The sequence below is a fragment of the Salvia miltiorrhiza genome, chromosome 7 (assembly GCF_028751815.1).
Source record: "Salvia miltiorrhiza cultivar Shanhuang (shh) chromosome 7, IMPLAD_Smil_shh, whole genome shotgun sequence".
Classification (NCBI taxonomy): domain Eukaryota; kingdom Viridiplantae; phylum Streptophyta; class Magnoliopsida; order Lamiales; family Lamiaceae; genus Salvia; species Salvia miltiorrhiza.
Window position 1 is genome coordinate 50,737,855 of NC_080393.1, and position 72,089 is coordinate 50,809,943.

Sequence of the window (72,089 nt, forward strand, 5' to 3'; positions counted from 1 at the left end):
CAAAAAGGGGATCTTGTACTCACAGGAGCACCAGGTAGAGAAAGAAACATTTTCTCCCACAATTTGAAACCCCTTGTTCCAACTCCACAAACGACCTTTGATTTCTAAAACAAGATGATGAACTTCCCAAGCCTTACCCTCGAACCTACTCTCATTCCTACTTTTCCAGATCATCCAGATTGTCCCAACCCAAAGAGCCTTAAGAAATTTTCTGCTTTTTTTTCCCCTTCCACTGTGAATGAACGAAGTAAAGTGTTGAGATAAACCTTGGGGCTTCGCGGTTTTGATGTTGATCCACTGCTGAATTTGATCCCAAACTAACTCAACCTTCGGACAGTGTAGGAATAAATGCTCCGCCGTCTCTTCTCGTGTCACGCATCCGTTGCACCACTTCTCTTCAATTCCGATCCCCACATTTCTCTTCAACAAGTTGTCACACGTCGCCAATCGCTTTCTCAAGCATCTCCACGCAGTCACCCTAGCCTTATGTGGAGTCGGCGCCTCCCAAACTTGAGCCAACACCTCGTTATGAATTGAAGGTGCCTCGCCTTTTGCCGCCACCGCTGTATCATACGCCGACTTGGTTGAAAAGACTCCGTCTTTTGCCGCCTTCCACTTCCATCCATCTTTCTTTCCTGTACAAGGAGCAAATGCAGAAATAGACAACAAAAGAGAATCGACCATACCTTTCTCCCTCTCAAACAGCTCCCTTCTCCATTCAACCTCCCACACCCACTTTCCTCCCTCCCAACTTCCACACTCCCCGACCAACCCGTTTTTATTAACACACAAATTGTACAGTCTCGGAAACACAAATCTAAATGGTTTACTATCCATCCACACGTCATCCCAAAATCTAATACTCAAACCATCCCCGAGAAAGCGAGAAATATTTTCAGAAAACCACCCTTCCTCCACCCCCCCTCCCTTCTCCACAATCTTCGACCACCACCCGTTGTTCCTACCTCTCGCTCCAAGCATGAACCCCCCCTCCTCCTTCCACACCAGGTTACCATAGATAGATTTGACAACCCTCGCCCACAACGCCTCGCCTCCCACCAAGAACCTCCACAACCATTTCATCACCAACACTCTATTAAACCATTCTAAATTCCTAAACCCCAAGCCCCCATCTTGCTTACAAGAACACAAATCACTCCATTTAATCCACGCAATAGACCCGGTGTCCCCGCTTTCCCCCCACAAGAATTTTCCAACAACAGAGTTAATAGAATTCACGACCGTTTTAGGAATAAAGGAGAAGGACAGTTGAAAGACTGGAATTGCTTGCAAAACCGTTTTAACCAAAGTGATGCGCCCTGCCAGAGAGATAGCTCTTTTCTTCCAACCTGCGATTTTCTTTGAAACTTTGTCGACCAAGAAATTCCAGTCGACAATGCTTTTGAGACGCCCACCCACCTTAATACCAAGATAGTCAAAAGGGAGGGAACCCACCTTACACTTGAGGATCGCCGCCCAATTCCTCACTTTGTCCTCGTTCACCCCAACGCCCATTAAACTGCTCTTGTTGAAATTCACCGCCAGGCCGGAGAGGAACTGAAAAAGAAGTAAGATGTTCTTCATTGCCTTCGCATTTCTATCATCCACGTCCAACAGAAAGATAGTATCATCGGCGTATTGCAAATGCGAAATAGGTATTTTGTCATTTCCAATGACAGCGGGGATCAAGAGCTGCCTAGTTGTCGCTCTCTCGACCAATGCATGAAGGCCCTCGGCCACAATAAGAAACAGAAAAGGAGACAAAGGGTCTCCCTGCCGTAGACCTCTCTCCATCAAAAACTCCCCTGAAGAAGAGCCGTTCACCAGAACACTAGAAGAAGCTGTTGATAGACATCCTCTAATCCAATTTCTCCAGCGAGCATCAAAATTAAGAATGTTCATCATTGCATCAAGGAAATCCCATTGAACCGAGTCGTATGCCTTGGAAAAGTCGATCTTAAAGAAAATTCGACCCACCTTCTTCTTCTTCGCCTCCATGATTGCCTCATTCAGAATCACCACCCCATCGAGGATAAACCGGTCTTTCACGAAGGCGCATTGATTATCAGAAATAATCGACCCCACGACCCTCTTCAGTCTACCCGTAAGAATTTTTGCAATGATCTTATATAAGCTGTTAATCAAGGAGATAGGTCTAAATTCATCCAATGAGCCTGTTTCTTCTTTCTTAGGGATGAGGACGATAAACGACGTATTACACCCTCGAGGAATTTTACCATTTGCATGGAATTCCTTCATCAACTGTAGAAGATCCTCTTTCACTGTACTCCAAGCTGTTTTCCAGAAGGTGAAATTGAAGCCATCAGGACCCGGACTCTTATCCCCATCACAGCTCCAAACCGCCTGCTTTATCTCGTCTTCATCGAAATCCCGAATCAGCCATTGTCTCTCTTCATCTGAAATCTTTTTTCCATGAAGTCTCTAGGGAGAGTAGGCAGCTGTCGCACTTTCCTCCTGAAAAACGTCTCAAAATGATCCCGAACCTTTCTTTTAACTTCCTCTGGATTGGAGACCCACTGATTCCCAAATAAAAGCCCAGAAATCTCATTCTTCTTTCTCCTACCCAAGATAGCTCGATGAAAGAACCCGGTATTAAGGTCTCCATCCTTGAGCCATCGAACTTTGGCTTTCTGCTGCAACACCCTTTGTTTATCCTTCACTTGGAGAAAAAGGTTGGCTTGGACTTCGTTTCTCCTAATAATTTCGGATTCTCCCAGCCCATTGAGTTCATCCAAACGATCCAACTCTTGAAGCTCACTCTTGAGCCCTTGAATTCTATGATCAATAATACCGAAGGATGATTTATTCCACACCTTCAAAACTTCTTTGAGCCTCTTAAGTTTTTCTTTGACCACAAAGCATCTCCATATCCCTCAATGTTGTTCTCCGACCACACTTTCCTCACCAATTGCTCAAACTCCGGATGTGAGACCCAAACATTGAGGAAACGGAAAGGTGTCGGCCCCCAATTCTCTGAATTGGGAAAGGTGTGAGACCCAAACATAGATCATATGTATTATACAGCTGTACATGATTTCATACTTCATGGTTCATGTGGAGTAGCAAAGAAAAATTCTCATTGCATGACAAATGGTCGTTGTGCAAAATATTTTTTCAAAAAATATGTTGAGATAACGAACATTGATGAAAATGGCTATCCAGTATATAGGCATAAGAATGATGAGAGGACAATTCTAAAGAATAGTATGCCTTTGGATAATAGATATGTTGTTCCACACAACCATTATCTTCTAATGAAGTATGGAGCGCACATAAATGTTAAATGATGTAATCAATCCTGATCCATCAAGTATTTGTTTTAGTACATCAACAAAGGAAATGATTGTGTTAATGCATATTTCCATAAGAGTACATATGATGGACATATGGGAGAAGTGAATATGTATTATGATTGTAAATACATATCACTATGTAAGGCTGTATGGCGAATCTTAGGATTTGAAATATAGTACAACGATTCTCCAGTGGAAAGGTTGAGTTTTCATCTTCCAAATGAGCAAAATATCGTATTTTTCGAGTTTGCTACAATTAAATAGGTTTGAGTAAGAGAAAGCAAATTCTTAGCATGGTTTGAGGCAAATAAGAAATATCCTGAAGTAAGAAAACTTACGTATGCAGAAATTTTAACACGATTTGTTTGGCATGGAGATAAAAAAAATGCATGGGAGCCAATAAAAGAAAGGTACTCGATTGTAAGAATTTTTTATTTGCTTCTTGGGAGTTGAGAAATGTATTATTTGAGATGCTTGCTTAACATAGTACGGACGCCCACATGTTATGAAGACATAAGACCTGTTAATGGAGTTGTATACTTTTAAGGAAGCTTGCCATGCAATTAGATTTTTGAATGAGGATAGAGAATACATTGATGGTCTAATTGAGGAAAATTGTTTGACATCTGAAAAATCTTTAAGAAAGTTGTTATTTACATTGTTGTTGTCGGATTCGGTAGGATGCATAAAGGATGTTTGAAACACATGTTGAACATAATTATCAGATGATATCTTATATAATCGAAGAGCTTTGTTGCATCATCAATGTAAAATTAATTATATTTTTTTATGTTTTAAATGTACATACTCCCTCCGTCCCACGAATCTTGAGTCACTTCTTTTTGGCACATGAATTAAGGAGTTGAAAATTAATGTTTTAAGTGTGTAGGTAATAAAGTAGAAAAGTGATTAGGTAAGTACATAATTAATTAAGATAAGTTTAATTATAAACCTTTATTTTATCCCTAATTCTTACTATATATAGAAATGACTCGAGATTCGTGGGACGGCCGAAAAAAGAAATTGACTCAAGATTCATGGGACGGGGGGAGTATTTATCATTTAAAAATTGAAATTAGCTTATGTAAATTTATTTATTATATTTGCAAAACTACATTTAACTGAAGATCAAATTAAGTATTATACACCTGTGAAAATTGAGAAATTATTGAGTAGTTTTGGTAGGACTTTACGAGAGTTTGAAGGTATCCCTTACCCAAGTTTAGAGTTCTTTGAATTTGATCAAAATAAATTGATCAATGATGAATTCTGATATGATCGAAAAATATTATCAGATGAACATAACGTACAACATTGTGTTTATAACACTATTATGAATGCGATATAATCAAATTCTAGAGAAAAGTTTTCCATATACGGATATGGGGCTACTGGAAAAACTTTCATATGGAACATACTGTATGCAGCTCTTAGGTCAAAGGGAGAAATTGTTTTAAATGTTACTTCAAGTGGTATTGTATCCCTGCTATTGCCTGGTGGGAGGACAAATCTATCACGATTCAGAATTCCTATTAATGTTAACGAGGATTCTACGTGCAACATTCATTAAGGATCCCCACTTTCAGAACTGATTCTTAGATCTAAGTTTATAATCTGGAATGAGGCACCGATGATGCACAAGTTTTGTTTTGATGCATTGGATCGAAGTCTACGATATATAATGCGGCTTGTCAATCCATCAAGTGCATCCACACCTTTTGGAGGCAAGATAATTGTCTTTGGAGGTGATTTCAGACAGATATTGATTGTTATTCCAAAAGGAAGTAGACAATATATTGTTTTTGCAACAATAAATTTTTCATATCTTTGCAGATATTGTAAGATTTTACGATTGACAAAAAATATGAGACTTCAAAATATGGGTTGCAGTGCTGAAGCTATGGAGTTGGAAGAGTTCTCTAAATGAATTGCGAGTATAGGTTATGGACCAGTTAGAAATGCAAATGATGGTCATGTTAGTATCACTACAAGAAAAATGTTGATAAACTACACTTAAAAGACAAGTGTTTTGACGAAAAACTGTGGTCGTAGACCCTAAAAGCGTGGTAGTAAATAAAACCATGGTCTATTAGCATTTTTTTTATGCTAAAATACCACAGTTTTTTAGTACCATTGTCTTTTCAGCGTGGAGCTCCCCGAAAATAAGTTTCTCTGCCCCGATTATTGATATTCCTACATATTTGTTGATAAAATGGTCAGGAGATCCAAGCGAATACATTGTTAATACCATTTATCCATCATATTGTGCTGATAATATAGATATAAGGTATCTACAAGAAAGAGCAATACGCGCTCTTACTCTTAATGTTGTTGAATTTATAAATCAATATATGATTTCTTTGAACAAGACTGAATGACAGATATATAGAAGCTCAAATTCACATTCAATCACTGATTTAATGCAGCAGGTTCATACTCTAAAATTCTCGAATAGTATCAAATGTTCAGGGGTACCAAATCATGAATTATGTTTGAAGGTGGGAACTCCAGTTATGTTGTTGAGAAACATCAACCATGCTAATGGATTGTGCAATGGAACGCGATTGATGATAACAAGAATTGGTCATCATGTTCTGGAAGCGTAAATTCTTACAGGAGATAATGCAAGCAAAAAAAAAATTTGATTCCAAGAATGTCACTGACTCCAGCTGATCCGAGATTGCCTTTTAAGTTTGAGTGATGATAACTTCCTCTAATCGTCTCTTATGCTATGACGATCAACAAGAGTCAAAGTCAATCACTTTCTCATGTTGGACTATTCTTGCCAAAACCAGTTTCCACACATGGCCAATTGTACGTTGCAGTATCAAGAGTACGAAGTCGAGAAGGATTTAAAATTTTGATTTCTAATGATAGTAGAAATGATGATACTATAACAACAAATGTTGTATATAGGGAATTTTTTTCAAAATGTGTAATATTATGTGTAATTTTTGGCATTTAATTGTAATTTGATTTGATTTATTTACACTCAATATCTTATATTCATGTTTATTTTTTTTAAATGTTATTTCAAAATAACATCCGACATACAACGCACAGGTGGGTGTACTAGTCATTCTTTAAATTGTAGTTTCCGTCTCTTCCGTTAGTTAGGTCCGCTTTGACTCTTTTGTGCAGTAGAGTGTGCATACTTGGCTCGATTGTTGTGTTAACCTTGATGAAGGTTCAACCAGCGAGACTAATACAATTAAATCAACCTAAATTATTTTTAGAACAATGGATATCCCCAACGCAACCTTCGAAGACTTTCATCTTTGTTCTTGGTGTATTCTCTATTTGACCTTTTATCAAACAATTTGTGTGGATGTTTCTGTTGTGCAAGTTTCTCTTCTATTCTTCCTTTTCTTTTAGTGTTCTCATCAGGTACCATTTTGGCAGGAGGTTTAGACGTGAAGTGTGCTGAAGTAACAAAATTAACACCAATCTTTATTATTGGACTAAAATAATATATTATCCCATAAGCATACCAATTCTTATTGCTTAGGATAGTGAAGATGATGATTCCTTATGGATATAATATAGGAACAACATCACGATTAAAGTGCAATCAACATTTAACTTTCAATATCTTTGCCATTAGATTACTTCTATGCAAAGGTACAAATACAAAAAGATGCGCACAAGTTACAATTCCACACTTAGAAAAATATCAAATAGAATTCCGAAAATGAAATTTGAATTTCATTACTGGTCTTTTCGAGCTTTGGCTCTTGATGGCTTTGCCGGCTTGATGACTTTGCCGAGTAGGATTAGAACTATTGGAACAACCGTTCCAATATAGTAAACACTTCCGTAGGCGGCAACTGTTTCGCGCATGCTTAGCACCTGTTTAAGGCACAACACCATGGGCATTCAGCTACACATTACAATCGATATTTTTATGGCGAAAATCTAATTGTGGAGAAACATACGAACCATGAAACCAACGCTGGAGTAGTTCAGAACGAGAAGTGTGTAAGCAAAGTTCACAAACGTGAACAGCTTCTTAATCAGAGACGATTGGCTAGCTTGCTGCCATCTGTAAAGAACTGCTCATAGACAAAGAAAACGTTATATGTGAAGAAATGATTCAGACATTGCAGGAAAGTAGTATTGGAATAAGTTCAATCCTTACCTCTTGAACCAGCAATCATCGTAGCAGATTGAACGAAGAAGATGATGTACCCAGGATATAATCCCTATCAACCGATAAAATCAGTAAAACACATGGTAATCATTAGACATATAGCTATCTTGGTTAGCACACCCATTCATATCCCTAAGCAAAAGAAACAAGTTGTTCTATGATAGACAGTTAAAACAGACCAAAAAGAAAAAAAGGAAAAAAAAGTTGTATAACCATGTATATTTGCAGCATACACTCTCAAGAAGATATGATTTAATTTCCAAAATCATAAAGCATAAGCATGTGTTTAGATGGTTTTTTTTAAAAAGAACAAAGGTGATAATTTGTATATTTTTGGAAGGCTTTTAAATAAATCTGTCTTGTCAGTGTCGTTCTTTTGTGGTTCTAATTCCTGTACTCCTATAGACATTCTTCATATGTTGTATCCACATTTTGCAGAAATTAAAACAAGCAATTAACATGTATTTCTTCACCGATTGACTATAAAGAGAAAATAATGCCAGGAGCTACTAGTAACTATTAAAGAAGAAAGCACAAGATAGGGCTCAAAAATCTATTAGGGAAAGAAGAAAAGTATTCAAACTTACATGCCAGACTGCACTGACAGTTTGGGTGGCCAGCAACTGGAAGAAGCCTGGTTTCTTTCCATTCTGAATCAGCCTCTCATAGACATCTAAACAATGTAATAAGAATAGATGTAGATTATAATTTTATGATTATCATCATTAACAGCTATCAGATTAGTTCTTGAAAAAAGTTAGCATAACGCCTAGTGAATCAAAAAACTATCAAACAATCGTAGCCCTACGCTCAATATTTGCACGGACATAAAAAAGGTACTCATAACAATAATTCCAGTTGCATGGTGAAATCCTGTTAAAATAGAAAGAGATCAGTTCTAGAAAATTGTAAAACATTTAATTTACTTTATGTATTTTTGTGTTCAACATTATGCATTTTTGTGTTTAAAATTCAATGTAAAAATTATGTTTGTACCCTTCTTACTATTTAAAACCGTTCAAAAAATCTCAACCATTGGAAATCAAAGATCAACGGATGAGATTTGATACTATATACTACCTAAGGGTTGGGTACTATATGATTCCTTCTATAATAATAATAATAATAATAATAATAACAATAATAGTAATAATAATAAAATACTACAAAAAAATAGCATAATGTGTGAGTAAGTACTTAGAAGGTTATATTAATAAACTGTAATCGTAATTAACATGTTAAAAAGTTTCTCATTTTGTGGGTATACATTTTGAAAGGATAGTTAACTTACAGTGCCTGAGCCAGGTGCTAACTTGAATATTCCATACAAGGGGTAACTGCACGGAACTCTTTGCCAACTCAACTCCTAGTATATCAACGTTCTTTGCACGGTCCCATCGATGTTTGGGTGGATCCGAATCAGTCCAGCCAGAAAATCCAAAACCAGATATTATAATAGAAGCTTCTGAGATGGACCAAATGAAATAATATTTCCAACGAGCAGTGAAGCCTGACATGTACTGGTAGCTTAATCGTTTCCAGAAGCCATACTCTTGGTATACTGGTTCTGTGAATCGAGAAAGTGGGAAATGTGGTACAAGATAGAGATATAATCCCATACATACAGCAGCTTGCAGAACAGCTCTGAAAGTTGCCAAATAAGGAGAGGGGGATAATCCCTGCTTTGTAGGTTCCCAAATCTGTAACAGATAATAGTGGACTGAATCAAAAGCAGGATCAAAAGTACTAATACACGTCAAAGTATTTATAAGAATAAAAAAGAAATACCCCTTTCCTCTCAGTCCAGTCCAAATAATCCTTCATTTCATACACTGGACCAGCAAAGTGACTTCCACAACACAGACAGTAACCAAAGTACTCAAGCAAAGATGGCAGCTTTGGTAACCGGTTCCGCTTTTGAGCCTCACGTAAATCTTCCTCTTTTAGAACTCCATCATTGTAATTAATGACACATGATATGACTTTTAGTGTTATCACCATCAGAGAACCTATAAATAGGGAACACCAAGAATGTATTAAGAAATTTCAACAAAATTGTGAGACTTTTTCATAGGCATGATTTTACTTTAATATTCCTTAGTAGAAAGATGCTGAAATGTCGCAAATCATTTCATTTTACAGAAACGAGCTTGAACAGTCCTCATGGTTACTATAAAAGGAGCAGATTTGCAAGATTTACATTCGAAACCCATCTCATTAATTGCACGGCTTCAGTTTTTGTTTTTTTTTGGGGGATGAGGGGGAGAATTTAATATTCCAATTATTTGTAAATTGTAGTTTGTACAAAACAAAGAATTAGAATAATGTAATTATGTAATATTTTTGTGAACAAAAATAGTATGATTCATATATAAAGGAGACACTTTTTACCCAATGTTCTAGTTTTGGAAAAAAGAAATAGAGACCAACAATAGGTTCATTGAGTGTCTAAGGGATGTATGCAGTTTATATGTAGAAGCAGATTTTATCAACATCACTTCTGTGTGTTTGTAAGTACAGAATTTGAGAGAACAGACCTGATTAATGGTTTAACCAAAGAATCTACAGAGAGAAAAATCAAGGGAACTATATTGCTATTCTACCATCACAGAAACTAAAAATAAAGATCATGGAGAATAAGAAAAAAACATGTTATTCATCATTCATAGACGTATATATAAATTACTATACAGAACCTTATAATCCTAATGCCTAATATAGTAGCTCAACTATTAATTTTTTAAAGCAACTTTAGAAACACTTAGCATACCATAGAAGGAAAGTAGCTTGGATAAAGTTAAGATATTCACATCAGTAAATAAATGCTGAGTACGTTGTTTGACAGAATTTGGCTCTTTGAGCTGCTAGTAATACAACAACTGAAGATGAGCATCATCAAGAATGAAACTAATTTAAGTTAGAAGTAGTAAATGAGAAGGTGCTCACCTGTAGCATCTATACCCCCTTCCTTCCATGCATCACCACTCATGTAATACACATGGCTACACATATACACCACTAGTCAAAAACTAAGAAATTTATGATATAATCCCCCATGCTTAACTAGAACTGCATATGATTTTCTCCTGTAACAAATAAAAAATGTGACCCAAATAACTTCAAGTAGACAACTAATCCTACTCCATTTTCAGAAGGAGTGGAAGTGAATTGAATATGGCTCACAAATAATGATTAATATGCGTGATCATTTGCAGTGAAGTAGCTCCAAGAAAATAGCCTTCGGAGGTAATTGAAATGATACTAGTACATTTTCATATTCTACGAATTGGGAATAACCACCATACCTATAGTACATTTTGAAAAATAATATACTTATAAAAATTTCTCAAGAGCCAAGGAAAAGGAAAGTTATACATATTCCATATCTGCACCTTAACATACCAAACCTCACAGCAAATAGGGGCATTCTGTATGATAGGTTGGAGCATCCCTGATGATAATTGGTGCTGAATAACAAATTAAGATATTTCAGAGCCACTCTAATTCACTAAGAAAGTTGCCTTGCAAAGCAAGTCCAAAGATTTGACTTAAGCTCAGCTGAAACATGGATGTTTGGAAGCTAATAAGCTTTCTAATAGTCCTATGTCTTTGATCAGGAGCACCAATTTGGCTTTGACATTACAACAATAGTTTTCTTTGCTTATATTTTTTCTTTTCCATTCATGGAAAAATTATCTACTTAGATGATTAGGATTTAAGCAAGTGGCTGATGTTTATTTTACAATCTCCTATGGAACTACTAAGTAATATCCTTAAATTCATAATCTCATATTTTTTTTGACTTGTGTCGTTTGTAATGTTTGAGTTCTAGTATCATGATTCATGACTAACAGGAGTTAGCCATACTTCTTCAGAATTCAGAATTGAACTATTTAATAAGTCTGCAGGCAATTGTCATGCTCAAGCTCAAGCTGCAGGCTAATGGGCTGCTTAGGAGATTGAATCTTTATTTCAAACTAAAAGTTTAATGAAACTTGAGCTCAAGCTCATAAGGTTTGTGTGTTCTTAGAAGCTCCACTTAAGCTTGAGTATTTGCGCCCATGATCAGACAAAAAGGACCTAAAACATGCTTCAGTTTCCTAAAGACTAACAAGATTGCTGAAAGTAGGGTCCAGCTATTTCTTAATATGTGCTGAAACTGAAGCCGCTGGTTCTAACTACTCAGTCTGAGTGGCCTTTTTTGGTCGTTTGCACAACGTGCAGAATAAAAGTAAAAACTCATAACACTTGGTCCATCACGAAAAACACTGGTCAGTAAACCATTTAAGCTGCCTCTTTTTTTTGGTTGGACAATGTAAAGACCGCATGACAGTGTCAGTGGACTCAAACCTGAGAACTTTGGCCTTACCACAAGGCCAATACGCACACAATATAAGCTGCCTCTTCTACCCAAAATTTCTATGGGGGTAAAATCACATTCTTGTCAAGTGTAAAATTTGGTGCAGAATTTCGAATTTTGAAAGTTTATATGAGCACATGCATTAATTTATCGAGTTCCTCAACATCCCATACTACAATTCAGGTGTATTTGAGGTGCATCTATATTATTCTCTTTCAAATCTTCCTGCGGGCTAACTCATGGACTTTTCAATTTTTACCTCTTAATCCTAGTGAAGAGCCAACTCGTAAATATTATCTTCTAAACATTCAGCATTTTTTTCTAAAACAAACTACTATTTCTCAAACTTACTCTAAAAGGAAAGGTGAGAAAGCATATTTATCCCATTACTGCAGATATCATGCACGGTTGAAATTCGCAATTCACAAAACTTATTGATTGGCATGCAAAGCGACATTCATTTGCACCTCTCAGATACAAACCAAAAACAAGGTTGTTAAGAATGAGACGAGCGACCAATTTCATTGTGAAACCACATGCATTTGAAATTTGAATCATAAAAAATTAAATTCCATGAAAACTCAGTTCTCTTAGTTTGGACCAAAAAATCTCCCTCGAGTTCAACACTTCACCTAAAATCTCAACCAAAGACAAGAAGGGGGAAAAATTGAATATCCACTAAAAAGGAATTATAAAAGTCGCCGCCTTATTTTTTTTATTTTTTATTTTAAAAGCACAGTTCAGGCGACAGATACAATGCTTGAACCCAGTGCAAAAAGACAAATCGTGATTTCGATAACAACAAAGAGAAATTCCAACTCACCAGCCAATGAGGTAACCAAAGGCGAGGAAGAAAGTAAGGATTCCACAGTAGTTCCGGCAGAACACCATGGACGCGTATCCTAGAAGCATCGGCACAATGAAATGCAAATTCGACGAGAATCCAAAGGAGAGGTAGGAGAGGAGAGCTCCGGTGGCGGCGGCGTAGAAGTGGCGCGCCGCCGGACCACCTGGAACGAAGCGGTGGAAGAAGCTGACTGGGATGGTGGCGGCGAAGCAGAGTAGGAAGCGGAGCACCGGGACCGATAATCCGATGGCGGAAGCCATGGAATCCAACTCCGGCAGCTCCATATTGGAAGGAATTTGCGGTGGTTAATTTGTGGCGTTAGCAGAAGGAGTTTGCTGCTGCTCTCATGGCTCCTGAGGTGCAACACTGTATTTATTGTAAGAGATAACTAATTTTTAGATTATTAATTCCCCCTCAAAGAAAAAAAAATAATGGATTATTAACACTCTTTCTTTCTCTTCCTAAAAATTGTGAGTTTATTACTATATTAAAACGTCCGTGAAATGACTCCACAAATTTTTTTCTCTCACTATTTACAAAAAGGCATTTTTATGTGCTCCATGGAGCACCGTGCTCCATGACACTAACATTTGAATTAAATGACACTAACACTAACACTATTTTGTTTTACAAATGACATTATTGCATTAAATGACACTAACACTATTTTGAAATGACACTAATACTATTTTGTTTTACAAAAGACATTAACACTAACACTATCTTGAAATGACACTAACACTATTCTGTTTTACAAATTCGCGACAGTGTTATTTATATAATATGATAGTTTCATTTGTAAAACAGAATAGTGTTAGTGCCATTTCAAAATAGTGTTAGTGTTACTGTTATTTAATGCAAGTGTTAGTGTTATGGAGCACGGTGCTCCATGGAGAACACAAGAATTTGCGATTTACAAAAAGGCGGAAGACTCAATCTCTACTTAAATACAATTATTCCATTTTTTTTTAATTCATGTCATTTCTTTTGATTCATAATTTCTTGAGACGGGGTGAATATTGTTTCTTTTCTTTTCTTTTTCTAAATCAACCCAAACGAACGGCCGATTGTACTATCATCTTTAATTCTGTCTTTATTGTAAAAGATTATCAATTTTTTGATTATTAAGTTTTAAATCAACCCATCGTCAACTGCCGATCTCTAATTCTTTGTAAAAGATGATCAATTTTTTGGATTATTAATTTTTTCTTTTGTTTCTATAAATCTACCCACGTCAACGGCCGATTGATGTCAATTTCAATACGAAATCCATCGATTGGCCCGAATATATGGAAAATAAATAAAAGAAAGATTAGGATCAAAACTTTATAATTCAGATTGGCCCGAGCGCAATGAGGTTGAACTCAAGATCATGTGAATTGGTTATTGGTCTGATTGGCTGGAAAATAAATTGTTACTTATTTTTCAAATTTTATTATTTTATTTTTGTATTTGTATTTGATTTAGGGGGGTGTATTAGTTCAAGATTTATGTAGATTTTAAAAGTCCGTGGATTTTAAAATTCTATAGAATTCTCACGGATTCTTCATGATTTTGAATGAATTTTTGGTCGAATTTTTAATGAATTAGCAAGAATTTGGCGTGATATTTTTGGACTTGAAATCCACAAACCCAACAAGCACAGGAATTGAACGAGCGCTAGACCCACTTCCAACAGCCGCTAGGGGCCCATGAGCGCTGGATACCCAACAATCGCTTGGTTCCAGCGAGCGCTAGAGACCCAGCGACCGCTAGGGTCCAGCGGCCGCTGAGAGGCCATTAAATACACACAGCACAAAACAAGCAGCACGTGTTCTTCCTTTATTAACTTCATTTCTTATCTATCTCTTGCTTCTCTCACTCCAATTTCAGGAACCCAACTGATCACTTCAATCTTCACGGCGGCTCCGCTCACCCGCCACTTCAATTTCTAGTATCTACCGCCGCTCAGGTTTCGCTCAAAATTTAATTTTCTTTAAGATAAATTTATGGGTGTAAGTGCTATTTCTTGATCTATGCTCATTATATAGTTAATTGCTGCATAATGTTAATACTTGCTGAGTTTCTAATGTCTTTGGGTTGCATTTCTTTTGCATTGTTGATATGGGAGATTCTTCATTTATGGGGCATAAAATTGTTTCTTAATTTACTTTGTGTTATGATTAATGATTTGACTGAAGAAGTTGAGATATCTTCTGCAAATTATGGTGCTGTAGGAGCTTTTATCCTCATTCAATGTTTTATGTCCGCAGATGAATATGGCTTAAGGATTCCTGAAATTGGAGTGAGAGAAGCAAGAGATAGATAAGAAATGAAGTTAATAAAGGCATAACACGTGCTGCTTGTTTTGTGCTGTGTGTATTTAATGGCCTCTCAGCACGCCGCCGCACACAGTTTCCACCCAACCCATTCCAAAATTTCGAGCGGCTGCGGCGCCCCAGCAATCGCTGGAATTATTGGCAACGGGCGCTAGGGTCCAGCGGCTGCTGGCTTTTTGGCCGCGGGCGCTGGCTCCCAGCGAGTGCGGGGATTTTGCAGGATTTGTGAATTCTCGTGGTCTGTGTTCGAATTTGTTCATGCCTATTTTTTCAACGAAATCAATGAAAGTCATTCCAACTTTAAATTCCATAGATTAACGAATACACCCAGATTTTCATAGACTTTTAAAAGTCTTGAACGAATACATCCAGATTTTTATAGACTTTTAAAAGTCTTGAACGAATACACCTAGATTTTCATAGACTTTTAAAAGTCTTGAACTAATACAGCCAGACTTTAAAAGTCTACAGAAATCTATTAAAGTCTTGAACTAATACACCCCCCTTAGTTTCAAATGCTTATGGGATACTTTTTTTTAAATGCTTATGGGATACCTTTTTTAATTTTTTAAAAGTTATAATTATCATTTCACTTCTCTAATTTTTTTGTACTCTAATATTAAATTAAATCTCTCTCTCTCTAATAAGAAAATAGGACTTGGTTATGTGGTATTCTAAAATCACATTTTTTTTAAAAAAAAAATTGAATTTTCATTCATTCTAATTATCTTAGCTATATAATCCCACATTGTTTTTTAATATTAGTCTACATATCCAAGAACATAAATAAATATTTCTAATCTTAGTGTATTTTCTCATCCTCCATTGACTTTCTATGAGATTTCACCAAATGCATACCTATACAAAAAGATATTCTTACCATCTAAACCAAAAATCCACATTTAATTGGTGAAGTGGTTAAGATTAATACACGTTGTCAATTTAATTTGAATTCCCATCAATTTATTAAGAGACATCACCAATTAGAAATACTATAATTATCATCCTAGAAGAATTAATCAGCAATTGGAGATCATTATAGATAAGATTAGTGTTATTTTTTAAATCTAATAATTTAATCCGTTTAACACAAATTAACTGTTCAACTAAAAATAAATAAACGGACTATTTCATATTAGAAGATGGTTAATTTTCCTGTGATGCAATTTGCACATATGTAATAATCATCATCATCACATATATTATAGGAAAATATAATAGTCATATGTGGCATCGCCATATTTTTGTATTTTTATTTATCTTAATTTTCCAAATATTTTTGTATTTATTAATTTTTATTTATTTAAATTATCTTATCCTATATTAATTTTAAATGAGATTTCGTCGAATGAAAACCAATATAAAAGTATTTGTGCGCTCTCTGAATCAAAAATTCACATTTAATTAGTATAATTAAAATTAATACAAATTGAATTTCATTGTCAATTTACCTTGATCGAATTTATTTGGTTAAATAAAAAATTACTCCATGTGTCCATGAAAATTGTAGTTGTTTGAAGGACAAAAGTTTTAATAAATTATTGAGAGACTGATATAAAGTGTAGAAGGGGACCATTAAAATTGAGTGGAGAAAGTGACCCACCAAAGTTGATGTGTCAAATGGCTGAGGCTTTTTTAACAAAATAAATATATTGAGTGTGAATAAGGTTTAAAATACCAGAGGTCATTTTCAAAAAAGGAAAGACTAAAATTTTCATGGTCGAAAGAAAGTAGTAATAAGACCACAATTTTTGTGGATAGAGAGAGTATTTAATTTAATTTTTAAAGATAAATAGTTTTAACTAAATACTTTTTTTCTTCAATTTGATTTAGCCGTAAAGTTGAATATTTTGTACTCCCTCGATCCCCAAATGAGTAATGTTGGGGTCCCGGAGGGTTCACTGACAAGTGTATGGGGGGGAGGGGAATACACATGTGGGCTAATTTTTCGCAATCAAAACAAACTTAACCAAATTTCAGTTCGAAATAGGTTGTAGACTGATACTGAAGATACTTCAGTAAAGTGACATCAGTCAAGCACTGGGTTTAACTGATATCCAAGTAAAGCTTCAGTCTAGTTTGTAAAACAGAGTAGATTTATTAATCTCTTTGACTATCAGACGTCAGTAGGATTAATAACTCAACAACGGAATTTTAATTTAGTGCGAATAGCCTTTAGAAGAGGTTTGTTAATAGTAAAATCCTTTACACTTTTCAATTAATCCAGTTCAGTTGAAAACAGTTTTGGCACAAGTAAGGAAAAACTGAAAGCAGATAGACACAAGGATTTTAAACGTGGTTCGGAGACATCTCTCCTACATCCACATCCAGATTATTTGTCTGACAAACTCTGGGCTTATGCTTAGAGGTGCACAACAAATCTACCAATTCATCCTGAATTGGATTTAACACTTAGCACGCCCTGACACTGTCGTGTCCAATCAACTAATGCTAAGGTAATTGGAGCCAGAACCTTTAATCTGAACTCCCTCTTGGTTTAACTGGTCCCAAGGTAACCACCTAGTTTAGTTTTCTGGTACTAAACAACAACCACTCAAACTCACTTTTTTCTCGGTTGAAAATGAGGTTTGGACTCTTCCAACTAAGATTACTGAGAATAGGCTCTCAAATAATCCATTCTAGGCTTAAGATAAAAGACGAAGTGCCTAGTCTAATAAGAGAGTTTAGGTAATCAGCTAGACTGATTTTACAACGTTGATTACTCTCTTCTTTGATTCGAAATCTATCCATTGAGATGCTGGCTCTCTAATTCGGCAGAGCTTCAGCGTATGTCTTTGAATCGGTGAAGATTGTAGTTGTTCCTCAAGCTCTATTTATAGGCGAAGTCTTGAATAAATCCGTTGGAGAGATGGTCTTCAGGATTTCTGCCGTTGTGAGAGGATATCGCTTCTTGGGCTAAGGTGACAATCTTCGGATACTCCTTTTGACAAATATTTGAATTGTCTTGTCCTCGGAGTATGGTGTTTCTGCATCTTTACATGCAAAGGGAAGCTCTGGTACTTGCAAGAACGATCTTCAAATCTTCGGCATTTAATGTTGTTGTACTTAAGCATTTAATGCAGCGTGTCCGGTACTCTTTTCTTCAGTCAGATGCAGAGTGTCGACTGGTACTTGACTTAGTCTTCAGTTCAATGCTGATATTGAATTGTGTGAACATCTTCGACTGATGACTTCCAGTCAAGATGCGTCCTTCTGCTCGTTCAGCGAAGTGTGCTTCAGTTGTACTGTCTTTGATCTTCAATCTTTTGTTCCTTGTCTACCTAATCTAAAGTCTTTGCAGCTTCAGTCAAAGCCTGTGAGGACTGAAACCCTTGGACCTACAATAGAGATAAAGACAAGCGAAGCATTATAATGGTTTTGGTATCATCAAAACTGGTTGGATATCTTTTTGTGTCCTAACAAGTAACCATTTGAAAATAACATGAGTTTTAAGAAATTAATATAACGTGTGTGAGTGGAATAAAGATTCCACTTTTTGTTGTGATTGTATTACGTAGGGTATACTTTCCAAAAAGGAAAATGACTACTCCCTACGTCCACGAATTAAAGCTCTACTTGCCCTTAAATTTTTGTCCACCAAATAAAGCCCTATTGTGGTTTTTGTACTTTTTTACTCTCATTCTTTTCCTAAATTTACTACTCCGTGCCACTAATTGACCCACCTTACAACACCTTTATTATTTTTATATTCTATATTTAATATATTTTAGTCTTTACCACTAGTGGACCCACCCCACAACACCTCTATCACTTTAGTCAACTACCATTTTATTTCACTTACAACACATTTATATGTTTTATTAGTTTTTCGTATTGAGCATGAAATAAGGCTTTAATTCGTGGACGGATGAAGTACTTATTTGGGGGATGGACCAAAAAGAAAATATGAGTACTCAATTCGGAGGATGTGGGGAGTCTAATTTTTAAAATAATTTTTTTTATGAAACTTTATAAATTGAAATACTAAATAAAATGATACAGTTTGAGTATCACGTCATTTTTCTCAAGCTTTAGGCAAGATAATGCTCAGAACTTAGTTATGATATTTCAATCTCCAAACGAGATGATACTCACAAGTCAATTCTATTCTTTCAAGTTTCAAATGAAATGATGCTCAAAACTTGGTTATTGTCTTTCAAGCTTCATACGAAATGGTGTTTATAAGCTAGTTACGATCTTACAAGCTTCAGATGATATAATACTCACAAGCCAATTTTGATCTTTCAAGTTGAGGATGAGATGATATTCAAGAGTCAATTATGATCTTTAAGCTCAAGATAATGGTGCTTAAAATATACATTTAGTATTTCAAGCTTTATTCAAGATGATGCTCAAAAGTTCGACATTCAAAAGTCAAATATTGTCTTTCGAGCTCTAAATGATGATTTGGTCTTATAGGGTTCAGATGAGATGATGCTCAAATGTTAGATGTGGTCTTAAATTGATTTGTATTCGTCAATGTGAAAATGTTGTACAAAATTAATAAATATTGTCTATATACAATTAACAACAGATGCGACATATCAATCCCTCCATCATATCTTCCATAAAATTTATATATTTTTTCTTCTTATTTTTTTTTCTAATATTTTCAATCTTACATTGATCTTTTATAAAACTTTATCAAATAAAAATTTATATTAAACGATATTTCTATTATTTCAATGACACTTTCATATGTAATTGGCAAAAATAATTGTGTCATATCAAATTAAACTAACATTTGCATCTCATGCAATGCACAAAAAACATTTATATATTTCTATATTTATGTGCCGATCCGCTTGAAGAGACGTCTTTTTAGGGCGTTGGGCTTTACTTCGGGTGTCACTACAAAAAAAAGGGTTTTAGTGGCGACAATTTTTGTCACTATATGTGTCAAAATCGTCACTAAAGCATCCTAGTGACAACTTTTGTGGTCGTCGGTAAGTCGTGGCTATATCAACCGTCGCTAAAAGCTACAGTGACGACGACAAAATATTGTCACTGCAAATCTATTTATTGTCACAGATGATGTTGCCACTGAATATGATTAAATTGTGACGATTTTACTTTTGTCACTATACTTTGAAATTTGTAGCCACGTTTCAAGCTTGTCACAATAGTTTCTGTTTTCAATGACATGATATTGTCGTCACTATAATTATGTAATTTAGTGACATGATACAAACGTCACAAAATTTTCCAGTCAATAGTCACAATGTATTTGTTGTCACTACAATTTTTTCATTTAGTGACATAATTTTTACCGTCACTACATAAACCAGCATATAGTCGCATGCTTTTATCGTCATTAAAACGTAATCATTTAGTCACATATTATAATTGTCACTATACATGTATAATTATATAAATTATTTTAATATTAAAAACTTCTTTAAAAAAGGGCGTGATCACATTTATTTCTAAAAAATGGAATTGTAAAATTGATATAGAAGTTTAAGAAATGACGTGATCACATTTATTTCTAAAAATACTAGATCGAATTACAAAATTGATGCGGAAGCTTCTTTAAGTAAAGACGTGATCATGCTAGTTTGACAGTATTGTTTCATAAGACGTTGAAAAAAGCGTGATCACACTTATTTCTAAAACATCAAATACAAATTGCAAATACAAGTAAAGATGTGATCATGCTAGATTCACTTGGTGGTTGCTAATTTGAGCTTCTAAAGACTCAGTCCGAGAGGCCAACTCTTCATTCTTTTTGTTCAGCTCTGCATTCTCCTTTTTGCAAATCAAGATTAATCCTCTCTCTCAATCCGAGAGGCCAACTCTTCATTCTTTTTGTTCAGCTCTTCATTCTCCTTTTGCAAATCAAGATTAATCCTCTCTCCTCTTTTGGATAGTGGCTTTAATCCATTTCCACATGGCTTTAATCCATCTCCACATGCACAAAGTCGGCTGAACTTTTCCTCGACGAGAACATTGACAAAAGCCACATCTTCTGACATAGGACCGTCAGTTCTTCAATGTTTTATACTAGTTTATACCATTGTCTTAAAAGACCACAACAAAAGATGAGCTGTAAAAAAAATATAACATAAGGCCAAAAGAAGAGAAACAGGCAACCATAAAGACATAACATGAGATCTCACATCATGTGAATTAAGTACACTAAAAGAGTTTAGTTAAAACCTGGCTGAATCATCTTACACATGGAGCTACAGTTAAGCTCAATTTACTACCGGGTTATAAAGTTCTTTTAAGCGGTTTGAGAGCAGAGTAGAGCCTAATTTTCTATGACTCACAATGGGAAATAGGCTTCACTCCAACCAGAACGTTTATAAAATGAGTTTATTACCACAAAATCAGAGTCAATAATAGGACTGACTCACTTTTCCATCTCAATTACATAAGTCGTTTTAATCTATTTTATAATGCATTATCTTCATTCCAGCCAATCCAGCTCAGTGTAACACACAACTCTTAATCACAAAACTTCTCCTGTACATGTAATTAAAGAAGCCACAACCAGAGAAAACTAGGTGAACTTAAATTCCTTTGCAACAGAAGCCACAATCCACAATTGTTTGAGTAGAATTAGGGATTTCGTTTGAGTAGAACTAGGGCTCTAAAGAAGCCAAATAATTATTTGCATATTTAACAACCACTGATATGCATCGGCTTAATATGCCACCATTTAACCATTGCATGCCAAGAAACTACACAAAATTTCAATTAATCCACAAACAAAAAGTAGTAGTAGCCAAGAATGTTAAGAAGAGAAAATGAGAGGAGAAAGATAAAATACCAGAGAAATTATCTAAGAGACGAGTCAGAGGGTTATGTGGGCATTCATCGATGGCGAATAATTTCGAACAGGGGCCTGCCGACGACGACAAAGAAACCTTCGGGCCGAAGAAGAAGGCGTCGATGCTGGAGCCAATAAGGCCACGGTGCCAGTCATTTTCTAACCAGAGCAGGCGATTGAAAAGCAATCGGAAGAGATGAGGCAAAGACGACCGGCGTTTTCTGAGATCGGGTAAAATCGACGCCCGTTTCTGAGATGAGGCGGCGGCTATGGTTTCGAATTCACTAACTGTGAAGAGAGATGAGATGGGGTGAGGGTTTCTATTAATTGGGTAAAGACATGACGAGATGACGGTGGAATTCACCCAAACTTAAGACTTACCTCCCCTCTAGCTGTACAATAAGCAACACCATGAGAGAAGAGAAGGGGATATCAGAGCCAATCTCACCCGACCACTCTTGGAGATCCTTTTCACTAGCAACGCAACCAAGTGAACATGTTCTACCTTTTACGTATTTGGGTGTCCCTATCTTTTCGGGACGTACCCGAGCCTCTTATCTTGCCTCGATTCATGATAAAATCACACAGAAGTTCTCTAGGTGGAAGGGTCGCACTCTCTCTATGGCAAGGAGACTTTGCCTCATTCGCTCTGTTATTCAAAGCTCTATCACTCATTCGATGATGATTTACCGCTGGCCTGCTTCTCTTATCCAGGACTTGGATAAAAAATGCCGTAACTTTCTTTGGAATGGAGATATTCGCAAGCGTCCTACCTGTTCAGTCAGTTGGGACAGGTTATGCTCTCTCAAAGAGGAAGGTGGTTTAGGTATTCGCTCGTTTTCCCTTCTCAACAAGTGTTATCTTATGAAGATGGCCCGGAACATCATTAGGGGGAAGGAGTTTGGGTATGATTTGATGAAGGCACGGTACCTCACTACTTTTGGTCAGCCTCGGAATTTCTCTTCATCCATCTGGCTTGGTCTTCTACCAGAGATTCAACCTTTGATTGAGGATTCTTATTGCTATATCGGGAATGGTACTTACACTAACTTTTGGTGCGACGATTGACTTGGTTATAAAATTGCAGATAAGTGTCAGATCCCTTTTTATTTGAGCGACAATCTTAATTTTTCGGTGGCCGACTATTTCTTTGATGGTATTTGGCATTTTACGCAAGACTTTGTTAACGAATACCCTGAGATTGTCTGTGATATTCTTCTCCCTCCGATTGGATCTGGATCGGATACTCGTTTTTGGAAAAATTCGGTGCATGGGAAAGTTACTTCTGCCCTAGCTTTTGCTAACAGTTGTAGTCGTTTTTCGCGTGTTAGTTGGGGAAGTTGAGTTTGGGAGCGGTTTATTCCGGTCCGAAGATCTCTTGTTTGTTGGCGTATTTTACACAATAGATTGCCAACTTATGATAGGCTCATTAAAAACGGCATGATGATGCCGAATCGTTGTGGCCTTTGCCGTCATGACATTGAGACTATTGATCACCTTTTTTGGCAATGTTCGAGAGTGAAATCTATTTGGCAAGAGTTCTTGAGTTGGTTTGGGTTGGAGGTTTTTGATCACATCTTTGACATTCACGGTTTTTTGGTTTTCTCTTGGAACGAGGACCATAGTTCTCTGATCCGTTCTTTTTGGAAAACCAGGGTGATTTATCTTCTTTGGGCTATTTGGAATGCACGTAATGACAATACTTTTGATGATAAGATTTTTCAATCTGTCCAAATTATTCATTTCTGAACGTTCATTAGTGGCCCCCCTGCTCTCCGTGGATTAAGGTTAATACGGATGGTTCAGCACAAGGAGCTCCGGGTATTATTGCAGCTGGGGAGTCTTTAGGGATAACTGGTCTTGGGTTAGAGGTTGTTTTCACTACAAAGCTGGTGTACGCTTTTGAAGCTGAATTTTTAGCTATTATCTTTGCAATTCAAATTTCCTATACTCGCGGCTGGCTGAATCTCTGGATTGAATCTGATTCAACTTATATTGTCAATCTCTTAAACACTAGATCTCAGCTTGTCCCTTGGCGCTTCTATGCTCTTTGGCAACGAATTTTAAGCATTCTTCCTGATTTTAATCTGCAGGTCTCTCATATTTTTCGTGAAGGGAATAAAGCTGCCGACATTATCGCGAATCCCTCAAGGAAGAAAGGCTGGTGGTCGTACGAAATTCAGCCAATGAAAAAGGCGGTCAGAGTGGATATGGCTTCGCATAGTCATATCCGTATCAAAACGTAGAGGTTTTTCATGGTTGCTGCTTACTGGGGTGGCTGCTTGAGTTTGGCGGCATTCCTTTGTGCTGCCGGCTTTTGGGTTGCTTTTGGTGTTTGGCTATCACCTTGGCCGGCGGAGGTTGTTGTTGGTCTGCCGTGCTGTCAAAGGTGCTGACCCTGCTGGTGTTGGTCTTTGGTCTGCCTTCCCATTTCTGGGCTGTGTTGGTTTGGTTTGCTGTTGTTTTTCTTGTTTCTGGTTTGTGTGGGCCAGGCCTCCTATGGACAATGGTTCGGCCGGAGCTTCTGAGGGGGCTTACTCCGCTCACTGCCAGTTCTCTTCTTTGTTTTCTCCCTAGACGGGCACTCTTTTTCCTCTTAAGGGTTCCTCCCTTGGGTTTACCTTAAAGAGGTTTTAATGAGGCCCGACCCTCAATTGCGTCTGTGCTCTCATGGGCTTAGGTTCTCTTTTTTTTCTTTTCTTTTTAAATAAAATTTCTATTTCGATATATTTCTATATTTATATTAAATTAATACCAACTCAATTATCATATTTATAAATATAATAAAAAAAATAATTTTAACTAGATATATTTGAGTTGAATTTGCAAAAAAACATAAAGAAGAATTCACAATAATAAAAAATGATATTATGAAAAGGCCAAAAAGATGCAAAAAAAAGAAAAGAAAAAAATAGATTTATTCAAAAATAGATGAGAGAAGAGAAAAAATTTTTTAAAATTTTAATCTTTAAATAAATATAACTTTTACATTTGAAATCAAATATTTACATAAAATATATCAAATTAAAGCTCTTATTGTGATCTTTAATTTGATATGCATATTAAATATTTTATAATTAGTTGAATTTGTAATTTTATAAATAAAAAATGAGAAGATAAGGAAGAAAAGAAATAAAAAATATAGCAAATAAACCTTCAATTTTATTATAACTATATAATTGCCACACAATTTTGAAATTGATTTTTCAAATTGAAAGTTTAATTGGCAAAAATAATTGGTTCATATTGTTAGGTCCGGAGGGTCTCGATGGGGGGATACACCTATAGGCTATTTTTCTCAGTTAAAACGAAACTTTAAAAACAAACTGATTCAACCTGTTTACTAAAAAGAGTTTTGTCAAAACAGGGTTGACGACTGATACTTAATACTCTTCAGTAAGAAGTTATCAGTTAAGTCAAAGACTTTAACTAATACACGTAAGGCTTCAGTCGAGTTTGATTAAACAGAGAGATGTTATGAATCTTACTGACTATCAGAAGATAGATCAGTTAGACTGATAACACACGTAGCAGAAAACTTTTGTTTCGAAATAGTATGAAATTAAACATGTTGTCAGTCGTTAAGTTTCTCTTTGAAATTAATCAGTTTTCAGTTTAGGAAGGTAAGAGCACAAGTAAGAAGGTAAGTACTGAAAGCTGTAAATAACACAGAGATTTTTACGTGTTTCGGAAAACACTTCCTACATCCACGGTCGGTTGATCAGACCAACAACTTCACTGGGCAAGTGCTTACGGGTGCACTGCAAACCGATGCGTGTGCTTACGGGTGCACAGCGAACCTGAACGTGTGCTTGCGGGTGCACAACAAACCGAGACGATTGAAGATCCTATCTTCAGTACTAACACACTGGGTTGGATTTATCACTCCCAGCGCGCACTGCGCACTAAGATCTCACGGAGACAGAGCACTAATCTGAACTCCTTTTCGACACAAACACTCCATTCGGTTGGTTGAAGAGAGGTTTGAAAACTTGCCAACTAAACCACAAAGAACAGGTTCTTTGCAGTCAGTTTTACCTAGGCTTTGGATATACAATATTTGCCTAAGTTCTAAGAGAATGTATGTAATCAGCAGTGATTGATTTTTAGCTTTGTGATTCTCTTCTTCGATTCAAACTTTGAGGAGGCTTGGTTTTGCTGAGTAACGAATTCGGCAGCGTTTCAGCTTATGTTGTTGAATCGGTGAAGATTGAAGTGATCCTCGAACACAATTTATAGGAGACGTCTTGAATAGATCCGTTGGCGGAGATGGTCTTCAAGATTTCTTCCGTTAGAGAGTAATTTAAACTTGGGCTAAGGCTTCAATCTTCGAGGTTCCTTGTTTGGTGAGAACGGCTACTTTGAAGAGCAGGAGATGCGACATCTCTGAAAAGGTAATCACCGAAAAGGAATGGCCTTTGCAGAGAAAGGACGATCCTGAAATCTCTGCATTTAATGCGGCTGTACTTCTGGAATGCGTGGCTTTCTTTGAACGTTGGAGGTTCAGTCCGAGGAAGAATGTTTAACTGATACTTGACTTTAGTATCAGTCCGCTGAATCCACGTGGCGCGCATTATGTAATCAGTCGAAACTGATCCTTCGACTAATAAGTCAAATATCAATATTTGACTTTGCCTTAATCGTTATATCAGTCGACATCTTTAGTCTTCAGTCTTCAAAACAACAACTAAACTAGGAAAAGAACTCTAACATTTGAGTTCGAACAATTCTAGTCTATTACAAGTGAAACCTATTGATTTTGGTATCATCAAAACTAGGATTAAGATATTTCATTAAGTTCCCAACACATATCAAATTAAATTAATTAAAAAAATAATTTATATATAAATAATTGTATTACTATATAAGAATCATATAAAATAGTGACACAAATTAGTTCCTGTCCAATTAAATTACAATGTCTACTTATAAGTTATAGCTAGCATTTTCATCCCGTGCAATACACAGGAAAATATTTTTTATTTTTATATTTATATAAAATTAATAATGATTTAATTATTATACTTATAAATATAATAAAAAAATTAATTTAGTTGAATATATTTGAATTGAATATTGAAAAAAAAATTCACAATTATAAAATTTGATATTATGAAAAACAAAAATAAAAAATAAGTTAAAAATTAAAAATAAAATACTACTCCCTCCGTCCGCGAATTAAAGCCCCATTTGCCTCTAAATATTTGTCCGCGAATTAAAGCCCCATTTGCCTTTTTGTACCCTTTTACCCTCCCTCTTTACTTTAAATTACTACCCTTTGCCATTAATTATCCCACCTAATTTTTTAACCTACTTAATTATTCATTAAGTATTCATCCTTAATTAAAGCCCCATTAAATTTATGTCTATCAAATGGAATTCTAGAGAATTCCACATTTCGCAGTTGCCTCTCTCTCTCTACCAAACCCTAGACTTTTTCATCGGGTTCTTCTCTCAGAGCATCGTCTCTCTCTTGTTCTTCCTAAATACTCCATGGATCATCCCTTTGAAACTGAATCGATTGTGCCGGAAACCCCGGCCTCTGATCTCTGTGAATTGGCGCCGTGGTTGATGGCTGAAACCGAGCCGCCGGGCCTCCCTCTCTCTGAATCGGAGAAAATGACGGCGGTATCTGAAGCGGCGCCGTGGTTGCTGCCGGATACTGAAGCGGCTCGTCTCCCTCTCTCTGAATCGGAGCAGATCTCGCCGGTAGCTGAAGCGGCGCCATGGTTGCTGCCAGATACTGAAGCGGCTCGTCTCCCTCTCTCTGAATCGGAGCAGATCTCGCCGGTAGCTGAAGCGGCGCCATGGTTGCTGCCGGATACTGAAGCGGCTCGTCTCCCTCTCTCTGAATCGGAGCAGATCTTGCCGGTAGCTGAAGCGGCGCCATGGTTGCTGCCAGATACTGAAGCGGCTCGTCTCCCTCTCTCTGAATCGGAGCAAATCTCGCCGGTAGCTGAAGCGGCGCCGTGGTTGCTGCCAGAAACTGAGGCGCCGGGCCTCCCTCTCTCTGAATCGGAGGAATCTCTCTCTGAATCACCGGACTATGATTCTGACGGCTTCCATCTCTCTGAACACATCAGACGAGAGAGGGAAAAAACCGATCGAATCTCAGAGCTCCGCGAATCTTTCAGACGCGATCGGGAGAAGGCCGCTCGAATTTCAGACCTCCGAGAATATTTTAGACGAGAGCGCGAGGAGGCCAAGCGAATCAGGTTATCTCGTTCTGTTAAACCAGGTGAAATTGTGATTTTTACTTTGGTGGGGATGGCTGGTGATGCCTTATGTGTTTGCTGCCTTCTCTGTGCTCTTGATTGAGTTCTCTGTCTGCCTTCATTGTGTACCTGTGATGCTCTATTTGTTCTCTGTGATGCCTTATGTTTTGCATGGTGAATGCCGATTGTGTACCTTTGTTGCTCTCGGTGTACCTTTGTTGCTCTCTGTGTACCTGTGATGCTCTCTATGTACCTGTGATATCGATTGTGCATCTTTGGTGCACAATCGGCATCGTTGGTGCTGATTGAGTGACTTTGGTGCCGATTGAGTGACATTGGTGCCAATTGAGGTAATTGTAATAGCCCAGTGATGATGTTAAAGTCTGAGGGCAACATCTACAAAAAGTTTACATTCCAAACACCCCAAAAACATGCATGGTGTTTGTCCTTGTAAACATTTTCACCTGTAATTACATAGGCTTCTACAGAATTCTAGTCTATAAGTAACACTTCATTCAGCCCTTCTATGACATCTTCAAGCCTTAAAATTTCGCCTTCTTCACTTGATTCCATCTGTAGGAACTCTAGACTTTCCTTGACAAGTGATTCTTCAACTTGAATACATCGTGGTAAAATCCCCTGCCTGGACAATCTTTCTTTATTCATATGTGGAATCTTGTAGTTGTTCCCACCCTTACACTTGATTATCTCTTGATAGCAGCCTTGTAAGGTTAGGAAAACATTGTTGAGCTTCTCTGGTGGGTATTCCTCGTACGCAGCTTTCACATTCTCTAGTAACTCCTCGACATTCTTGGCTGGTTTTTGATCTTTTAGGCTCTGAATAGCTCTGAAAAACCCGAGGTCGTTGACATTTGTATCCGGTGAATTAGCTGGCTGGCATACTAATTGGAATTTAAATCCATTAGTATTTGCAACCGCTTGAAACTCTGGATCATTTGCTTGAATGTGTGGTTTGGCATTATCTTGTTGGATATATATGTGCTTGCTTGATGTCTTCGGCCACTTGGCCATGAAGTCAGGAACCATCTGCCAGATTAAGGCTATATGATGAATTTGCAAATGTTCTGATAGCATTTAATTAAAAAAAATTGAGCATGCTTACCTGTTTTATAAGGCAGTCTCTAATGATGGGCTTAGTGATTGCTGCAATTGCCTTAACTTCCAGCGTACCTTTCACTCTGTTTTTCGAGTTCCTTTGTGCTGGCTCTGTGGTTATGAAAGGATAAATGCCTAACTTTCCATCGAATATGACTGTGCCATCTTCATCAATGATCGGCCTCGCAGCAGCACACATAAACATGATTTTTTCAATATGCCTTTTTGATTTGCATGTCCTATGTGGTTCTTCCTCATCGGGCAGGAGGTAGTATCTATCATTGGTTTTGGTAAGATAGAACCATTTTTCATCGATGTGGATGGTGTTGTACATACTTTGAAATGGTATAAAACCATCCTCACTGACCCCACTCAACTGTTTAAGGCTCCACCTCAGCCTACATAGCTTGTTTTGTGTGGTAAGGAAGGGTTTTATGGCATTTGTATGTGGTTTCAGTTTTTTTCTCCTTCACCCATTGATGAAGCAAAGATTTAGACACTCCTAGGTGAGTCGACATGCATCTCAGTGTACTTCTTTCTAAAACTGAAAGTTTTTTGACTTTTTCACCATCAATGAGCATCTTATCCTTGTGTATACATCCTTTTCTAATTGATCTAACCTGGACAGGTACACCGGATGCTCTTTGATTGGAGACTTGGCTCCAAATCCTCCAAATGGTCTTCAAGTTTACTTTGAAGTGAAGTGCCGCCTCTTTTTTTGCTCCATGGCGAAGTTTGCCTTCACTGCTATGCTCTAACAGCCACTGGGCAACTTTGTTTCTTTCATCATCTTGTAACTTTGGCCTTTCTATAGCCATTTTTTGTTCTGCCAGATACAGTAGGATTTAAGGAAGGAAAATTAGGTGGGAATTGAATGAGGTATATTCATGGATTTATAGTGTAAATGGCGGGCCCTTGTACTTTTGGCTCCAAAGTTTTGGAGCCAATTTTAATGAATTTATTTTGGCAGCTTTCACACGTGTACCATCCTTTTTGTTTCTTTGAATTTTTGCTGATGCCTATTCAATTTTAATGAATTTATTTTGGCAGCAACACACGTGGAGTCAATTTTGTTTCTTTAAATTAATTAATCAATGAAACATAAAATTAAGACTTAAATTGAAACATAAAATTAAATGGAAAGCTTAAAGTCAATAAAGTAAAAGCATTCTCTTAAGTAAAGATTAGCAAAAAGTAAACAAATACCCTTATCTTTTACCTACAACACCTTTTTCAGCTTTCTTAGTCTCCGTGCCCAACAGTAAATGGGGCTTTAATTCACGGACGGAGGGAGTAATTAAAAAGAATTAAAAATATATTTATTCAAAATAGATGAGAGATGAGAGAGAAATTTATAAAACTTTAATATTTAAACAAATTTAATTTTTACATTTTAAATCAAATATTTTCATAAAATATATTATATTAAATCTCTTATCGTGATCTTTAATTTGATATGCATATTAAATATTTTATAATTAATTGAATTTCACAATTTTGGAAAGAAATGTATCAACAAATAAGAAGTTAAAGAAAATGAAAATAAAAATATACAATTTAAATATAAACCTTCAATTTTATTATAATTATAAAATTACCACTCAATTTTGAAATTGATTTCAAATTGAAAATTTTCTTTTTAATATAGTATAGATAGATATGAAGTGAAATCTGTAAAACTCGACAAGTTACAATTATAAGTTATAATATGAAGTTAAATCTATAAGACTTGACGAGTTACAATTTTTTTTTAATATTCAAACACATCCCCATTCATAAAACTAGGTAAAGCTACATTGGATTTCAAGTATAATTCAATTTAACGAAGGGTAGTTCTATTCATAACCCTCATTTCTCACTATAGCCCCTCAATTTAAATATAATAAAATATAATTATAAATTTATTATTTTATCCTTATAATTATAACTCATAACAATTAAAAATCTAATATAAAATTTATTATACTTCATAGCCCCTTTACACTGTGGAACCGTGACAAGTCTTTTAAAAAACAAAATTACAATGAAGAAAATTATTTCATAGCCATTTTTTCATTATCAAAGCCATTTTTTTTCTACAAATCACAATACCATCGTCTTCATTAGTAATCAGTCTCTCAAAAAACTAAAAACCACAATGACTAGACAAAAATAATAATCATGAAATAACTCATAAAAAAATCAAAATCAACTTCAGTCTAAACAATGAAGATCCAGATCTGGAGCCCATCTTCTCCCCATCTCCAAATTTTCTCACAAACATTAGTATCTATCACAGAAATGGTTTCTATCATTCTCAGATAATGCAAAGCATTGATATCAAGCTATAAAGTGCATTTTTCAATTTTATGCTCAAGCATCGGCTGTAGAGCCGATTGGAGGCAACGAAAATAACTTCTGTAGCGGTGGAGACAGCCACAATTATAACCTCTAATCCTCCCTTTACCGACTGCATCGTAACGAATGATACACATTGATCCTTAACGTCTATCACTGATCGAATATTTATCTCTGATACTTACGTTAATCATCTCGATAGTAGGGTTACATTTCATGGCGAGCTATCGAATTGGCCCTTCCTTAATTAAGAGACTGAGTTATCACAAGAATTAGGGATATTTTATTTTTTATAAATACTAAATTATTGGGGTTATGAGTTGTGAGGATAAATTAGTAAATTTATTATTATTTTTTATTATTATTTTATATATGTGACTATAGTGAGTAAAACGAGGACTATGAATAGACTCACCCAAATCACACAAAAGGCAGAAAAAACTTGCATTTGCGTAAAATTAATCGAAACAAGACCTCATTGTATATTGCAGAATGAACTTGGGCCTTGGCCCTCATTTAATGGATATATAATTTGGAAGATATATTACCGGTTACTTGTTATACATGTAGGATTGCACGTAAGAAAATTAAATTTAAATAATAAAAATTAATGTACAAAAGATAAATAAATATAATAACAAATTAATTTTTAAAAAAAAATACAAAAAATAACTATTATATAATCAAATATGCAACCCCACGCAGGCGAAATCTCTACACCACACACAAAAATGGGAAAACTACTCGCACAAACTTCTTATAAAGGAGAGTCTTTGAGTGCCCCAACTTTGGCACTTAAGTTAAGCCTTATCTACATATAATAACAATTTTTAAAAAGTGTAGATACTATCGTATAAATTTCCAAAGTATATTATTCCGCGTCAAAATAATATAGTATTAGAATATTTCTGACTAAAAGAAAAAGAATATGCCTGACCACAGGTCCACAACATAAAGAAAGGAAATAGCAAACCAAACAAAATCTGTGATGGGAACTGAGATTTTTCATTTCTCCTCAAGAAAAAACAGGAAGTGTTCAATCAACAAGTAAAATATTCAAAAAGTAATGGTTATAATATATCTACGTTATCCAAAAATCATAAACTTAGATATCCAGAAAATTAGGTCTTGGACATTAACATTTCTGGTAAAGTCTGGTTTACAAATGCAAGATCTCTCACCTCATGTTAATTGCACCAATAACTCCACATGCACAGCAGGAACATTACCACCTTGACTAGTACATGTGGGGTATAAATTTAGTACAAATAACATGAAAAGAAGACCATTTTACAATAATGGTGCATATTATTTTACAATCAAAGATCCCAAAATAAATCTTTTGAGCATACTTTCATTACCATTACCATAAGGCCCCTACAAAACCTAAACTCTGAATTATGAAAGCTCTTTACAGCTCATTTTTTCTACAAAGATTGTTGCTTTCCCACCAAGAGATCGGTTGCCATTAAAAATGCTGTAACCTCCCTCTGAACTCTGCAGGAAATATTTGTACAGAATCTACACACAGCCCACCTTTGGTGTGGGTGCAATCGATTTGAGTCATCGAAAATTTGACTTTCATCGATTTGCACGAGCTGGAGACGACAAAGTCACCAGCGTGGTAATGGATCCACCTCCCTTGCTCCTTCAGGTAGCACTGTTTTGTTGCTTGCTGACCATCTGAGGTCGAAAGCTGGAACCGGACGGGTTTTTTATCCCAGCCATGAACGTGCTCCGAGCTGCAAACCCTACGACCAAACCTCTTATGGGTGCGTCCCAGTTGTAATCTGAAGAATATACTGTACGACCCTGCTGGGAACGGGAACTCAATCTCCCCATCAACCTCAAACCACCATATCTGCTGGAGATACGCGAATGAGGAGAACCTACATTCAAGAATGAATTTCACCATTTTTAGTTAACTTGCTGGTTATGAAATGCACATGTGGAAGAGGGAGACGAGGGCATAGATGCTCCCATGCAAAAAATAAGCAGAGTTTGTATTTCTACACAAGGATTCAAGAAATTTCTATAAAATTAGTCACTAGAAATCTAATTGATCGTATACAAGTTGGCAGTTATATTTAAAATTGATCTATTTCTGCAAATGAATATACTCCAAAGTCTACTTATCTAATTTGGCAATTGTTTCAGCAAAGCCAAGCCCAATCAACACAAAATCTTTTATGTTGCATAATAGTATTACATCAATCTCTTATTGCTTTGCTTATTTGACCAATGAAGCATTAAAACTACAGAATTCATCAACAGATAAGCCAAGCAGAAACAAGCTACGAACACAAGATAATCCTAATTTCTATAAAAAGATTGATAGGCATAGAAATAAACATACAAGTAGATTCATTCACCTAAAATCCATCTACTTTTTGTGTTCAATTTGGGTGAGGATAACTTATAAAGATAAGAACAACACAGGCTAATACAACAATTACTTTGATGAATTGAACAATTTTAAGATTATTTGATCTTTTAATTCCTCAAATTCTCGGTCCTATACGTCATCAATCTAATATACGCCACTTTAAAGAAATGAGAAAAACGTAAATAAAATTCATCCTCACCTTGATTCCTCAGTTGGAATACGGCTCCAATATCTCCTATCATCGATTCCCGTTATCGCCAATCCATTTGAAGACACCGACATGCAAATGTTGCCTGTCCTCTTATCCAACCACACTTTCTGCAAATCACCCAAATTCATTCAATCAATCAATCATTCAAATCTCAATAACCCTAATTTCAAACAATTGAACAGAAAGAAAACCAAAACCCTAACAAATCGTGATAATTAAGGTTTCCAATTTAACCTAATCCTGAAGGGCAAAAAAACGAACCTTGGAGCCACCATCGAACGAATTGGCCCTACAAAGCCTAGCATAGATATCCCTCTTGCACAAACCCTTGCAGAAAGAGGCATCCTGCTTGAACACTCTACCGATCAGATTTTCGTAATTAACCGGCAACTTCGATTCCCAAACGGAATCGGCCGACGACGCTCCCCGGAAAGCCCGGTTCAACATTGCGAGCTGGCAGATCTGTAGCGGCTCGAGGTGTCCCAGCACCTCCGCCACGCAGCTCTCCGGCAAGTCCCCCAGCCCTGGCTCCGGCGACGGGGCTATGGCGCTCCCGGTCACCGCCGGCGACGAAAATGATGAGCCCATGCGATTATTTCAACGAGATGAATTGAATTTTCTGTAATTGGAAGGACGAGAATGAAGATGAGAGTGGTTTTGAATACGGATTCTGGTATAGAGAGAGAGAGAGAGAGAGAGAGAGAGAGAATGAAGATGAGAGGGAAAGCCAGTTGGATGGGATATATAGGTAGGAGGTGGACGCGTACGGTGTGTGTATATCTGTCCTTGTGTGTGTGTGTTTCTGTGCATGTTTGGTGTGTGATAAATTCATTAAATTTATTATGGAAGAAATATTAAATTAAATTGAAATAAATTAAAATATGAAAGATTCTTTTCCTTTCGGTAGGTAAAAGGTATAGAATAATTTTGTTCACTATTATGTTGACATAATTATTCAGCGAAATTACCTTAAAACAATTATTTCGAGATATTGCAATTTTATCCTCACTTTTCGATCTTTCATTTGCCGAAATTCGCATTATTTTTCTCTCTCATAGATATAAGAGTCATTGATACAGATAAGATTTGGATAGAAAATGCTTATCTTGATCAAAATCTTGTATCCTTTTAAATAAATAAATTTAGGCGACTCATCCTTATTTACTAAAAAAATGAAAAATGTAAAAATTATGACCTTAGAGGCGTTTGTTATATCATACTATATATAAGAGTGGCATATTTTATCAATTTGATAGGTCCATAAAATATGAATTTTTTTTTACACTATCTAACTATAAATTTTTTGTTTTTTAATTTCATTTATTAATTTATTCACAATTTTATTATATATGATTCACCATAAATTCTTTATTTATTTTTTCACTATCATAATATTATAATAAAAATATATGGTCCATCCCTCCCCTTATAACACAATCACGTATAAAATATCATAGACAATTAAATTTTATGAGTGAGCGATCAGGATACGGATCTCAATCACTCATTCTTCAATATATATATAAAACTTTCACTTGTTAATTTCTTTTGAATTTAAACTCGAAAAAAGATCTTAACCCTTTTAATTTCTTTCAAAATATATCTTAAGTAAGCATTATTTATGAACATTAGTCTCATTTAGTTGACACAAACATTATTTGTCGAAATTTTATCCTCACTTTTGATCTTTTATTTGTCGAAATTCGCATTTTTTTTCTTTTTTCTCTTTTTCATAGATAATGGTAGTAGGTTAATTGGGATAGAGTATGCCTATCTTGAACAAAATCTTGTAGCTTACTTTCCTAATTTCCTTTCAACACTAACATCTCTATTTTACAAAGGTTAAAGGGGTTATGAAGGGAGTTTCCAATTAACGAGCATATTATTACAATAAAAACAGTGATATAAAAATATGCTCAAATATAGACTTAAAATAAATAGATTATAGGTCTAAAACTAAGGGAATGTTTGTGCAAAATTTAGAAGAATTTATCTTATAATTCCATAATGAAGCTTGAGATTCCCCTTTTCGCAATATGTTGCATTCTTGAGAGTGCAGGATTAAACGCTTGGTAGCTTGAGAATTCAATTTAACAGCATTTTCCATTAGATACCACGGGAGTATATATAGATCGAATATTTAATAATTCCGTTGGAGATAACGTCATCAAATACAAGATGATTGGCTTCAGAAATCTTTCCGCTTGACCCATGGAAAGGCCGTGTCAGGATTTTGCAATTCCGTACATTGTCGATGTTGACATTATGCTAAATCCTTTGTACTATATTGTATTTTTTTTTGAAAAAGCGAGATCCTCATTTAATGTCAAATCCGCAATATCAAATGTCTTCTATAGTATGTCACGCTTTTTTTTAACCTAGGACTTATGTGGCATAAATGAACCATGCGTTTAATCATAATGACATCAGTTGACCTCGATGAGCTGGTCTTCTATTATGGAGATTGATCCTCTATGTCGATCAGCTGGTTCATCAGCTGATCCTTCAAACTGATATCCTATAAACATAAAACAAACGCTCCCTAATAGCTGAGTTGCAATCTAAAAGATATAATCTTGGCGTAAAATTATTAGAGTGGGAGTTTTTGGCATTTAATCGCAACTTTATTAATTTTTCCAATACGTCTATAATACCCAAATCATATTTTTGTAACTATTTTCATTTATATTTATGTGTAACATAACATGAAAAAATTTAGTTTCATAGTCATTTATAAAATGATAAGATGAGGAGAAAACAAAACAAGATGTACTATTATACACTTCTTTTAGATACTATGAAGTTTTTATTTGTAAACTGACAATCGATAAGAAATGGAAAACAATTGGAATGTTCAGACCTAATATATCTTTTAGTTTTAAAACATGGCAATTTTTTATTTAAAAAAAATAATAGACGGCTTGTTAAAAATTTACGACTATTCAAATACTTTATGTGGGTTCACATGGTTCTCTCTCAATTTTTTTTTTATCAATCCATGTACAATTTAGCGAATAAAATACATTATGTGAGTTCACATTTTAATGGTTATCTCTCAATATTTTTATCAATCCATATACTACAATTTAGCGAATAAATTAAAAATATGATAGATGTATGTGTATCGCACCGGATACAATCTAATAATATTAAATCTAATCATGTTTTCTAAGATACTTTAGTTTTTAGCTGTAGGGATTACGAAAGAATCGAGCAACACACAATCAAAGAAAACTTGAGAAGAAAGAACAGCAGCGTTTACGTGGTTCGGCCACTAACGACCTACGTCCACAGCAGATGGAATTCACTCTTATTACTCGATGTTTTACAGATTACAACAATGGTGTTTCGAGCTCAAAATAGCTTCGCTTAACACTCTAACTCTCTCTGTAAAACCCTCTCCTTTTCACTCTCTACAATGGAATGAACAGTAACCGAAAAACAAGGAGAAAACTAAGATATATACTCTATATCCAACGGCTGAAAATAAAGGGATTAAACCAGCAGATCATAACAAACTTCCATTCTGTTATCAGCTGGCTATGATCCTCTACAGCAGCATCCATGCATGCGTCCATGCACCAGATAATGTGAGCACCAATCACAATCTCCACCTTGCGAGCATTAAGAATGTCCATACCATCTGCAATTCACCTTTCATTATACAACACTTACCAGTTCGAGGCAATACTCGAACTTTGCCTTCGGTAAAGGCTTAGTAAGACAATCAGAGGCATTCTCTTCTGTAGGAACTTTAGAGACTTGAACCACACCTTTATTAACCAAATCTCTCACAAAGTGATAACGCACGTCTATGTGTTTAGAACGTTCGTGAAAGACCTGATGCCGAGCCAAGTGCAGGGCACTTTGGTTATCACATAGTATCTGCACCAACTTTTGTGAGATACCAAAATCTCCAATTATTCCTCGAAGCCACACCCCTTCTTTGACTGCCTCAGTCATGGCCATGTATTCGGCCTCCGTTGTTGACAAAGCAACAACTGATTGCAATAGAGATCTCCAAGACACTGCTGCACCATAAAGAGTAAAAATGTACCCTGTTTGAGATTTCCTGCCATCAATATTTGCTGCGTAACCAGCATCCACATACCCTATTAAAGGGTTTCCTTCATGATCTTCCCTCTTCTCAAACAAAATTCCACTATCAACAGTACCCTTCACATATCTTAGTACCTGTTTTAGTGCTTCCCAGTGATCTTTTCCCGGTTGAGCCATGTACCTGCTCAATACACTTATTGCATAAGCCAAGTCAGGCCTTGTACATATCATCATGTACATTATGCTTCCCACTGCACTAGAGTATGGAACAGACGCCATCTCCTCCTTTTCTTTATCAGTACTTGGACTTTGTTTAGCTGACAGTTGAGTTTGCTGTGATATGGGCAGATCAGCAATTTTGGACTTCTCCATGTTGAATTTCTTCAATACTCTGAGAATATAGTTCTTTTGCATGAGATATAGCTTTCCTTCCTTCTTGTTTCTGATAATATCCATGCCAAGAATCCTGCCTGCTTCTCCCAATTCCTTCATCTCAAAAGTCGTTTTCAATTTCCCTTTTATCCATTGTATTTCACCTCTGCTCTTGCTAGCTATTAGCATATCATCTACATATAACAACAAGTAGGTGATAGGCTTCCTCCCATTTTTCTTAAAGTACACACAATTATCATATTGTGACTTCACAAAACCAATACTTGACATGAAATTGTCAAACTTGATATACCATTGTCTTGAGGACTGTTTAAGACCATAAATGGATTTCTTTAACTGACATACCTTCCCTTCTCCCTGAGTAAAACCCTCTGGTTGCTCCATGAAAATAGTTTCTTCCAAATCTCCATTCAAGAAGGCAGTCTTGACATCAAGCTGCTCCATAAACATATCATTTTGGACAACCAAAGACATGAGAATTCTGATGGAACAATGTTTCACAACAGGTGAGAATATTTCATTGAAATCAATGCCCTCCCTTTGTGTAAAACCTTTAGCTACAAGTCTTGCCTTGTATCTTATGGTTTCCTTTCCATTCATGATCTCAAGTTTCTTCTTGAAAATCCATTTACACTTTACAGTTTTCTGATGTTGTGGCCTGTCGACTAGAATCCATGTTCTGTTCTTATGCATGGAATCTATTTCTTCCTTCATTGCTAGTATCCACTGATCTCTCTCTTTGCTCTCCATGGCTTCCTTGAAAGAACTCGGCTCTTGATACTCTATGTTCTCAGCAACAGATAAGGCATAAGCAATAAGATCTGCATGCCCATATCTTGTTGGAGGTTTAATGTTCCTTTTCTGCCTGTCTCTTGTCAGCATGTAATCACCAATGGAATCATCATGTATATTGACATCTTGCTGTTGTTGTTGCTGAGATTCAGTATCTATATCATCATCTTCTTCAGATGATGATAACTCATTTCCAGCCTCCACCTCAACTTTTGCACTATTGTCAACTGTGGTAACCTTTTCAGCAGCCTTAGCTTCTTTATATGGCATGATATCTTCCTTAAAGATAACATCCCTGCTGATAATTACCTTGTTCATCCCCTTCTCAGTACACCACAATCTATAACCTTTGACTCCAGTTTGGTATCCCAACATGATGCATCTGTATGCTCTGGGTGCAAGCTTACTTTGTTTTACATGAGCAAAGGCTTGACACCCAAAAACTTTTAATCCCTGATAGCTTGTAGGGTGGCCTGACCACATCTCATCAGGCACTTTGAAATCAACAGCAGAAGAAGGACATTTATTGATCAAGAAAGCTGCTGTGGATAAAGCTTCTCCCCAAAACTTTTCTGGTAAACATGATGCTATAAGCATGCATCTCATGCGCTCAAGTAAAGTTCTGTTCATCCTTTCCACAACTCCGTTTTGTTGTGGATTGGATGCAACCGTTTTGTGTCTCTTTATGCCTTTGTTCTTACAAAACATCTCAAATTCATTGGATAAGAATTCCAAACCATTATCTGTCCTAAGGCATTTAAGAGTTAATCTTTTCTGATTTTCCATTTCAGTGCACCATTCTTTGAAAAACTTGAAAGCATCAGACTTCTGTTTTAACAAATATACCCATACCTTCCTACTATAATCATCTATTATGCTTAGAAAGTACCTCGCTCCACCCATAGATGGTGAGCTGGCTGGCCCCCATAGGTCTGCATGTGCATAGTCCAGTGGTCCCTTTGATGTATGCTTGCCTTTTGGGTAGGGTAATTTGGTGCTTTTTCCAAGAATGCATACCTCACAATCTGTCACCTTGAATGCCTTTGGATGGTTAATCAACTTCTGTCTGAGCAGCTCATTCATTGCTTTATCACTGACATGCCCAAGCCTGGCATGCCACCTTGCTGACTCATCTTGTTGGCTCTGATGGATTTCTGCTGTTAAGACTTTAGCATCCAAGTAATATAAGCTATGTCTCCTGCTAGCTTTCATCACCACTTGGTCTCCTTTCCAGACTTGCAGCTCTCCATCAGATGATTGCCATCTGCAACCTTTAGATTCAAGAGTTCCTAATGATATTAGGTTTCTCTTAAGATCTGGAATGAATCTCACATCAGAGATTATTTTGATAGTGCCATCATGCATTTTGAATTTGACCTTCCCAACACCCTTTACTTGGCAAATATGATTATTGCCAAGTAAAACTGATCCTCCATCTTTCAGTTCCAGATCATAGAACCAATCTTTCCTTGGGCACATATGGAATGTACAAGCAGAATCAAGGATCCAATGCTCCTCAGCCTTTCCTTGAACAATATTGAGAACCTCTGCATCTACTTCTTCTTGAATATTATCAGCAGCATTTGGTGGATTTCCCTTTAATTCTTGCATCTTCCTCTTCCATATGTAGCAGTTCTTCTTTAAATGTCCAGGTTTTTGACATTCAAAACATTTTCTTGTTTCCTTTCCTCCGGTATCTTTTGCCTTTGATTGATCCTTTTTCTTAGAGTCATCAGTTGGCTTCTTGCCTTTGCCCTTAAACTTCTTGATATGAAGGCTCTCTGATGCTGCATTTGGCCTACCATCATTCTGTTTCTGCAGCTCTTTTGCACGCAGAGCAGTCAACACTTCATCCAAAGATATGGGAGTTTCTCTCCCAAAAATGAGCGCATCCATCATATGCTCGAAGCTTTTAGGTAAGGCATTCAAGAGAAGAATCGCCTTATCTTCATCATCAATCTTTGAATCTATATTTTCCAGATCATCGATTGATTTGCAAAATTCCTCCATCTGCTCTTCCAAACTTTTCTCCTCTGTGAATCTCATTGAGTATAACCGCTTCTTCATGTAGAGCCTATTTGCAAGGGATTTGGTCATGTATAGTGACTCGAGCTTCGCCCATACATCAGCGGCTGAATTCTCCTTCGAAACCTCTCGCAAAACCTTGTTGCTTAAGCAAAGAATAATCATGCTTCGAGCCTTCTTATCGATCTGCTCATCCTTCGCCTTTTGCTCCGCTGAGAGATCTTCTTTCTTGGATTTAGATGCAGATGATGCCATCAATGCTTCATCTAAGCCATGCTGTACCAGGAGCGCATGCATCTTGATTTGCCAAAGGGCAAAATCATTTTTGCCGTTGAACTTTTCAGTTTCAAATCTTGCCGAACTCATGTCTTCAAGATTTGCGAGCCACTGATTTGAATTGATTGTGAAATCCGCCGTGAGATCGATTCCTTCGTCACGCCCTTCCCACAGACGGCGCCACTTTGTAGGGATTACGAAAGAATCGAGCAACACACAATCAAAGAAAACTTGAGAAGAAAGAACAGCAGCGTTTACGTGGTTCGGCCACTAACGACCTACGTCCACGGCAGATGGAATTCACTCTTATTACTCGGATGTTTTACAGATTACAACAATGGTGTTTCGAGCTCAAAAATAGCTTCGCTTAACACTCTAACTCTCTCTGTAAAACCCTCTCCTTTTCACTCTCTACAATGGAATGAACAGTAACCGAAAAACCAGGAGAAAACTAAGATATATACTCTATATCCAACGGCTGAAAGTAAAGGGATTAAACCAGCAGATCATAACAAACTTCCATTCTGTTATCAGCTGGCTATGATCCTCTACAGCAGCTCCATGCATGCGTCCATGCACCAGATAATGTGAGCACCAATCACATTAGCTCTACATTTTAGATAATCTTAAATATCATTTTCCTTCATAAAAATAAGAAAGAAAGAAAAAACTCCGTAAAATTTATCGCAAAATAAATTCTTTTAAATTAAATTATTAACTTTAAATAATACAACTTCTGGCATTTTTAACGAGAACGCTATTTACAGACGCAGATAAAACATAGTACTCCCTCCGTCCCACTCCAATAGGCTCAGTTTCCTTTTTGGGTTGTCCCACTCCAATAGGCTCAGTTTCCTTTTTAGGTAAAAAAATTGTACTTAATTGGTGTGGACCACACCACTTTACTACCACTTTTCTACTAAAAAGTAAGTTTTCTTAATCTCCGTGCTCAAATGAAGTGAGCCTATTGGAGTGGGACGGAGGGAGTAATATTTTGATGGCGATAAAATAAATTTGTTTGAGCAACTTTCGGCTCATGTCATTTTATTATTACTCCATTACTTATCTTTTGACTACATGGCACTTTTGACTACATGGCATTGACACGTCCGAAACCAGCGAAAATATTCTAATCAAAACCACGTATACACACTGCACACATTATCCATCTCCATGTATATTAATATAGACAGAGAGAGTAGTTATAAAGTTATTGTAAAAAGTAATGACTTAAAAAAAAATAACCTTTTATTTTGAATCGAGCACTATGAATGCATTCAATAAAATAATAATTTTTTCATCATTTAAGAATTTAAAATAATTTTTAATATAAGACCATTTGAATTTAATTTAATGAAGTAAATGTATAATATTTAATGCCACGTGGTATGTATTGATCTTCCCATGCCAACTTCATATCTTAAAGGATGCCACGTGGGTGTGCGTCACTTATCTCAATCCATTCTCCCAATTAAAAACCTTTGGTCCGAGTAAATCTATATTAGCTCCAAAAATAGACTCCCTCGTCTCACATCAACACGATCAATTGAAAATGTCACGAATTTTAAAAATATTAATTGAAAGTTATTATGAGTAAAAAATAGATTTCACTTTATCAAGTATTATGAAACTAATAAGTTAATTGAAAAAAAATAGTGATGAGACTATGATAACTTTTTATGAATAAATATGAAAATGAGAAATTAAAAAATAAAAAAAATGTATAAAAATAAAAAAGTTCATGTTTTTATGAGACAAAGAGAATAGTATTTTATTTTAGATAAATATAAAAGGGTAAAATATCGATTTAAGTAGAAAATTTCAACCGAAAAATGCTTTTGTGTCAAATGTTAGAAAAGAATGGAGATATTTAAAGGCATAAATTTTGTTATATATCCATCATTTTCCATGAATAAATTTATCCATCAAAATAAACGCAGCCTAATACAAGTTAATCGATATCGTTTCTTCACAAAATCCTTTTCTTTTAATGCCACATATTTAGGGTTGTTTGCTCACGTGAATCTCCAATTGCTACATAAGCAAATTTGAACCTGTATTTCATCGTCAGACTATTAATATGAATCCATTTAAAATGTTAAGGCCCCGTTGTATTAAGAATCCTTAAAGACTCTCTTTTATAAGAGGTCTTGAGTTCATTATGTCTGCATGCGAGTAGTTTTTTTACTTTTGCGTGAGTAGAGATTTCGCCTATATGCGGATAATTTTCTCACCTTTGTGTGATGTAGAGATCATGTTTGCGTGCGGATTGATTATTTGAATAATATAGTAGATATCTTTTATAATTTATAAAAAAAGAAAAGAAAAAAAAATTATGTTAGAAAATAGAAATAAAATCATGCATACTCATTAAAAAGTAATAATAACCTTAAAAATAATCATGACAATTTCGAATACTGGTAACATTACGTGTTAATTTGAAAGTCCCCCCAATACTTATAGGGTGCGTTCACTTTGATGGATGAGAAAAGGAGAGATAATAAAAATTTATGCTTTTAAATGTTTCATTTCTTATCCCACATACATTTTACACAAAAGAGAAGTTCACCATTAATTTTCCTTCCTTATTTTCACTTCAAGGAGAGATAATATTATCCCTAAATTTTTGTTATTCCTCCATTTAGAGGGATAAAAAGCAAACACACCCATAGAGTTATAGATTGAGATTCTTCTTTTGCAAATCTGCCAGTAGCGATCAATTTAGAGGGTGTTTGACTGAGCTTATAAGCTCTTTAAAATAGCTTATAAGTTGTTTATGAGCTTATAAGCCTTTTCAAAATGTTTGGCAAAATAAGCTTCTAAAGAGCTTATAAGCTGTAAAATTAAGCTCTAAGAGCTTATAAGCTCCCAAAAAAATAAGTTTTTTTCATCCCAACTTATTTTTTCATTTTCTTATAAGCAACACTCATTTTACAAAAATAAATCAATTATGATTTTTTATTTTCATCATATATTATTCTAATTTCATTTTTCTTCAATTTTCCCTCTCTAACAAAAATTTTCTCTTTAGCTTATAAGCTCAATTATCCAAACACTTTGACAACTTATAAGTTCTTAAGAAACTATATCTGATAAGCTCCAAGAGCTTATAAGCTCCTTAAAATTATAAGCTTAGTCAAACACCCTCTCGGATTCAAATTATATAATTTCAGTTTAGTGCAAAAATTTGTGTTCTAACGGTATTAACCCACAATTAAAATTTAAAAATTGATTCAATTAAAATTATTCATTAATAATTAATTAAGAGAGTGGGGGCCGACCCGCATCCACGACACTTTATATGATAATAATCTAATGTACTAATTAATAATAGTATAATCATGTATGTGCAATGATGATGCACTACTTGCTAATTAATTAATGTTGAATAGTTGTTGGCTAAGTAGGACATGAAGTCGCACATGCATGGATTGATCAACAAGTCAGAATTTCATTAAATTGGAAAATTAAAGATGCTGCAATTATATCAAAGTTTGATAAGTTCTCAACATGACAGCTTATCATCTCTTATATATAGTGACATTGTATTTGGTACATTTTCTTGTGATAAGAACATGTGTGGGACACTGATAACTTGTCTCGTTCTTTAAAAATCAAAATGGTTTTGTGGGGAAAAGGAAAGATGGTGAGAGAAAAAAAAAAATACTATAGAGAAATTATTACACCGGCATTAATTAGTGAAGTTAGAGCATCGACGGCTTGGGGTGCCACTTGACCCCCTGAGATTTTGAAAATTTTGTAGCGTATTTTCGTAATTTCACACATATGTTATTAAAAGTAGAAAAATATAAGTTTTGTATTAATTTTTAAAGGGAATGTTTTTGATTTTCAATCCTTAATCTTTGTAAACTTCCAAATTCTTGTTTCATCCCACAAATTCTTGATTTAAGTAAGGGAATGTTGTAGATAAATTATTAGTTAAAACCGAGTCGAGATGTAGTCTCTTCCCGCAAAAAGAATTTCGCCCCCTATAGTGCTCACGGTTTGGCGATTCTTCCCCAAAGATAAAATGGTAACGTCTTGTCTGAAGTAGCACCACAAGTCGGACGAGCTCCGGCGAACTGAATAGGATCAAGAACTGAGCTAAAAAAAAAGGGTGCAGAATGCGTTTTAGAGTTTGCTGAATATTCTATGTGTAAAACATGCCATGCTCTAGAGACACCTATTTATAGGCTGCTCGTACATGAAGGGATTAATGCAAATCAATGAGATTTAATCTCAAGAACTGTTACTAGATGTTACACATTTAACTTTTGAATTCTGATGTTACAAACTTCAAGTGCACAACTTTTAAGTTCTGTAACAGTTGCTGCTGTTTCAGATTTTAGAAACTGATCTGCGCTTCAGTTTTCTAAACTGATATGCTTCAGCATCCGGAACTGATCCGCCAGCATTAGTTTCAGTTTGGGCACAACTTCAGTTTCGAAAACTAATATTGCAGTTTCAGTTTCGACTTCAATTTAAAACTTATAGCTTCAGTTTCAGCAAAAGTATTTTGTCCAAAAAGAATATGGTTGGACCCAAACACCACCCAAAGCACCAATTGCCAAGATCCAAGTCCTTGGCCCCGACCCGTACCCGACTCGCCCGCCCGTCCGATCGTCGACGGGAGCCAAGGCCTTCATCCAAGTCCATTGGCAAGTCAACAAATTATTAGCTCTATGAGCATTGCTATTCTTATATATGAGAATATTTCTCTCATTTTTCAATGAAAAACAATAAACACTTCCCAAGTGTTATTTCTATACACAACATCCAAACTTTGACATACAATATATCACTCACCAGAAATCGATTTTGAGATTTCAAGTATATCACGTTCATCTACTCGAGACGTAGATTAACATCTAATAATTATTTCAATTAAATAATAAATATTTAATTAAATAATAATTTTCAGATTGGTCTTAAAACCAATATTTCCAACATTATTATTAGAGGTTGAAGCAATTGTGACCTTTTATTCATTAACATGAATCTATGTTAATTGTTTGAAAGGAAGACAGATTTTCTTCTCTTATTTTCAACCCGATTTTATAAATATAAGTTCCTTTGATTTGGATTGTAATTTGATGTTAGCATGCTCGTTTCCTCTGCCCATTTCAGTCTGTTTCTTTTAATTAGAGATTACTTTTTTCAAGATCATCATTATGCTTTTCTATTTGATATTGAACAGAGGGATTGATGGTGATTGAAATTTATAGAATGTGATGGTGATTAAGTGATGATAATTTCTCAACAAAAGTTTTCTTCGCAATCATATATGAGATTATCTTTCAAATATTTGCTTAGTACTTAAATCAATATTTAGTATAAGTATAATACAGATAAAATGCCATTATAAATAATCAAACTTGAGAACTTTAAAACCAACTACACCGTTCAAGACATTTGACATTAATTCTTTTATTATGTTGGAAAAATTCTAAAGTTTCGGTGAATACCAAAATTCTTGAAATGATGATGTTCAACTAATGTAGTTAGTTTCACCTTACTTGTTAGAAAGTTGAGGAAGCTGAGGTTTTTCTTACAAGTACTCAACTAAAGAGATTCAAGGTGAAGTGTATGAAGAAAAAACTATTGATCAACCTTTGCTAATAAAAGATCTTCAACCAGGAATGTTGTTCAAATCAGCCGACCAACCTAACTGAATCGTACTTGCCTAACAAGATCAGATAATTTGTATATTCAGAAGATTATGTACGGTGTTGCAGACACGAACGTAACATCTTACTATCCACCAAAAAATACATTTCTTCAACAAATCATAGGCAGTGAATTTGAACGAGCTCTCCAACAATTCCTTCTTAAAACTTCTCCTATAAATACACTTATGGATTCAACACATTATTATTGAAAACTCTGCACAATCAAAACCTCTCAAACTGTCAACTCACAATAAACTTTGCAGTGCGTTTCCGAAGAAGAGAAACTTGAAGTTCAAAATATTTCTCTATTCGTGAGATCTCACTCACATTCCCTTAGATTCTAGGTAAATCATATTGTAATCAAAAGCCTAGTCTTGAGCAAACTTTCATACCATATTATTCTCATTGTAATAGTTTGCTCTATTGTTGGAGATCATTTTCAAACACCTACCCTTTGTAAAAGATAGGCTTGTGTTAGAAATTAAAAATCTAGTAAGCGACAAAATGTTTAGTTGTCTGAAAGTAAGGTTAGGTTCTTGGTCACGGGCGAATAACCGTGGTTTAGTTCAAGCGTGAACTGAACGATTGATTACAACCATAAAACAAATGATCTTAAGGTCAACTGAATTCTTATGTTAATTAGGACTGTGGACGTAGGTGCAGTTTACTCTGAATTACGTTAAAATTGTTGTGGGCTTTACTTTTCAGTAGCTTACTCAACTCGATTAAACTATTATTCAGTATGCACGCAACCACTCTACATTATATCAACATACTCTATCATCTGACTCAATTAGTTGATACAAAATTAAACTGATTAATTTGCATGAGCTAATAAATCTTTAGTAAGATTTTCATAATTTAGTGAGTAACTAAAGACCACCACACTTTGCACCAAATTAGTAATTTGTCCAATTGATAAGCTATCATCAGTTGGTAGTGTGATATCTAATTGATTACACTCTACTGATAGAACACCCATCTAGATTAAGTCAGTTCACGATAAATGTGCTAATCCTAATCATCTGAAAAGTTGGCTGATACTTGCTAACTTACATATTCTATCTTTCTTCAAAAACAAAAAAGCTGCAACTGATGTATTCCACCCCACATAGCAGTATACACTCATTCGGGGACCAGCAAACTATTTTTTTATAGGGTTAATTACGTTAAAACTCATGAAGTTTGGGCCGATTTTCAACTTTTCCATGAACTTTAATTTTTACCTTCAATTTCCTGAATTTAAACATTTGTTCAATTTTTCCACACTTTTCTCAAATCCCCAAATTAGAGCTGACATGGCACTTTTTCAGTTGACGGAAATATGACATGGAATTGCCGGAGAATTAATAAAACGACGTCGTTTAGTCTCTCTCTCATCCTAGGCTTCCCTCTCGATCATCTCTTCTCTCGAACACAGACGTTGCCCCCTCATTTCCTGGCAAAGGTCGCAGTCTCTTCAGCTACTCTCATCTTTCTCTCGCTTAGAACAGGATAACAACAGCGAAAACCACCCTCATCTTTCTGAGCCCTAATTTCAGGAATCGAGGCATGCAGGGCTGGGGCTTGGGGCTGGGGCTGGGGACTGTGGCTTGGAATATGAGATGGTGACTCTAATGGCTTGAGGGAGCCCGATTTTCTGAGCCCTAATTTCGGGAATCGAGGCATGCAGGGCTGGGGCTTGGGGACTGTGGCTTGGAATCGGAGGTGGCGACTCTAATGGCTGGAGGGAGCCCGATTTTCTGAGCCCTAATTTCAGGAATCGAGGCATGCAGGGCTTGGGCTTGGGGCTAGGGCTGGGGATTGTGGCTTGGAATCGGAGGTGGCGACTATTCTGAGCCCTAATTTCGAGAATTCGGAGTCAGTGATCGGCAGGAGCCGGTTGGCACTGCCGAGGAATAGGCCGATGAGGGTGGCGACGGATGCTAAAGAGGCCAATGAAGAGGTCGATTCGGAGTCGGTGATTGGCTGAAGGAGGAATCCGATGAAGAGGTCGTCGACTTCCACCGATGATGACTGATGTGGGTGATTGGCTGGAGGAGGAATCCGATGAAGAGGTCATCGACTTCCACCGGTGATGTGGGTGATTGACTGGAAAGGGATGGATTTTTTTTTTAATTATTTTTCAAGTGTCAATTTTCAGTCCAAATAGGTGCCATGTCAACTCAGTACTACCATGTAGGCGCTATCTATGTCAGCTCGATACTACCATGTCAGCTTGGTACTTCGCCGAAGTATAAAATTGTGGAAAAATTGAACAAATGTTTAAATTCAGGGAATTAATTGAAGGTAAAAATTAAAGTTCATGGAAAAGTTGGAAATCGACCCAAACTTCATGAGTTTTAACGTAATTACCCCTTTTTTATATCACATTTTAACCAGTTCCTTAGAATATTAAAATAAATACTCCATTCATCCATAAAATTAGATCCTAAGTTTTCATTTTCGTCCGTCCATGAAATCATGTCCTAACTCTTTTTTGTAATTCATGGACCCATCACTTTTTAATTTATGGGCCCTTTCTCTCACCAACTCTCTCTGTTTTTTAAATTTGTGGGGCTCTTTTTCCATTCACTAAATTAATAACTAACTTTTCTTAAAATTCATGTCGCCCTCTCTTTGTACCATTTTTCGTGAACGCATGGAGTAAAAAATAAAATCATTAAAATTTATAATTATTTGCAATTAATTCTTTTAAAAATGATTATTTCTAATCTATTTTTCTAGAAGTGATATTTATGGAAGTGGTGATTAATTGGTGAGTTTTTTTTTTCTTTTTCTTTATGACGTTTTTTCCATTAAGTTTTCATCAATTAAGATTTTGATGAGTCTCTGTCTTTAATTTGCATTTTCGTACTTTCAAAGATTTCATTTAATAAAATCTTTTTTCTTCAATAAAATCCCTAAATAATGCACGATTATAACTCTTCGTAAAAACGGCTTATGCAATTGAAAAAGTAGAGATCGATGCACTCTATTGTTGGGGTGAGAGAAAAAATATTTTGATAATAATTTATTTATATAGCAAGAGATATCGATGAAGGTTACCTAAAATTGCCAAACATGTAGAATGGCTTATCGTAACTTTAACTATTGTCGTTTTCTTTGTTTTAATCCGAAAACGACAATGGCATTGGCATACAGCTCAACACCAGCTTAAATAATTGAAGCCATTTTCTGCCTCAACTTTCAATACAACTGTCCAAGTACACACAGATCTCGAACCTCCTTCTCATTTACTTCTTCTTCTTCTTCTCTTTCCTTTTATGTCGACGAAAATAATTACGCTCCAAAATGGAAATGGAATAGACTCTATTGGAAAAATATTGATTGAATTCAACTCAAATTCGTAACGTTTGATTTTATAGCATAATACTCCCACCCGCTAATCATGATACAAAATTTATTTTAAATTCTTTCATTGACTTATTTTCAAAATAAAAATAAATTAGAATCATAATCAAGTGAGTCTATCTACTTTATTAATCATTTAATCAAGTAGCTTCTAAACCATTAAAGGACTTATTAATAAACATTTTTTAAAAATATTTGACAAACTAAACTTTTATATAAATAATCACAAAAATTTATAAACTTCACTTTTCAAAAGTTCTTCAATCTCAATTGATTTTTGATAATTTTGTAAGCAATTATTAATTTATTTTCAAAATGTATTTCATCCGGTCATATTTCCTTATTTGGACGTCCCAATTCAATAGGTCACTTCCTAAAATGGAAAGTCAATACATAACAAATATTCTCACGCAACTCATTATTTACACAAAATGTTATTATACCTAAAAAATAATTATCCTTTTTTTTTCTCTCCTACTTTTTGGACAAATATATCCTCAACAAAAGTTACTCTTTCTCTCCTATTTTATTATAAATTATCCGTTTCTTAACATTCGTGTCCAAGCCTTGTGGCCTATTGAATCAGAATAAATGGAGTATTTTTTTAAAAAAAATGTTTTTTTCGATTTTCTTTCTCTTATTATGATTTTATCTCTCCAATTCCTCTTACCATCTTATAAATTCAATCATCTACATACTTTGACAATTTATAATATTTTGAGACATTATATTTTATAAACTCTTAAAATATTTTATAAGTTTTTAAAGTTGAAGTTTATGAACATTTAAAATAAAATTAGTCAAACACTCTCTAAACTCTCCCGAATTAAATTAAATACTCCCTTGAGATATTTGACGTGGGACGGAGGGAGTGCAACATTTCCTTCTCTCTTTTTTTAAAAAAAAATCTTAGAAGAAAGAAAAACACAAAACATAACCACGTGGGAGTGTCTTTTGAATTTGAGTACGTTTTACTTCGTGTATAGTAGTAACTTATACATTAATATGTAAGAAAGGTTAAATTATATGAAGAGATGTATAGACTAAGAAACTTCAATATAAATATATCTTTATGGAATAGGAAGGGATTCTTTAAGGAATAAATTGTTGCATGTTTTCTTTTTTCCTTGTTTTTTTTTTTTTTCTGTACAAGTATTCTTTGTCTTTGGCTCGTTATCTCTTTGATAGAGAAGTTTATTTCTTTTCTTTTTCTCTGAGTTGGAGATGGAGAAATTAGATCCGTTTTCAGTTATCTCATTTTTATAAGAGGAATGAAACTGTTAAATTTTTAGATTTGTGGTAAAGAATTTTAATTCTTAATCGGTTCAATGTAATCAATATATTCGATGTACATGTTAGCGATGCAATTTTATATACAAATCATACTATAATTTATATATGCACGTATTTGCAATATGATATATAAATCATACATCATTTTATTAATTAAAGGAAAACAAAAAATATAAAATTGCAAACATAATCTCTGCCACTCAAGGAAAGGAAGAGGGTTGGGGGTTCAATTGTTTGAAATAATTGAAACATGATATTATGTGATATTTTGTTCAATTTTTTGAAATAATTGAAACATGATATTATGTGATATTTTATTTCTTGTACTATAGAAACAAGCAATTTTTTTAAAGAAATACCGAAAAAAACTTAGAGGGTGTTTGGCTGAGCTTATAAGCTCCTACAAAGTGTTTGGCAAAATAAGCTCTCAAACAACTTATAAGCTCAAAGAGCTTATAAGCTCCCCCAAAAATAAGTTTCTCTACCCCAACTTATTTTTTTATAATCTCATATGCAACAATCATTTTACAAATATTTTTCAATTATAATTTATTATTTTAATTATATATCATTCAAGTTCATTTTTCTTCGATTTTCTTTCTCTAAAAAAATATTTTCTCTCTCTAACAAAAAATTATCTCTCTAGCTTATAAGTTCAATTATCCAAACACTTTGACAACTTATAAGATCTTAAAAATTACATCTTATAAGCTCCTAAAATATCTTATAAACTCCAAGAACTTATAAGCTCTTTAAATTAATAAGCTTAGCCAAACACAATTAAGCTTCTAGCAGTCTTTTTCAACTTGAAAATCAACAATGAAGTTTGACAATAACATAAACAGACACTTGGAAACGAGAACACAATTTTTATTTTTATTTTTTCAATTTCAGGTCTAAGGAATACTAATAATTAAATTATAGAAATATCCCTGAAAGCTCTTAAATTTAAGGGCCCCCTTGGCCTTTACGTAATCCTTGTAACCACCTTATGAAATAAGGGCAAAATGGAATATACCTTTTCTGAAAAATAAAACTTAAAAACTACTCATCATTTACAAAATAATAAATTAAATTTATATAGGATATTCTTACTTTTATGTATAATTCGTGCATTATTCAACACTGAAATATCAATCATCATTATCCAATTGCTCAAGTGTCGAGTGTCGAGTTTGTCGAGCATAGACTGTCGAGCATTGAGTGCCGAGCAATAATTCAATTTGAACTATTGCTCGACACCTCGAGCATCGAGCATTGCATGTCGTCGAGCACTGAACCTTATTCAAATTTCAGGCCAGTTAGGCGAGGCGAAAGAGCAGCGCGGCGAGGTGAGGCGAGGCGAGCTATGTCAGAGGCGAGGCGTGGCGAGGTGGAGGGGGAGCCGACAGATCTGGACAGAGAGAGAGAGAGAGAGAAAGAGTCAAGCTTGTCGAGCAACTGTTGTTGTTCTATATCGCTCGACTTGTAAACTTTGCTCGACATATATAACTTGTCGAGCATGTCGAGCAATTATCGTTGTTCTACATCGCTCGACTTACAAACGTTGCTCGGCATGCTCGATAAGACAAGCATGTCGAGCAACAGTTCTAAATGCTTTATGCTCGACATGCTCGACTCCAAGTGGTCAAGCACGTCGAGTATTTGTTCATATCCCACTATGCTCGACATGCTTGACTTGTTGAGCATGTTGAGAGAAGTTCGCGATTCGAGCAATGTAGAACAAACACACGAATCTTCGAAATATATCAACTGCAATTCAAAAATGTTGTTCATAAACCATAAAAATAGTTTTAATAACAATAACTACTATATAGAAGACTTCAATATAGCTTTCAAACCACCGGATTAAGTACGGATCGAAGAAACCCAATATTGAAGAAGAAGATTTCTAGGTTTTGAAGATAAATATTTGTGAAGTTTTATTTTGTGTTTGATTTTCAATTTGCAGAGGCAGGAGGTCGCAGCGGAAGCGTGGTGCAGCTGGGCGGAGGGGGGAATCGGTGGAGGAGGAGAGAGAGAGAGAAGAGGAAGGGGCTGCGATTTGGGGTAGGGGAAGGGTGCTTGTTTGGAAATTCTTGTTTCTGTAAGGGTATAAGTGTCAAGTTTTTCAAAAAATGGGTATTATTTATATATTTTAGTTTGTGTGGGTGGGTATTTTTTTGTTTTTATCTTTGAGAATGAGTATTCTCTACCATATGAAATATTTTTAAAAGCTCTTGTTTGTTTTTTTTTTCCTCTAAAAAAATGTGACTTGAACTCTCAACCTATTAGTTGGAGAAGAAACGTCTTAGCAATTGAGTTGCGTTTTATTGTCAAGAGACAAAGTACATTAGGGGAGATTTAATTTAGAAACAAGATAAATTTAATTTATGAAATTAACGATGACATTAGTGTCATGATTGATTCAAATATATTTGATTATCCATAAAGATAGAATAAACTCAGCCTTTCCTCTCTTATTTGTTTTAGTTTTTGTATATTTAGAATTTTTGTGGATATTTTCACTAAAGTGAATTATAATTTAAGTTTTTCGGATCCTTTATCCACAATTTTTTGTTTATATCACTATTACTTTTACTATTTAAAAAAGATTTATTACAAAAATGAAAATTATATTACTCCATCCGATCACAACAGTATGCACTTTTACTATTTGGATATGTCACATAAAAATGCAAAAACATGCACATCTAATTTTTGAACATTATCTCACCATAAATTCATTAATTTTTATTTCTATTTTTGTCAATTTATTTACAATTTAATTTACCACACATGGCCAATACAACTACTCCATTTTTTATTTCTACTATCACAATAGTACAATAAAAATACACAGTTATCAAACATTTGTTAAAACTTGTCGTAACTTAATGTGCACTCTATTTCGAGACTGAGGGAGTATTATAAAATAGATCTAATTAATATATCTATTACATATAAATATTGGCAAATTTTTTTTATATAATTTTATATATATTGGCAAAAATTATAATTGTGTCATTTCTCCAACAAAAAACGCTGATATATTTTATCCAAGAGATATTTCATGAATTAGTGGTCAATAAATATTTCATACTCCTATATTATTTTAATTTTCAAATCAAAAGCTTGAATCATATAATTTCGAGCCTGAATTCAAATTTGTAAGAACACTACTGGATAAAAGCCTCTCTAAAGTTATATTAATATTGATGTCGACATGACGACATGTCGTTATGTAAGTAACAATTGAAAATTATTCTTTGCTCGAAATTGAATTAATATTATATATACAACAGAAAGAAGGGGCAATTAATTTATGTATTAGCGATATAAGAAAATGGAAATTAATAATTATTCATTCAATATTATTTTAATAAATTATAGACAAATTTAAATATTATGAACAAAATTTATACTTGAATTGTACGTACAAAAATTGCCTTTTCCACTTTCTTCCTCAAATTTCCTCTTTCGCACACTCCCCCCCGACCTTGTTTTGGACTCACAACCTTGTAAATACAAGGCGCTCTTTTGAATTAGATGAATATTGATTTACTCCCAATTATTCATATATATGCGCTTTCTTGGATCATTCTATTATATGATACAATAAATTATGTAGGAGACCAGCCATTATAAAAATCTCGGGATTTACCGGCAACAATTTCCGTCGGTAATCATAGATATACCGTCGGAAATAAGGCGCCGCCGGTATTTTGCTCGTCGGTGACTCGTATACCGACGGTAAAAAACGACAGCCGGTAAAAAAACGGCGACGGCACCGCCGAACGACGATCTTGCCGGTGATTAGCGGCGGCACCATGCTGCCTGTAATTTTTTTTTTATACTCTACAAGTATTTTCGTATTTATACAGTATTGCATACGTTAGACGAACTTTCCAATCGGTCACCCATCTTAATTGTGCTCTAAGTCAATCACACTTAACCTTAAAGTTTCTTTGGAGTGGTCACCAATACATAACACTAGTATTATTGATATATCTAGTACCTATTAATTCATTTAAACTCTATTTCAATATACAATATCATACATTCATAACCTTAGAATATGTCGAGATGATATCCAAGAGATGTCGTTAATTACGGATCGGTTTCGTTTTCGTCCGTATTTTTATGTCAAAAAATATTTATTATTATTATTATTATTATTATTATTATTATTATTATTATTATTATTATTATTATTATTATTATTATTATTTAATCAATCTAGTTTATACACCATAAGTATTTTAATTTGGTATTTGTAATGTATTTTGAATTCAATTGCATACGTTGAATTCAATCTAGGTTACCTTTTTTTTAAGTACATATTTTTCGACTTAATTATACAATCACAATAAATAGGGGATGGAGAACGAGGTAAGTGCAATGTTGTTCCAAAACATGAAATAAATAGTTCAAATAATATAAATGTAAAAACAAAGTGCAAGTGTAATTTTGTTCCAAAACATGAAATAAATAGTTCAGCAAAATATAAATACATAGAAGTCAGGACGATGGATTGGGGATCGGAGACCTAATGAGTAGGGGATCGAGGACCCGACTGCCTCATATACTGCTTGAACATAGCCATCCGCTCCTCGAGGGCTCGCCGTGCTGCTAGTTCTTCAGCCAGCTGCTCCTCTAGCGTGGTGATCAGTGTCTCATACATCTGCTGAGACATCCCGGAAGTGCCTGTGCTGATAGTAGACCCCCTACTAACCTGGCTCACATCGGTACTTCCAGTACCGTACAGCTGTGACATGCTGGGATGTACGAGCTCCAAGAAGATCTCGTTCAGCTGGTCCTCTCGTCCTTACGCAGCAGCAAATGCGATGAATCTCCGCCTAATTCATACATAACAATGCATAATTGTTAGAAAATAAATACATTTCACTATGTATTACTAATATATGATTAAACTTAAACACTTACATCAAGTCTGGCATCCATCTCATTCACATAACTTCCATCCGGGCGTGTGTAGAGGCGGAGAAATGTGCTATAGTTCTGTGCAGTCAGGGGGAGTCCACTCTCCAAGCTCTGTTCATGCATGTATATAAGATAAATAAGTTATTATTTGCGATATAATATATATATATATATATATATATATATATATATATATTACTTAAGAACTTAATTGATAATTACTAACCAGACTCTGCTGCAGGATATGAGTGGATTGAGACCCTCCAACGTGTCTACTGATCCCTGTACCGGGTCCATCGGACTCAGACATCCTCCCACGCCCATCCTTTGGTAATTAATAGGTCCAGCATGATCATACACTATCTTGTGGTAGCTACTGTATGACTCATCATCCTCATCCATTGTAGTATGTTCTGGCGGCATATACACTGGTGTTGCCCCGTGATAAACCTATGTTGTGTAATTGTGGAGAAACCCACGCCTAGTAACATGTTCTCTGACTGTAGGTACAGATACAAAGGCTACGTTCTTACACTTTCTACACAGGCACCTAATGTTACCTACTCCATTTGTGTATGCCGTTTGATTTATCACATACTCAAGAAAACCCTCAAATCTTGTTTCAAATGCATAACGAGAATTGTATCTCGCGTACATCCACATACGATTATCACTCATTCTTGTAAATTCTAATTGAAAAAATAAATAAAATATCATAAATTACTTGAATCAAACGAAATTTCGACAGCATAACCCCACTATCCTAACTCCCGAGTGATCGACTCAACAACTAAGTCTACCTGCCCCCAAATTGTTTAAGCAATACAATATAAAATAAGCAATAAAAAATACAATAATTGAATTAAAAACAATCATTTGTTGGGAGAAGATCTTTAAGAAATAATCAATTTCTATCCCAAAGGGAGAAGATCCCTTAAGAAATTGATTAAATCTATCCCACAATACAGTAGCATATCATTTCATCCTAAATGCATACTAACATACTTAAACATTTATCAATATACTTATTCACCAAATTTACTTAATCATACTTAATCTAACAAAATTATCTAAAATAAATAAATTAATCTAACAAATTCATACTTAATCATACTTTATAAATTAACAAACACTACAAGAAAATTGAGTATACATGACACTGCATACATGACGTTTTTTAGTAAAAAGTGTCATGTATGAGCGCCATTTTTGAATACTTGACGTTTTTTTTAAAAAACGTCATGTATTCAGTGTCGTGTATTCTATACATGACGCTGTGCTGACACTTCTAGAAAAAGCGTCATGTATGAGCATCGTTTATTCATATTATAGATGACATTCATTACAAAGCGTCATGTATGTGCGTTAATTTAAATGCAATACATGACAGTTAATCAAATTGTCATGTATGTTGTTGAATAAACTGTCATTAATTTTCGTTTTCTTGACATTTTATATAAAATGTCAAGTATATTTAAAACAAACGTCATGTATGTGCGTTAAATTAATTGCTATACATGACACTTATGCATATCGTCATGTATGTTAATATAAAACCGTCATGTTTTTCAGTGACACCAAATTTTTTTATTAAAAAACTAAAATAAAGGCAATTATATATATAAAAAAATTATTAAAAAGTTAAAGCTGACATTTTTTTAAATGCCAATTTTTTTATTAAAAAACCATTTAACGAAAAAAATAGCATTTTTTAAAAATTGTCAATTGTTTATAAATGCCATTTTTAAAAAGAATGTAAACTCATTTAGTAATATAGTCATTTTTTAAAATAGCTAAAAATGTCAAATTTTTACCTTCTCGCGCGCGCCATCTCAAAACTCTAGACGCCATCTCACAGAAACTCTCTTCTCGCGCCATCTCATAGAAAACCTAGACGCCGCCCATATCTCAGCAAAAATCCGTCGGACACCGCGGCGTCGACGCCTTCTTCACCGTCGCCGGCTAGCCTCATCTTTTCTCACCCAAAACCCTAGCCCATCTCACAGAAATCTACTCGCGCGCCTCCTCCCTGTTCTGAAAATAAACTTGCCTTCGCCTCCCCAATTTCAGCATACGACTGCCGGCGTCGCCCCAATTTCAGCATACGACCGCCGGCGTCGAGGGTCTAGTGTTGACTTCTTCTTCGGCTGTCACCGGCAGGCTCTCGAAATCAGCACCATCTCGTGCATCGCCTCCCCCAATCTGAACTGATGCCATTGCTCTATCTCAGAAAACGTCGGGCACCATTGCCCTATCTCAGAATCTGAAGTGACGCCATTGCCTTATCTCGTGGGTTCGACATCAATTCCTACCACTGAAAGCATACTCTATTGCCTACAAAGAAGCCGATATTCTTCTCCCTGGTACTGGGTGATTTTCTTTTTATAATTTTTCTATTATTTGATCCTTCTTGTTAGACTTATAGTTTCGTTAAATATCTTTGTGGTTAGAGTCAAACCCAAACCCAATTGAAATCCTCGAACAGAGTTAATTATCTTGTTGTTAGACTTATAGTTTCTATTATTTCTTAGAGTTAATCACTGGATAAATTTTCTTCGTTTATCTTTGTTTGAATTTGGGTTTTTGTGGGTTGATTTGTAATGAGGCAGACTGCTCTCCACTGCTTCTCCTTGTGAGTCAGATATTTGAGATCTACTGAGAAACCTTCATATCCGTATTTGGATTGACTGCTGTTTATAGATGGTTGCTATGCTAAAAATTCATATCTGTTAAACTTTATTGAGTATTGAGATTAAAAGTATTAAGGATTTAAGATGTGTGAATGGATGAAGAAATTCTTGGTAGAAACTCCATTATTTCTAGAACTAGAATAAATTTAAAAATTCATCATAAGTTATACTATAATTCAGCCATAAATTACAGTATGTTTTTCTGAAAATGAGCTGTCATGATGTTTTTGGTCGGTCTAAAGTGTCCTTTTTATTCAGGGCACACTGATCTATCAAGATTTAAGGCCAGCTGGTGAAGAAACAAAGCATTTCAGAAGACTTCTTGTACGTTGACTTGGAGGAAGGTATGTAATCTCAAGTTTAGTTGTAAGTTGTTGCTGAATAGGGTTGATATGTATTTACATAAATTTGGCATAGCTCTAAGTATTGCAGATTTTTTATGTTGTGAATACAAAATAAGCGGTCTACTATATATATAGTCGAATTAGTGTGGATAATCTATTTGATTTAATAAGCTTATTTAGTTTTTTTTTTCCTTTACTTATTTGGTGCATATTTTCTCTTTTATGTGTGGTGCATATCTGATGGTTGGACTTGGGTATGATACTGGACTACTTTTTATGAATTAGTGTGAATAATCTATTCGATTTAATAGGCTTATTTAGTTCTTTTTCCTTTACTTATCTGCTGCATATATATATTCTTAATATATGTCTGGTGCATATCTGATGGTTGTATTTGGGTATGATAGTAGACCATTTTTTATGCTTGTAACCTAATTTCTCACATAAATATAAAGGCCTAAAGAGTTAGATTATATTTTTTTGTAATATGATATAAAAATTATTGTGTGTTAGATCAGTTTACTCTTAGTAAAAGTCCCTATAACTAAAAGATTTTTTATGCATTAATTTAGGTATACTGATTATTTATTAGCTCATTCATAAGATGGATAACACGTGGATGTCAATGAATAGATTATCGCCAGAGTACGAGGAAGGGGTTGAAACATTCTTGCAATTTGCATTAAAAATGTAGAAGATACTAGCAAAATACCATGTCCCTGTGCCAAATGTGCTAACACTAGTAAGAACATAGTTGTTATCGTAAAGGCACATTTGATGGCTAATGGTTTTGACCTGACATACAAGAAATGGATATGGCATGGAGAATATTCTAGAACTACACACCCAACATGTGATAGTGATAGAATAGAAGAAAGTAATGTAGAGTGCACTGTTGAGGAGCCCATAGAAATGATTCGAGATGCATATGATTCCTTAGAAGATAATCCGAGTCACTTTCAGAAATTACTTGAAGATGCAGAGAAACCTTTATATTTTGGCTGTAAAGAATTTACAAAGTTGTCTGCCACGGTGAAACTATATAACTTGAAGGCCAAATACAGTTGGAGTGATAAAAGCTTTGATGATCTGCTGAGTCTGCTAAAGGACATGCTTCCTGAACAAAATGAAATGCCATCATGTTTATATGAAGCAAAGAAAAGTATAAGCACATTAGGGTTAGATTACGAGAAATTACATGCCTGTCCTAATGATTGCATTTTATATCGAAAGGATTTAATAGATTCTATTGATTGTCCTACATGTGGAACTTCAAGATGGAAAGTGGGTAGAAATGGTACGTCCCTAGTTGGTGTACCTGGTACTTTCTACCGGTCCCAAGGTTTAGAATAATGTTTCGGACCAAAGAAATTGCAAAGGATTTAACTTGGCATAACGATTATAGAATTCGTGATGGTTATCTTCGACATCCAGCTGATGCACCTGCTTGGAAATTAGTGGACAACAAATGGAAAGAGTTCGGTAAAGAGGCGAGAAATCTTCGATTAGCCTTAGCAGCCGATGGTATGAACCCGCACAGCATGATGAATTCAAAATATAGTTGTTGGCCAGTTATACTTGTCACGTACAACCTTCCTCCTTGGTTGTGCATGAAGAGAAAATTTATGATGCTAACCTTATTGATCTCTGGACCCAAACAACCGGGAAATGATATAGATGTATATTTGGCACCTCTAATCGATGATTTGAAAGATTTGTGGGAGGTAGGCATCCAAGCATATGATGCATATCGTGAGGAGACATTTACACTCAGAGTTGTTCTTCTATGGACAATTAATGATTTTCCTGCCTATGGAAACTTGTCTGGGTGTAGTGTTAAAGGATATAAGGCATGTCCCATATGCGCTAATGAAACCTCTTCTAAGTGGCTGCCACATAGTAGAAAGGTGCGTTATATATATAGGTCATAGAAGGTTTTTACCAGCATTCCATCCTTATCGACGACAAAAGAAAGCTTTTGATGGCTTACAAGACTTTGGGCATGCTCCACAACCATTGAGTGGCCATGAAGTCTTAAAGAAACTGGAGATGAACCATTATGTTATGGGAAAAAAAATACCAGTAAGTCCAAGAAGAGGAAGAAAAGTGACGAAAAAATTTCTTCTGTGGAGATCGAATGTTTCAAGAAGCGGTCGATATTCTTTGATCTTGAGTATTGGCAACACTTACATATTCGTCACATTCTCGATGTAATGCACATTGAGAAAAATGTTTTCGAAAGTCTAATTGGTACCTTACTAGACATACCAGGAAAAACAAAGGATGGAATTGCAGCGAGAAAAGACTTGGTTGACATGGGCTTGAGGAGTGAGTTAGCACCAATTGCTAGAGGGAAAAGAACATTTTTGCCGCCTGCAAGTTATACATTAAGCAAGGAAGAGAAGATAAAGGTTTGTACTTCATTTCTTGGGATGAAAGTACCTTTAGGATATTCTTCGAATGTTAGTAATCTTGTATCCATGAAGGACTTGAAACTCGGTGGACTTAAATCACATGATTGTCATACCTTGATGCAACAGTTGCTTCCAGTGGCTATTCGCGGTGTTTTGCCTAATCATGTAAGAATTGCCATCACTAGGTTGTGTTTCTTCTTCAATGAGATATGCAACAAATTGATTGATGTGCCAAAGTTAGAAGAAATTCAGAAAGAATTGGTGCAGACATTGTGCTTGCTTGAGAAGTATTTCACTCCTTCGTTTTTTGATATAATGGTCCATTTGACAGTGCATCTCGTGCGAGAAGTCAAATTATGTGGTCCGGTATGGTACAGATGGATGTACCCATTTGAAAGATTTATGAAAATCTTAAAGGGGTATGTACGAAATCGAAATCGTCCAGAAGGTTGTATTACTGAGTGCAACGTTGCTGAAGAGGCCTTAGAGTATTGCTCTGAATATTTGTCTAACGTACAGACCATAGGGATCCCATCAAACAAGTTAGAGCACGGGATGACAAGGCCTCTATCAAAGCCAAGATTGAAAACAATCAATGATGAAGAATGGGAGCAAGCTCATCAATATGTGGTGACAAACGACAATGATATCGATGAATTTATTGAGTAAGCTACTTAAGTTATCTACTTATTTTTCTTTTACTTCTTCATATCATTATTACTTGGTAATAACATAATATGTTTTTTTAGGGAACACAAAGAATTTTTGAAAGCAAAGTTTCCTAAGAATGCTAAGAGGATGAAATGGATACAGGACGAACACAACAGATCATTTATTAGTTGGCTACGTGAGCGTGTAAGTGTCACTAATTCTAATTCAACAAACGATCTGCCTGACAAATTCAGGAGCCTATTTGTTGGTCCTAGTAAACAAGTACTAGAATATTCTAGTTACTTGATTGGTGGTGTCACTTTTCATACAAGAAAGCGTGATGAGGCACGAGTTGTTCAGAACTATGGAGTTAGCATACGTGCAAATGTTATGCAAGTTGCTAGTGCCAAGGACAAAAATCCAATAGAAGCAGACATGATGTTCTATGGAACAATTGAGGAAATCTGGGAGCTTGATTACCGTCACTTTTGAGTAGTATTGTTCAAGTGCAATTGGGTAGACAACAAAACAAAAGGTGTTAGGGTGGATGACCTTGGTTTCACCTTGGTCAATCTAAACAAAATTGGATACAAGTCTGAACCATTTATTTTAGGAGACCAAGCCAAACAAGTGTTTTATATTGAAGATCCTGAAGATCCAGCACGGTCGGTGGTACTTGCTACTCCTACCAAACGATTTAATGACATGGACAATCATGATGATTTGGGAGACATTTCTTACTAATTCCAAAATTTCTCATTTTTTCGATCAATCTTATATGACTTTGAGCATTGAATATGATAGGATGAGCGCATACGGGAGAAGGAGCAGGGAACTATGAAGGAAGAAGAAGATGGTCAGGAGGATATTCTTACTTCTATTTTGGAGAAGTCAGAACACTCGGGGCGTGTGCGTGCTGTTGGGGCTTACGTAAATCCAAGTTTCTTCTTTAATCAACCGACAGAAAAGAGGCAGAAAGTTGATGAGAAATTAAGCAAACAAGAACTGCAAGAAGCAAAGGAAAAGATGGATTCAGAAATGCATGAATGGAAAAGTCTCATTGGTCAGTTGCTCAATAGAATGGATAATCTTGAATCTGCAATGAAAACACGAGATAAGTTTTCTATGGAAAAGGGAAGTTGGTTCAAACAAGTTAGCCGATAGATTAATTCAAACAAAACCACAACAGCTTGTGTTGGTTCCTGTCAACGTTAAGTAAGTTATATTATTTTATGTGTTTGTTTACTTATTTTTAATTTGCATACTAAATCTAAATTTTGTGTAGTAAACATTGGATCTTAACAATTATTGAGCCTTACAAAGATTGTGTCTATGTGATGGATCCTTTGTCTCATCGGAATCGTCCACTTGGAAATCCGTAGTTGACACGTACGTTTCTCATCATCTTAATTGCTCTTTCTTCTACTCTTTTCTTTTATGTGTTTATTTCACAAGCATCTCTATCTTTATATATATTAGTTAAACTTTCCAGGTCATACTCAAGTTAGGGACAAAGAATAGGCACCATTTACCTTGCTAGGAAAAAATATTGATTTTGCGTATTAAAAACCTAACGATATCCATATGTTTGTTTTCCAGCGCAATGACCATTTTCAATGCAACAAAGGAAAAGAATAAATTCAAGAAACCACCAAAATGGGAAATTGTTAAGGTTTGTAGTATTATTAACTTCTAGCATTGTTGCATTTATTATATACTCATTAATAATTAATCAATATATTTTTCACAGGGCCCAATACAACCCGATTTCAAACAATGTGGCTTTTACGTGATGCGATTTATGAAAGAGATCGTAATGGCATGTCAAGACGATGACTCCGTTTTCGTGGCTTCAATGGTAAGAAGTTATATTAATTATCAGTAATATATTAATATAGCATTTTATGTGATATAGGTTTTATGTGATGAATTTGTTTATTGTCAGTTTAAAAAATGTGAGTATTCTATGAGTGAGATAAATGAGGTTCGAGAAGATTGGGCAACTTCTGCCATTAATGAGGTTTGTAATATCTAATGATTAGAATTTTTATTAAATATATCTATGGCTTTATAGTGTTGTTAATATATATACTTGTTTTCTTTGTCTTGTAGCTTTGACATGTGACATGGAGAAGTTCTTGCGCGTTGATATGGCATTTTGAAAGCTTTTTGGAACAATTATAATTTGTGGGTGTCGTATGTAGGTGAATTTTGTTGTTGGGAGATGTGGTAGAACATTGGTTCTTATTTTGTTGTTGTTGGATGAATATTGGTTATCAATGTTTAATTGGTCATTTTCAGTATGTTTTGATTTCTTTTTTTGTACAATTTAATAATATTTATAAATTTAAAACAGGAAAAAACCAATATAATATGAAATAATATTTTAAAAATCTGAATAAGCATATATGACAGTTTTAATACGACTATAGATGACGCTTATAAAACGTCAAGAAAACTAAATATAATGACATATTCTGGCTGAAATGACGGTTACAAAGTGTCAAGAATAAACATAGAAATGTCATGAAAACCTATATACATGACATTCAAAAAGTGTCAAATATAATCAATAAACCGTCATGAAAACGAACATACATGACGGTCAAAAAATGTCAAAATATAAAACAAACCGTCATGTATTATATTTTTCTTGACGGTTAGAAAGCGTCAAGAAAATAATATAAATGTCATGTTTAAAATTAGGGTTAATGGCATGTAAATTACAAAACTATTCCCAAATTCTGGTCTGGGCAACAAACTTCAAAGTGTATTTTAAAAATTACTAAACTTTGGCATTGATCTGAATTGGTCTCTCCGGCCATTTTCCGGTAAGGGTATTTTTGGTAATACACACACGTGGCATGTTTTTGTTGCGCTGGAACTAACTTGGCACCACGCTGGCATCCGAATGGATTTAATTATGATGAAACGGCGTCGTTAGGGTTTAGGGGGCAAAGACAACTGAAAAGTCGCGCCCTTTTCATTGTTTCAGCATTTTGGTTTTCAATTTTCATTCCAGAATTTTTCTCTCGCTTCTGTGTGGTCTTTCCTGTGTTTTTCTCTCGTATTTTGTAAGGTTATTGTATTTCTGAGACAAAAAAGTTGTCGTCTTTCGGAGAGGAAACTAGGTCCCAGTGTTTTTTCTTGTTGGTGGGTTGTCTCTTTCGTGTGGAGTCGACATCGTGGGTTTCTGTTGGTTTGTGGTCCCCAAACACTAAACAATGGCGAAAAGGTAAAGTATACTGACAAGCTCAATATTTATTGTTATTGAGGAAGAATTCGAATAGTATTATTTGTTTATACTTTCGTTTGTGCATTTATGTTGGAGTATTACTGTTGTAGGGTTACTGTTGTAGGGTTTTGCATGTTCAAGTTTATCCCATTTAACCAATTTACGTATTTGATAATGATTTAAATCTTGGTTGGTTGTGTGTATTGTTGATTTGAATTTCGTTGTCATATTTGCAGAGCCTCTGAATTTGGTTTACATATTTGTCATGGGGGTAGGTTCATTAACTATGAAGCTAAACAACATTACATAGGTGGGGTTTTTGACACTAAGATTGGGTTAGATCCTGATAGGTTCGGGTACTTTGATCTTCTTGATTATGTGAAAGAATTAGGCTATGTGTCCTGGGCTGGGTTGTATTATAGAATACCTAGAACTCAAACACATAAGGTAATAGTTAATGATCAAAGTGTAATGGAAATGTTGAGTCTTGTGGATAGGCACGCAGTAGTAACTGTATGTGTGGATGGGGGTAGGCTTGGTACAGATATGGGTGAGGGAGGGAAGGGTTCTGAGGGAAAAGCTTGTGATAGCAAAGTCTCTGAGGCGAGGGACAAGGAGTCTGAATTACAAAGTGAGGGTTTAGTTGAGGAATATATTAGTGAAGCTGACGGGGAGAGTGGGTCTGGTTCTGAGGGAGATGATGAGAGTGTGGAGGATGGTGGTCTTCATGCTTTCTTTGCGGGTGAGAGAGGTTCTCAGGATGAAGGAGAGGAAAATTCTGAGGATGAAAGGGAGGAATTGTTAAAGGAACCACCAGCAGGTGATGATGGTGAGGGTTTAGTTGAGACAGTTGTAGAGACTCATTTGGGTTTACATGATGATGGGGACTGGGGTGACCTAGATAATGCCACACATTCCGAGATTGATGATTTCATCAATAGGACGTGTTTCTCAGACAGTAGTGAGGGTGAAGATTATGAACCTAGTGAGAGTGAGTTGTCAGATGTTAGTCTACGAAATCTGGACTATATATCTGATGAAGAGAACTTGCAAATGCGAAAGAAATTAAGAAAGGTTGATAGTGTTTTTAAACTGATGAATGAAAAAGATGGCTTCGAGGCCGATGTTGAACACACATACCAGTCTGATTACGAGAATGATGAAAAGGAGTTTGTCTCGGATGAAACTGATTCTGACTTCGATCATAGGTTGAGGGTCAAGAGGGTAGTATATGATCCTAGATGTGACCACAGCAAAATGAAGCCAGTAATTGGCATGTATTTCCAGGATGGGATTCAATGTAGGGCTGGTTTGACAACATGGGCAATAGAAAATGGTAGATATATCCATTTTAAGGCAGTATCTAAGAAAAAATTGGTGGCAAAATGTACCCTACCTTGCCCTTGGAAGCTATATGCTAGTTATGTCCAGGCTAATGGAACATTTATGATTAGATCTTGTAGTGGGGAGCATAGTTGTCCTAAGGCCATGTCTAATAAATTATTGACTTCTCAGTGGATAGCCGGTAGATACTTGAATGTTTATAGGGTTAGATATAATATGAAGGTTAAAGATTTGCATGCTGACATTCTGGAGAGGTTCAAAGTTAGAGTGCCTAAGGACCGACTCTATAAGGCTAGGAGAATGGCTCAGGAGATGGTCAGAGGGTCTGTGGACGAACACTATGCCATGATAAAGAATTATGTTGCTGAACTCCGTCGCGTGGATCCTGAAGGAAGGTTTGAGCTTCTGCTACAACCCGATAACACTTTCAAAGCACTGTACATTGGTTTGAGTGCTTTGAGAAAGGGCTTCAAAGCCAGCTGCAGACCAGTCATTGGTATTGACGGTTGCTTTCTTAAAACGTACTTGGGAGGCCATCTTCTCTGTGCCACTGGGAAAGACGGAAACAATGGGATGTTTCCCTTAGCATGGGCTGCGGTGGAGGCTGAAAATGAAGCCTGCTGGACATGGTTCTTGGAAACTTTGTTTGCGGATTTAGATCTTGGTGATGGAAGTGGATGGACCTTCATCAGTGACCAACAAAAGGTAACGAAATTCATTTTCTTTACATAAATCTTTTATTCTTAATATTCATATCTTAGCCTGCTTTGTAATTCTGTGTCTTGTATTTCGTAGGGATTACAAAATGCGGTCGCTGCATTGGCACCTCAGGCGGAGCATAGGAATTGTGCTCGTCATATCTACATGAACTGGAAAAAGGTCCACAAGGGTCAAAGCCTTAAAAACCTGTTTTTTCGAGCAGTGTATGCAACCTATGAAGCTGACTTCAAAATCGCGGTTCAAGATATGAAAATAGAGTCCCCGGCAGCCTTCGATGATTTCATGGCACGCGACACAACTAAATTCTGTAAGGCCTTCATCTCAACTTACCCCAAGAGTGATAGTGTGGATAATAACATAAGTGAATGCTTTAATGGATATATACTTAATGCTTGGGGTAAACATGTTATTCACATGTTAGAAGAGATTAGGTCTTCTTTGATGGTTAGGCAGGTCCAAAAATTCAAAGCCATGAGCCTTGTCGCTGGTAAGATAACACCAAATATTGACAAGCTGTTGGAAAAGAATTTGAATGCTAGTGCATATTGTGTGGCACTCCCTGCAATGTATGATTCATTCCAAGTGCATTATGAAGGAGACACGTTCGTTGTTCATGTTAAAACTGGAAATAATGGACAGAATGGATGTTCTTGTAGAGAGTGGGATTTGACAGGTATCCCATGCAAGCACGCTGTTTCGGCAATCAAGTACATGAACCGTGACCCCCTTAATTATGTTGCTGAATGTTTTTATGTTTCAACTTATTTGATTGGTTATGAGCATGGCATCAAACCCATTCATGGCAAGAAGATGTGGCCCCAAATTGGTGGCGATGTAGTCAGACCGCCCCCGAAAACAAAGATGCCCGGCAGACCGAAGAAAAAATGAGTGCGAGCACCACAAGAGAAGGAAGGAAGAATGTCAAAGCATGGAGTTGTCATGACTTGCGGCAAGTGCAAGCAACAAGGCCACAACAAACGGAAGTGCACCAATGAGGAAGTGAAGGTACCAGAAACTGAGAAGGTAATGAAATCCTTAACTAAAGTCATTTCAGTGAAATCATTTCATATAGTTTTAAATACAACGTTTTGCTTGTTTTAAATGTGGACTAGAGGAGGGTTGGAAGGCCATCAAAACCAGGAGGAGGCAAAAACAAGGGCAAAGACCAAGTTCCTGAACAAGGCACGTCTAGCAAACAATCAAGTGCAAAGAAGAAAGACAAATCAAGCCGATTCACAGGACGAGGGACTGCCCTAAGGGGTATGGGTGTTTATGTGCATGAAAAAACAGGGAACACATTCTACCATGTAAGTCTCTCATTATATTTATGTTATCATATTAAGAGTTGGTATTAATACAGTTTTATGTAGGGTTCTAGTACGAGCAAGAAGACAATGCAATTGCGCAAGTACAAGAAGCCAAGACGTAATGAAGAAGAAGGTGGTTCCTCTTCAAGGAATGTTGTCGGTGGAGAGAATGATGTGCCAACAACACAGGAGAGTAGGCTTGATGGAGGGCCTACTCCGGATCTTTGAAAAAAATGCAAACTTTATGTTTTTTTTTGAAACAACATAACATGGCAAACTGTTATTCGTATCTCATGATTTTTGCCTTTAAACCTATTTTGGTGTTTGGTATGAACATATGTTTTTGTGAAACAATGTTAAGAAGCATATATGTACTGTATTTGAACGTATTGAGCTTGCCTTTTTGGGTTTGTGTTCTAATGTGTTTGTTATGTTTTTTGGCTTGTGTTCTAATGTCTTCTAATGTGTTTGTTACGAATGTATACTCAAAGCTTACCAAGTATTAAACCAAAAATAGCCTTCACATTAATTCATTCATAAGATAGATAGATCTACTACAACTTCACCTAAGTCTATCTAATACAAAAGGAAGAGAATATAGGTCCTCTTCAACCTAACCAACTCCATACATTACTTCAAGATCCACAGCATAGCAAACAATAGAGCCACCACGCAAACAACCCATTTTGTCATCCTCAGCTTTGCACACTGACCACCGACGATGCCTTCAAGAGCCTCATTTTTCGCCTTCAGTAAATCCACCTCCACAGCCACTGAATGCCTATCACGGTCTCTGGTATCCATCACTTCACGCGTGAAAGCAGTATTCTTTATGGCTTCATCACGCTCCTCTACAGCAATACTCAATTGAAGCCTCAGCTTCGCAATCTGGTCTTTGTAGTGCTCATTTAGCTCCGGATCAAGCCATTCCCAAAGCTCACATGCTCCCCTTGACTAAATCAACACAATAAGTTCATATCCAATCGGCAGACTAAATCAAACCTATAAACTCAATTTTATCTCAATAACTTACCCCTCGAAGGCGACAACAGTAGAAACGGCGATAAGGGTTTACGGGAGTGTTCGATGTCCGCAACGACGCAAATCCATGCCGGCAGAGTTTAGGTCGAGGATCGAGTGCCGCGTTGTTGTGTGGGTTATACACTCGGTCCGACGACCCTGAGCTCGAGAATGACTCTCCCGTTTCACTGTTCCAGTTCCACGACTTGCCCATGGATTCTTTCTACTCGAGTGTGCAAATGAAGGTAGGAAAGAGTAATTTAGGGTTTTATGTGTAAAAAAAGGTTATGTGAATTTCATCTCTAAACGACGACGTTTTATGAAGACTAAACGGCTGCGTTTAGTCAGAGCTCCGGCCTTAACACGTAGGATTTCTGGAATGTCCATGTCATCAATTGTTCACCGGAAAATGACCAGAGTGACCAATTCAGAACAATGCCAAAGTTTTGTAATTTTTAAAATACACTTTGAAGTTTGTTGCCCAGACCAGAATTTGGGTATAGTTTTGTAATTTACATGCCATTAACCCTTAAAATTATAGTTGACGGTTATCCACCGTCATGTATACATATATAACCGTCAAGAATAATTAGTACAGATGACGGTCATTAACCGTCATCTTTACTAGGTACTATACTTGACACCAGTATACTTGACGGTCGACGGATATCATAGATGACGGCTAAAAACCGTCAAGTATGAGCGTTTTTCTTGTAGTGAAATTCATAATTAATCATACTATAAATTAATTAAAATTAATCTAATTAACATTAATTTTAATCTAACAAAGTAATAGTAAATAAATAAATAAATAAATAAAATGGCAAGAGCGTACGGTGGTGGTCGGCGGCAGAGCGGCGTCGTCGAACTGAGACGAGAAAAAGAGAGAACGAGTCATGAAATGTGAAAGAGAGAGAGAGAAAAATAGAGAGAGAGAGGACCTGGGCGGTGGCTGGCAGGCGACGGTGTCTGACGGCGGTGGTGGCGCGACGGTGGTTCGCGACTGGGGGAGGGGGGGGCGGCTGGGGGCTGGGGGGTTTTGCGGTGGATGTGGGTGCAGATGGGAAGAACGACCCTAATTTTATTTCACAAATATGCCGCCGGTATTCGGCATCCCGTTTTCGTAATTACCAGCTGCGTGGCGCCCTGTCGGTAAATACCGGCAGCTCGACCGTCGGTAATTAGTTTAGTCTATTTATTTAATTAATTTAAAACAATACCGGCGGCGCCGGTGATCACCGGCGATGGCCACGCCGCCGGTAATGTCGTCGATAATTTGAAAAAGGCGGATCGTCTTCTGTGCCGTCAGTGGGTGGCCGGTAATTACCGGCGGCGCCGTTGCCGTCTATAATTTTGGCCGGAAAAATAAGTATTTTTTTTTGTAGTGAACTCAATGAAATTTAATGCATGCATAAAATAATTGTGTTGATGGACTAATATTTTCGAGCACCACTAGACCGCAAAGTTCCATTATTTTTTCGACTGAGCCATCAAGTCTAGTTTATTCATTGACAACATAATAAATGATTACGATTAAATTGTCAGCATATA

The 72,089-nt window shown here is 35.8% G+C and overlaps 4 protein-coding genes and 1 long non-coding RNA gene across 5 annotated transcripts; 1 reads left to right on the forward strand and 4 right to left on the reverse strand.

Moving 5' to 3' along the window:
* Positions 1 to 6,874: 6,874 nt before the first annotated feature.
* Positions 6,875 to 13,114, reverse strand: LOC130994668 (lysophospholipid acyltransferase 1-like). The gene is made up of 8 exons (XM_057919742.1): positions 12,648 to 13,114; positions 10,411 to 10,466; positions 9,253 to 9,473; positions 8,756 to 9,164; positions 8,052 to 8,137; positions 7,453 to 7,516; positions 7,254 to 7,366; positions 6,875 to 7,163 (listed from the first exon to the last, which is right to left on the reverse strand). The coding sequence occupies exons 1-8, from the start codon at positions 12,953 to 12,955 to the stop codon at positions 7,023 to 7,025; spliced, it is 1,398 nt and encodes a 465-aa protein (XP_057775725.1). The 5' UTR covers positions 12,956 to 13,114; the 3' UTR covers positions 6,875 to 7,022.
* Positions 13,115 to 20,448: 7,334 nt separating this feature from the next.
* Positions 20,449 to 22,259, reverse strand: LOC130994670 (uncharacterized). Its single transcript, XR_009091863.1, has 3 exons — positions 22,146 to 22,259; positions 21,765 to 22,052; positions 20,449 to 21,035 (listed from the first exon to the last, which is right to left on the reverse strand). It is a non-coding gene; the product is annotated as an uncharacterized LOC130994670 (long non-coding RNA).
* A 6,071-nt stretch (positions 22,260 to 28,330) lies between these two features.
* On the reverse strand, positions 28,331 to 29,429 carry LOC130994345 (uncharacterized). Its single transcript, XM_057919393.1, has 2 exons — positions 29,103 to 29,429; positions 28,331 to 29,026 (listed from the first exon to the last, which is right to left on the reverse strand). Exons 1-2 carry the CDS (start codon positions 29,427 to 29,429, stop codon positions 28,472 to 28,474), a joined length of 882 nt encoding a protein of 293 aa, XP_057775376.1. The 3' UTR covers positions 28,331 to 28,471.
* A 2,989-nt stretch (positions 29,430 to 32,418) lies between these two features.
* Positions 32,419 to 34,834, reverse strand: LOC130994671 (F-box protein PP2-A12-like). Its single transcript, XM_057919743.1, has 3 exons — positions 34,291 to 34,834; positions 34,018 to 34,136; positions 32,419 to 33,321 (listed from the first exon to the last, which is right to left on the reverse strand). Exons 1-3 carry the CDS (start codon positions 34,615 to 34,617, stop codon positions 32,901 to 32,903), a joined length of 867 nt encoding a protein of 288 aa, XP_057775726.1. The 5' UTR covers positions 34,618 to 34,834; the 3' UTR covers positions 32,419 to 32,900.
* A 31,302-nt stretch (positions 34,835 to 66,136) lies between these two features.
* On the forward strand, positions 66,137 to 69,099 carry LOC130994346 (uncharacterized). Its single transcript, XM_057919394.1, has 3 exons — positions 66,137 to 66,147; positions 66,384 to 68,196; positions 68,287 to 69,099. The coding sequence occupies exons 1-3, from the start codon at positions 66,137 to 66,139 to the stop codon at positions 69,097 to 69,099; spliced, it is 2,637 nt and encodes an 878-aa protein (XP_057775377.1).
* The last annotated feature ends 2,990 nt before the right edge of the window (positions 69,100 to 72,089 follow it).

Excerpts from the sequence above, each read along its gene's own strand:
- LOC130994668 (XM_057919742.1), bottom strand. The coding sequence starts at position 12,955 with ATGGAGCTGCCGGAGTTGGATTCCATGGCTTCCGCCATCGGATTATCG. Across the intron at positions 9,165-9,252 it reads ACTGGACTGAGAGGAAAGGG|ATTTGGGAACCTACAAAGCA; the intron begins GTATTTCTTTTT and ends TATCTGTTACAG. Across the intron at positions 7,517-8,051 it reads CTGTCAGTGCAGTCTGGCAT|GGATTATATCCTGGGTACAT; the intron begins GTAAGTTTGAAT and ends ATCGGTTGATAG.
- LOC130994345 (XM_057919393.1), bottom strand. The coding sequence starts at position 29,429 with ATGTACAACACCATCCACATCGATGAAAAATGGTTCTATCTTACCAAA. Across the intron at positions 29,027-29,102 it reads GAGACTGCCTTATAAAACAG|ATGGTTCCTGACTTCATGGC; the intron begins GTAAGCATGCTC and ends TTAATCTGGCAG.
- LOC130994671 (XM_057919743.1), bottom strand. The coding sequence starts at position 34,617 with ATGGGCTCATCATTTTCGTCGCCGGCGGTGACCGGGAGCGCCATAGCC. Across the intron at positions 34,137-34,290 it reads CGTTCGATGGTGGCTCCAAG|AAAGTGTGGTTGGATAAGAG; the intron begins GTTCGTTTTTTT and ends GGTGATTTGCAG. Across the intron at positions 33,322-34,017 it reads ATTCCAACTGAGGAATCAAG|GTTCTCCTCATTCGCGTATC; the intron begins GTGAGGATGAAT and ends TCTTGAATGTAG.
- LOC130994346 (XM_057919394.1), top strand. Across the intron at positions 68,197-68,286 it reads TCATCAGTGACCAACAAAAG|GGATTACAAAATGCGGTCGC; the intron begins GTAACGAAATTC and ends TGTATTTCGTAG.